The sequence below is a fragment of the Convolutriloba macropyga genome, chromosome 9 (assembly GCF_964194025.1).
Source record: "Convolutriloba macropyga chromosome 9, txConMacr16.3, whole genome shotgun sequence".
In the NCBI taxonomy this organism is placed as follows: Eukaryota; Metazoa; Xenacoelomorpha; order Acoela; family Convolutidae; genus Convolutriloba; species Convolutriloba macropyga.
In genome coordinates, this window is record NC_134476.1 from 41297499 (window position 1) to 41348789 (window position 51291).

The 51291-nt window shown below is 35.7% G+C and overlaps 1 protein-coding gene across 1 annotated transcript; it reads right to left on the reverse strand.

Annotated features, from left to right (window-relative positions):
- Window positions 1-408: 408 nt before the first annotated feature.
- Window positions 409-35770, reverse strand: LOC142345391 (uncharacterized). Its single transcript, XM_075397423.1, has 2 exons — window positions 35565-35770; window positions 409-783 (listed from the first exon to the last, which is right to left on the reverse strand). Exons 1-2 carry the CDS (start codon window positions 35750-35752, stop codon window positions 549-551), a joined length of 423 nt encoding a protein of 140 aa, XP_075253538.1. The 5' UTR covers window positions 35753-35770; the 3' UTR covers window positions 409-548.
- Between the last annotated feature and the right edge of the window lie 15521 nt (window positions 35771-51291).

Genomic DNA, 51291 nt, shown 5'->3' on the forward strand with positions numbered 1-51291 from the left:
CAATTTGTGCATGAAACCTCTAACCATAAATCATAGCAGATCCTGTTTACTAATCTTTTCGTTTGAGTTTTTTAGGCCTGTTGGCTGAAAATGATGGGAAGGTTTGACCCGGATTCCTCAGCAATTAATGAGCAATCACCGAAGTTGCTGGAATCATGGTGTAGTGGGGCATTCCCATGCCTCAATACCTTCATTTTGAACTCCTTTTTTCCTCTTGATTGGATCGAAATTGGCATCATTTAAAGTCCCAGGTAGCTACTGATGAAGCAAATCGCTTGTCAGTAGTATAGAGCAATTTGAAGTACGTTAATTGCTTCTGTTTTTATCTATTAACATCTATTAACTTCGGGCGGTCCATTTCAAGTTAGCACTTGAACGGCATTGAAAAATGCTTTGTCATTTTTGGCTAGGAAAAAAGACTATAACGAGAATTTAGTATGTTCCAAAGCCAAAAGTCTCATTAAATTTCGGCTACACTTGATGAATTTTCAATTGAATCAATCGAACCATATATTCAATTTAAGTGAACATTGACTTTAATATTAGCACTAGTCCATCTGTGGCATGTTTTGGGTCTCCATTGAGGAAACTCTACTCTTGCTAACAGAAGCAGAACTGTCCTCGCCCACTCGTCTTTCCTGTTCACCACCTACATGTGACGCTTTCACTGGTTCAGCGGAGAAAGCGTCAGATTTGAGTCCTAACTTCCATGACAAACTTGGGAGTCTCTGTGTGTTAGATGTCGTCACAACAGCAGCTGCTAACTCTTCCAAATTTATCCACCTGAAAATTTTGGCACAATGGTGTACAATATAAATTTGTTGAAAACTTAATTTTATAGTTTTGCTGCATCGAGATTTCGAAAAAAAAAATAATTTTAACAATCTATCATTAGTTTAACGATCAGTTAAGTTGTTTTAATGTCTTATCTGGCAGTACTGTCTCCGTATTCTTCCTTTGAATTTGTTGGCGAGATGCTCTTCATTTGTGCTGTCCTGAAATGTTTAAATTATCACGCACATAATTCGATCTTTCTTTAAACGATCTAGAAGATTTGATCCAGAAGATTTGATCCTTATGAAGAGTTTTATTTTAGACCCGGACAATTGGGTCACCAATTAGTCTTTTGATGACAGACATACACAATCGGATTCCCTGAAGATCTCATTTTAATTTTTCACTCTACTCTAATGCACCACTAGATCAGTCTTCTAAATGATGGGCAGATCTTTTTTTCGCATAATGAACTATCTTGGTCTTTTTTCTTGCTAGGAGTGCATGCACTAGTTGAAAGCTCTCCACATTCATCTGGTTCACCTTATACTGAGATTAAAAGCACACAAAATTTCAACACAAAGCAGCGTCTTCTTGACCCAATTAATTGTTGATTAACTTGTCTCCTTTTGAAGACTTTTGTTCTACTAATATTCATTTCAAATTTTGGCTTTTTGTCCCTCTTATCTGTTGACACTGAAAACAAAAGCAGGAAAAAGCGCATCATTTGAGCAAGCTACCTGATACATCTCAGTGTTCCATCTGCCCGGCCTTCTATTTCAAAATGAGAATTTTTTTCGCAATAGGATTTGACTCCAACCTCTGTGACGCAAAAATCAAACCAGGTTCTGTGAGCCCCAGACTACCCTTACCAAAAGATCAGCTGTGAGTGCAGCTAGCTCACTTCTCTGAATGGTGTCGGATAATTGGTTTCTTCTATGTTCTAGGGCCATCAAAGAGTAGCTAAGTCGCCCATCTTTTCTCTGATTTCATTTTCGCTGTGGATTAAGATTGCACCCTATCACATGTTACAGGTGTCGTAGCTCTAACTTGTGAAAGAGGGCAATCTTATTCGGCAAAGACAATAGAACCCGGGCCGACGAATTTTGACAAAATTATGTAAGATAAACGGTAACTAGCGCTGACAAGTCAGAGAATTCACCGCAATTTTCTTTGAATGTGCGTTGGATGCGTTTAATTTACGTATCTAAATTCAGTGTATCCAACGCAATCTTTTGTAGGAAAATTGCGGTGACTTTTCTGAGTTGTCAGCTCCAGCTATCGCTTAAATTGCATAACTTTTGCGTTTCTAAGGGTAAATCTTTCATATTTTTGCGCTGAATTTAGCGTTGATCTTACATAGTTTTGCGTTAAGTTTAGCGTAGATCTTACATAATTTTGCGTTGAATTTAGCGTAGATCTTACATTAACTTGCGTTTAACTTAGAGTTGATCTTACATCGCTTAGTTCAACGCTTAGACCTCTGCCAATGAGAGACTTGAACCACTAACCTTCTGCATGGTGGTTTCTTTTTCTAACACTGCCGTAATAGATTAGTCTTCATACGAAAAGCAGTCTTTATAAATTGGACTGTAACATTGTGTTCCTCAGTCTCTATTAAACCTAATTTTGCCGTTTCAAGGCGTAGAGCTTACATAATTTTGCGTCTCCAAGCGTTGATCCTCATAAAATTTTATTTTACAAACGTCGCTCTCACAAATATTCAGTGCCCAATAGTTGCATTTAGTGCAATTTTGGATTCTATGGACTGGTTGAAATTCATTCAACTACCACGAGCTTAGTATTTGAGTGTTCAATGCACCAAACATGAATTTGAGAAAAAATCCTAAACATACCCGGCAGATTGCCGGAAGATAGCCGCCGTTGATTCCCGTAACTCTATTGGGATTGAAAGACAAGAAAATATCAACAAAAATTGATTTTTGTATAAAATCATTTTAAGTGCGATTTATTTTGATGTCATTTCGTAATTGAACATACTCCTGTCTCTCAGTGAGAGGCTACAGGGTCTAGTATCAATATCAATAAGCATTACAGATAGTAACTAAAACTTATGAGAACAAAGTACCGGGCATCTAACAATGGGCTTTATGGGTTTAATCCCGTTTCTATTTCTGAATTTGATTTTTTATACCGACTCTTTTCATTTTGAATTGCTTTGCTGAGCAGCTGCTGTTTAAAAGGACTTTGAGCAGAATGACAGAAGGGCGAAACTAGCCTAGAGAAGTCAAAAAAATTTCACGCAAAATGTCGAAAAAGCGGCAAATTGGGTCAAGCGAAAAAAAGTTCGAAGTAAAAAAAATTAGGAGCGCTTTAATAGCCGACTGAGAAGATGAGGGCGGCTATTAAAAATGCAGGAAAACAATAACAGTCCCTCTATGAAAACACCCTTCCTCACATCTATTTCATTCTACGTACCTGCCCCACTCCCAGGCTCACGTACCAACCCCTTCTCTTTATCAGCACTAGACACTGCAACATTGTACGACCCACACTTCAACTTACCCCCATATCCCACATACCACCAGCTCCCGAACCCCCTATTAACTACCTTCCTCCAAATCTGGCTATCAGTTGAACCCCCCCCCCCAAGTTATTTACCTACCTAAAAAAACAATTTCTAAAATATTAGACAGGCACTTACATTTTTCATAGCGGAAGGCGCAAAGCTCAAAAACACGAACTTAAGAACTACACTAAATTCATTGGAAACTTATGTAAGATCTACTGTAAATTCAACGCAAATTTATGTAAGATCAACACTAAAATATGTAAGATCTACACTTAGAAAAATTATGTAGAATCTAAGCTTAGAACGCCAAGTTAGTCAAGACCAACGCTAGTTTCAATGCAAAGGTATGTAAGATCTACGCTAAATTCGACGCATAATTATTTTAAAGTCTACGCTGATCTGACCGCAAAACTATGGAAATCAGCTAAATTCAACGCAAAATTATGTGAGATTACGGTAAATTCTACGGAAAATTATCTAAGATCAAAGCTATAATATGTAAGATTTACGCTTAGAAACGCAAAATAAAGTAAGATATGATTAGAAACGGAAAACTGTAACATCAACGCTACATTTAAAGCAAAATTATGTATTATCTACGCTAAGTTAAACGCACTATATGAAATCTACGCTAATTTCAACGCAAAATTATGTAAGATCAACGCTAAGAAACCGAAAGCTATGTAACATCAGCGCTAAGTTTATAGCAAATTTTTGTAAGATCTACGCTAAATTCAACGCATGATTATCTAAAATCTTTGCTAATTTCAGCGCGAAATTTAAGATATAAGCTAAGTTCAACGCAAAAATCTACGCAAAATTCAAGGCAACATTATGTAAGATGCAAGGAAAAACCGCAAGGCTTTTTACAACGCCTCAGGCGTAGTTCGCACATAGTTTCAACGCATTCACCGCCATCTTACCTTCAACGCATCTTACAGAAGCTTTTACAGATAGTTTTTGCAGGGAAAAAACCTGCAACATAAAAAATTTTGCATCTTTCAAAAGAATACCACTTACTATGAAGAGAATCTTCAGGGATACGCTCAAATGTGGAGTGCAAAAGGAATGAACAAAAGATAGTTTATTTAAGTTTACATTGACTAGATCGACGGCCAAGTATAGAATTTTCGGATCCTTGATTTTGTTATAAATTGCTTTTTCCATTGGTTTTCTGTTCCCCCAACATGCTCGCCAGATCAGACAGTATCTCGCCAATTCAGACCGCATCAAAACGGTTTTTTAAACGGATGCAATACAAGAACTGGACATGTTTATGAGAAAATTTTTCACTCAGCTCGCGAATATATTACTTGTCAACAACAGGTTGGTAAGTTATCAAAACATTACAGTAAACGCTATGGTCGATGTGGCATCTGAAACGGACAACAAGGAACATGTTAAAGATTTCCAAAAAAAACGCAATTAGGTATGTTAATGAAAATTTAGTTATTGGCAGCAGCAAAACCTAAAAACCTGAGTGACATACATCAATACCTGCTAATATTGGGATGCAGTTCTATTGGCTGTCAACAGCAAATTAAAAGTTGAGAGCATTGAAAGATTACGAGCCAAAAAGTGAACCTTTTTTGCAAGGTGGGAAATATAAAGTGCTGAAAAAATGGTTATGTTGAAAGCGCTACAATGCAATCACAAATAGTAGCCGAACTAGTTATAATTTACTTCAATCATCAGTATGAAGTTCCTTTGTTGAAAAAGTGGCTTCCGTTACTTTTGTCGCTGACATCTGATGGTAGAATTACTCATCCCTATTCACCCCCAGCCAAAAGCTACTGTTATATACTCAACACAGGCAACCAGTTCGAGATTAATGAGACGTCAATTGTTTCGACAAAACAGTTCTTGACCTTACCATAGTGTAGTAATTTACTCTTCTAATTGTAACAATAATCTGTTGCCTTAGCTCGCTCAATTTAATAAATTATTTTTTATTCGTTGTCATATATGGACCAAAATTGTTGTTTCCTATTGAGGCTGTAAGAGATACAGGATGAATACAAACATCATGTTTTTTTTAAGTTTCGCTACAAATAATAAGGTTTCAATTGAAAAATTTTACTTGAAAAATTACTTACAGTGAGAAGCTATATGGTCTAGTATCAATACCAATAAGCATTATAGATAGTAACTAAAACTGAGATGAGACTAAAAATGAGAACAAAGTTCAAGTATCGGGCATCTAAAAATTGGCTTTATGGGTTTATCCCGTTTCTATTTCTGACTTCAATTTTTTATACTGACTCTCTTCATTTTGAACTGCTTTGCTGAGCAGCTGCTGTTTGAAAGCACTTTGAGCAGAATGAGAGAAGAGTGAAACTAGCCTAGAGAAGTCAAAAAGATTTCATGCAAATTGTCGAAAAAGCGGCAAAATGAGGTAAAGCGAAACAAAAAAAAGTTCGACGAAGTAAAACATACCCGGCAGATTGCCGGAAAATAGCCGCCGTTGATTCCAATAAGCATGATTGGGATTGAAAGAATAGATATTGAAAAAAAAAAGATTTTTGTACTAAAACATTTTGTAAGTCCGATTTATTTTGATGGCATTTCGTAGTTGAACAAACTTCTGTTTCTTAGAGAGAGGCTACAGGGGCTACTATTAATACCAATAAGCATTAGAGAGAGGTAACTAATAATTATAGGAACGACGTTCAAATAGCGGGCATCTAAAATTGGGCTTTATGGGTTTATCCCGTTTCTATTTCTGACTTCAGTTTTTTTTCTGACTCTGTCCTTTTTGAATTGCTTTGCTGAGCAACTGATGTTCAAATTCACTTTTAGCAGAATGAAAGAAGAGAGAAATTAGCCTAGAGAAGTCAAAAATATTTCACGCAAAATGCTGAAAAAGCGGCAAAATGGTAAAGCGAAAAAAAGTTCGACGAAGTAAAAAACATAGCAGGACAAGTCCTAACGTACAATTCAAAGAATTTTCATTGACTAAACAGAAAATTTAGACCTAGAATGGACTATGAGTGAATTCAGAAAACCATTTTTAAAAAATTAGATCAAAAATTAAGAAAAAAAACAAAAAAACAATGTCAAAATGCCGCATGTGAACAATAAAACCACTAGCGAGAAATGAAAACTTGATTCAAACAAAAACCAGGCCTAGAATGAGCTGTGAATGGATTGGGAAAGCCATTTAGAAAAAAATCCGATCCAAAAAATCGAAAAAACAGTAAAAATCAGAGTGAAATTGCCGCATGTGAACAAAAATCCACTACCGAGAAACCGAATTTTTGTTCAAACGCTATTTTCGCACTCTACTTTAAAATTAGAGCGAAAAAAATTCACGCCGCAAAACCACTCGCTTTTTCGCTCCACTTCCTGTTTCGGCGTGACCAAAATCACTACTCCAATTTGACTTCAAAAATCATGAAAATGTGTGAACAGATCTTAAAAAAAGACAGCGCCCCAATACAATTCAAATTCTTGTCTCTAGAGGCTATCCAGTAACCCAATCCTAAGCCTTAAGAAATTCATTGGCTCAAATCTCGATAGACAATATTTCGTGCTATTAAAATGTTGAAAACTATTCAATTTCCCCCTAGCAACTATGTAATAACATAATAACAAACCTTGCATGAGGTTATCTGGCTACTGAGGCAAGAAAATCTGAATAAAAGACAAATGTTTTGAATAAACTTGAAAAAAAAATGCAAATTTTATCGAAACATTTTTAAAATTCGAAAGGCTAAATTGTTGAAACTAATCCATCGGAACCCCCAAATCCATTGAATCTAAAAACCATGCAGTAACTTTTTGTCAGACCGTGGCATAGAGTTTCCGGCATTTGAGAATTGAGAAAAATCAAAAATTGACAAAAAATTTTAAAAATCATTAAAAAAGTTGCAGATTTTATCAGAAAAAGGATTAAGTTCGAGACATTAAAATGTTTGAAACCAATCCATTGTTATTAGAAACTATGCAGTGCTCTATTATCAAACATTAAAGGATATTCCCTGGCCCCTGAAGCCGGAAAAACATTTTTTTCAAAAATTCAAAAATGCAAAAACTAGTATCCTTTTGCGTGTTCGTGTTTGTAGTACGAAAACATATAGCTCATAAAATGGTCATAACGAGTAATTTTTATCGCAGAAGGCCTTCATCAACTTTTAAAAACTTCAACCTAAGACTAATCAAACAAAAAACTGAAAAAACAACAAAAAACATGAAAAATTGCACCAGTTTGAGCCCAAAAATGAGCTTTTAACCTTAAATCATATCGGCAGCTGCACCACTCAAAGCGCTTGAAGGACCACTAAAGACTACTTTGGGTCTGTAATGAAACTTAATGCCCGCTAGGCTTTACTTGTTTCTCACGTTTTGAAAGCTCAAAGTCATTGAAAAATGTGTGAACACATCTTAAAAAAACAGCGCCCCAATACAGTTAAAATTCCTTGAATTGTAAAAAAATGAGCGCTATAATAGCCGACTGAGAAGATGAGGGCGGCTATTAACAAGTGATAAATACTTGTTTCAATTGACTGTTACTTAAATTTTTCTTGAACTTCACTTGATTCAATTGCAAAGTAGGGTTTCAATTGAAAAAGTTCAGAGATACAGGAAGAATACAAACCTTATAAATTTATAAAAGTTTTGCTTTGAACAATAGGTTTTCAATTAAATTTTTTTTCTAATTTCAATGATCAGCTGTGGCGACATGGAGCGGAATCTGAGCCCAATATTGTCGTTTTTAGAGCCTAAAACAACCTCCATTGCGTACAAAAAACCCTAATTACTTCCGGCTCAAGTGTTGGTGCATTGTATATAACAGTTTGATTTAAAATTCTGTGGTTGGAGAACCCAATTTTTAATTCAGAGACCTCGCTCACAAACAGTAAATCACGATGAGTTTCTTAGTTCTAAAAGAGATCAATAAGTGATTTTTACATTAGAGTAAAAGAACATATCAAGAACGGATGGTGTGAGGTTGTTTAAACCAAAAACGTTCTCACAAAAATTGAGGAAGCAAACAATCAATTTCACAAAAGGTATTTGAATTATTTTAGCAGCTCGTGCACAACTACAAATTATTGTCTTTACCTGAATGAAAAGAATCTAGATTCTATACTATTACCATATCATCCAGAAATATGCAACAAAATTGAAGCAAATCATATTTTCAAGACTAGCAATATTGTAAGGTTACTTGATTACTTTGTTTCGGACCTCAACGTCAAAAAAATCATTTGTTTGCGAAAATCACTTCTATCTGATAATTTTGTTCTGTGCACCATACTATAAGAAGAATTATTAAATTATAAATGAAAAATCAAAAATTTATGACCGAAGTACTTAGATCAATAAAAAATGCTAAGAAAAATTGAAATAAACAAGCGGGACAGACGTATGTCAACAAAATAAAATGGAATACTAAAATCTTTCACATATATTTTCTGCAAAAACACGCGTTACTAAGAGATGTTTGCATTAGAAGTTACCATTCATGCTTCGCCGTTTGCAGGTTTGGTTAAGAATGGAAAACAAAGAATCACAAAAAGAAAGTAAATCCAGCTGGGAATCAAACTTTTTTAAAATTTTCTGTCAGTTGTTTGAAACACAAATTGCTCTACTCGTCTGAAAATGATTTCAGAAACTTGTTTTGGCCTTTAGTCATATCATCTATTAGCAGCAGGAACATTTGGGACCTCGTTAATGAATTAATGAACTCTGAACGTACAGGAGCCCATATCTGTAGTTTTTTTTAAACAATTGGTTATATGACAGAGCCCGAAAAATTGAAAAATCTTCTTAATTACAAGTTTTCACTGTTAGAGAAGAACATATTATCAGGCGAACCAAGCCGATGTGTTATAGACCGTACTTGCACGTAAAAAAGTTTTTTGCTGAGATGTATAACAGAATTTGAATGTTTACAGTGCAAGGAGTTGGACAGAAACAAACCACAGGAACTTTCAGCGCTGCCCCCTGAACATGAAAAGATACCATTTTTGTAGTCATAAAACATTCAAGTTTCTTAAAAATCGAATCTATAGATAACTCTAATTTTCCTGAGATCCTAAAATCCGTTGTGTATTACACATTTTTGATAAGTACAGAACCCGATGAACCAGATACCTACAGGCTTATATCAATATCACCTTGCTTTTCGAAAAGTAATTGAAATCTTAATCAACGTTTGATTGAGTACTTACACAAAAACAATCTATAAAAGGCGTTCTTAAAACGGCTGAAAGAGAACTCTTGACTGAAAGAGAATACATTTTTCTAAGAGCTTCTTTCTCGGAGAGAAAACGAAGAGTTTTAATTATAATTTAGTCTTTTTATTATTATTTATTCCGATAAAATTACTCTAAAATGTGATGTGACTCAAGGGACAGTATTTAGTCGGTTATTATTTAATCTCGATTTAAACGAACTGCAAGATCAAATTGATAAGAACTGCCATGTGTTACAAGATGCAGATGCACCTTAATCAAAGTTTCCTCCCTATACAACAGTAATATAAAAATTTTTTGAAAAAGTGCACTGTAGCTGATTAAGTAGTTCACAAGTCTAAACTACAGTTGAATCAACAAAAAACTGAATTCATTCATTTCAGCCCATTCGTTCATTTCAGCCCATTCGTTCATGTTACTCTAGAAATACATGGGCTCTAAAAGAAACGCCACCATATATTATTCTATTCCCGCTACCTATGTTTGGAAAATAAGAAACTGTCTCTGAGCTGCTTGCTATCTTCTACACGCCCTAATTTGACAAATTGGTGCCTTAAAGAGAACATTAGAAGCTGCGATATATTCTTATTTTCCATTTTTCACACTCTAAAACTAAAACTTAAACTTCTTTTGCATGACAAACGTTACACGAGTTATGGGTCTGTTAATTGGAAATCTATCAGACTTTGAAATTTGTTACAAAACGTTGCTTTAGAAAAAAGTTAAACAGTTTTGTTCGAGCTAAGAATTAGTTAGATTAATTTCACTTAAGTAAGTAATTACACTCGAGGCACTAGGGCCTCGGTTAATAAACTCGAGGCCCTCTCTGTTTTTTGAGAGGGCCTCGAGTTCTTTTTAAAAATATTTTTCTTACCTCAGAGATGTTTAATGGTTAATTGCAAGTCAGAAAATGAGGTCATATTCAACGTCGCGTCGAAACTCACGTGTTTACTAATTTTTTCCAAAAAACTGAATAATTGATCATCATGGAGCATACATTAACAACTTTTTTTAAACCTGCATTACCACTTTTGATATCCTGATCTCCTGAAATACCTTACACTAACCTTAAAAATATTGTAATGGAATGGTTAATTTCAAATCAGCAAGTTATATCAATTGCAACTTTGCAACTCAGATGTGTACTTATTTTCCCATTTTTTGCTTAGCTCAACACAATTGACCATCATGGAAACCATGGAGCTATGGCTTAAAGAAATCAGGACCATTAAGGCACTAGATATAAGTTGGACAGAAAAGAAGAAGTGAGATTCACTCTCAATGAACGTAACCGACTGACTTCAGTCGAATTGCTGTCAAAAGACCGGCGAGTGGTTAGCTTCGATAGTAGCAAGCTTGGGGCTTAGGAATGCGAACAGGGAGGTCAAACTTTTCATAGAAAAAATCACCCTTGGCACCCTAAAAATGTCTCCTCGAAACGGTATCGGTGAATTGCATACTTAAAGACTAGTAAGGCGTAAAGCTCTAAGAGAGCTGCTCGGCAACTTAATGCCTACCGATCGGTCACTGTTTGTCCCGTTTCAAGGACGAAAAGTGAAATGGGTCAGACGAAAAATTGCAAAAGAAAGACCACATAAGATTAACACATAAGAAAAAGGGCAGCTGAGAACATGCCGATGTGGCCTAATGCTGTTCCGCTGCGATTACGCAGGAATAAATTATTATTATTATTTGCTACAAACTTAGTTTGAGAGCGATTAACAAATAGCCCAGGTTGAGGTGCCAGACCGAAAGTCGATATGTCCAGACCGAAATGAACGCACAAGGTGGCGTCGTGCGTTCAAAATTACACGGTCTGGAAAAAAAAATGAACGCACGATAGTCTGGACATATGCAATTTTGAACGCACGATAGTCTGGACATATGCAATTTTGAACGCACGATAGTCTGGACATATGCAATTTTGAACGCACGATAGTCTGGACATATGCAATTTTGAACGCACGATAGTCTGGACATATGCAACTTGGAACGCACGATAGTCTGATCATAGGTAACTTTGAACGCACGATAGTCTGGACATATGCAACTTTGAACGCACGATAGTCTGGACATAGGCCTTTTTGAACGCACGATAGTCTGATCATGAACGCACGAAAACATTTTCGTGCGTTCATGATCAGACTATCGTGCGTTCAAAAAGGCCTATGTCCAGACTTTCGTGCGTTCAAAGTTGCATATGTCCAGACTAAAAAAACTAACCTTTTATGCTTGTAGATGCCCATTGAAGATGAAGACGCCAGGGTTCCACGAGTCCACAAATCCACATATAAAGTCTTTTTTTTACGTGAGGTACATGAACATCTTTATACTAATAGTAGACATCCTTTTTTGCTGGCGTGAGCAAAATTCTAGGGATGTCTATCTATCAATATTAAGAATAAAATGAACCTCTAATAAGACTTTTTTTTAATAAGACTTTTTTTTGACACTCATTCAAGAAAGCTGAAACATATATCATACATCATAAACACACATCATAGACTCAAACCAAAAGACCGAAGCGAGAGACGAGCGAGACAATGCGAGAGACGAGCGAGAAAACGCGAGAAAACGCGAGAAAACGCGAGACGATCGAGAAAACGCGAGACGAGCGAGAAAACGCGAGACAAGCGAGAGAACGCGAGAGACGAAAACAGAGGCGAGAGAACGAGGGGAGAGGGGGAGAGAGAGCACCGAAAAATCTTGACGCCCGAAAGGCGTCCCACCCGTTTTTAACTCTATATTTTTGATTTTTTTTCAAAAAAAACCGTACGCAAAACTAACTTTTTTCCTACGCAAGCTATCGCAAAAATTCTTTCTGTTTTAGACTCTACCTACAAAGGGGATACTCCATACCAACTTTGGTTCGATTTGAACAACTCCTTGACCTAATGAAATAGACCTAATTTTGAAAATTGTTTAAAATTACTTATTTGAAATAATAGCAAATTTCCGTACGAAAAACTAACTTTTTTCCTGGGCAAGCTTTACCAAAAATTCTTTTTGTTTTACAATCTAGTTACCCATGGGATACTCGATAACAAGTTTGGTTCACTTTGAACAACTCCTTGATCCGATAAAATTTCTATATTTTTAAAAATAAAATAAGCGAATAAGTCGAAATTTCCGTATGAAAAACTAACTTTTTTCCTAGGCAAGCTATACCAAAAATTCTTTTTGTTGTACAATCTAGTTACCCATGGGATACTCGATAACAAATTTGGTTCACTTTGAACAACTCCTTGATCCGATAAAATTTCTATATTTTTAAAAATAAAATAAGCGAATAAGTCGAAATTTCCGTATGAAAAACTAACTTTTTTCTTAGGCAAGCTATACCAAAAACTCTTTTTGTTTTAGACTCTACCTAGCATGGGGATACTCCATACCGATTTTGGTTAGATTTGGACAACTCCTTGACCCGAAGAAATAGACCTATTTTTAAAATTAACTATTTGAAATAATCGCAAATTTCCATACGAAAAACTAACTTTTCTCAGAGACAAGCTATACCAAAATTTCTTTTTGTCTCAGAGTCTACCTACCATGGGGATACTCCATGCCAATTTTCGTTCGAATTGAACAACTCCTTGACCCGATAAAAAAGACCTATTTTTAAAATTCAATAATCTTTACCTATTCGAATTAATCGCAAATTTCCATACGAAAAACTAACTTTTTTGCTAGGCAAGCAATACCAAAAATTCTTTTTGTTTGAGACTCTAGCTACACAGGGGATACTCTATACCAGGTTTGGTTCCATTTCAAGAAGTTTTTGACCATAAGAAAAAGACCTATTTTTAAAATTATCTAGTTGAAATAATCGCAAATTTCCGTATGAAAAACTAACTTTTTTGCTAGGCAACCAATACCAAAAATTCTTTTTGTTTTAGACTCTAGCTACACAGGGGATACTCCATACCAAGTTTGGTTTGATTTGGACAACTCCTTGACCCGATGAAAAAGACCTATTTTTAAAATTATCTATATGAAATAATCGCAAATTTCCGTATAGAAAGCTAACTTTTTTCCTAGGCAAGCTATACCAAAAATTCTTTATGTTTTAGACTGTAGCTACACAGGGGGTACTCTATACCAGGTTTGGTTCCATTTCAAGAAGTTTTTGACCATACGAAAAAGACCTATTTTTAAAAATACTTATTCGAAATAATCGCAAATTTCCGAATGCAATCCTAACTCTTTTTCTAGACAACATATACCAAAAGTTACTGGCTCATTAGACTCCGTATACACAGGGGAACTCTGACTATGAGTTTGAATTGGTTTGAACAACTCCTTGACCCGATGAAAAAGACCTATTTTTAAAATTCGTTATTCGAGAAATTCGCAAATTTCCGTATGAAACACTAACTTTTTTTCTAGACAAGATATACCAAAAGATATTGTCTCATTAGACTCCGTATACACAGGGGAACTCTGACTATGAGTTTGAATTGGTTTGAACAACTCCTTGACCCGATGAAAAAGACCTATTTTTAAAATTATCTATATGAAATAATCGCAAATTTCCGTACGAAAAACTAACTTTTTTCCTAGGCAAGCTATAGCAAAAATTCTTTCTGTTTTACACTCTAGGTACCCATGGGATACTCCATGCCAAGTTTGGTTCGATTTGAACAACTCCTTGATCCGACGAAATAGACAAATTTTCAAAATTCAATAAATGAAATTATTTGAAATAATAGCAAATTTCCGTATGAAAAACTAACTTTTCTCCTAGGCAAGCTATAGCAAAAATTCTTTCTGTTTTACACTCTAGGTACCCATGGGATACTCCATGCCAAGTTTGGTTCGATTTGAACAATTCCTTGACCCGATGAAAAATACTATATTTGAAAATTAAATATTCGAAATAATCGCAAATTTCCGTATGAAAAGCTAACTTTTTTCCTAGGCAAGCTATACCAAAAATTCTTTCTGTTTTACACTCTAGGCACCCATGGGATACTCCATACCAGGCTTGGTTCGATTTGAACCACTCCTTGACCCGATGAAAAAGACCTATTTTTAAAAATTATTTAGAATTAATTATTCGAATTAAACGCAAATTTCCGTATGAAAAACTAACTTTTTTCCTAGGCAAGCTATACCAAAAATTCTTTTTGTTTTAGACTCTAGATACACATGGGATACTCTATACCGAGTTTGGTTCCATTTCAAGAAGTTTTTGACCATACGAAAAAGACCTATTTTTAAAATTATCTATTTGAAATAATCGCAAATTTCCGTATGAAAAGCTAACTTTTTTCCTAGCCAAGCTATACAAAAAATTCTTTCTGTTTTACACTCTAGGTACCCATGGGATACTCCATGCCAAGTTTTGTTCGATTTGAACAACTCCTTGACCCGATGAAAAATACTATATTTGAAAATTAAATATTGGAAATAATCCCAAATTTCCGTATGAAAAGCTAACTTTTTTCGTAGGCAAGCAATACCAAAAATTCTTTTTGTTTTAGACTCTAGGTATACATGGGATACTCCATACCGATTTTGGTTAGATTTGGACAACTCCTTGACCCGCTGAAATAGACCTATTTTTAAAATTATGATCGCAAAATTATTCGAAATAATAGCAAAATTCCGTATGAAAAAATAACTTCTTTCCTAGGGAAGCAATACCAAAAATTCTTTTTGTTTTAGACTCTAGATACACATGGGATACTCTATACCGAGTTTGGTTCCATTTCAAGCAGTTTTTGACTATACGAAAAAGACCTATTTTTAAAATTATCTATTTGAAATAATCGCAAATTTCCGTATGAAAAACTAACTTTTTTCCTAGGCAAGCTATAGCAAAAATTCTTTCGGTTTTACACTCTAGGTATACATGGGATAATCCATACCGATTTTGGTTAGATTTGGACAACTCCTTGACCCGCTGAAATAGACCTATTTTCAAAATTATGATCGCAAAATTATTCGAAATAATAGCCAAATTCCGTATGAAAAAATAACTTCTTTCCTAGGGAAGCTATACCAAAAATTCATTTTGTTTTGCACTCTAGGTACCCATGGTATACTCTATACCCAGTTTGGTTCGATTTGAACAACTCCTTGACCCGATGAAAAAGACCTATTTTTAAAATTCGTTATTCGAGAAATACGCAAATTTCCGTATGAAAAACTAACTTTTTTCAGAGGCAAGCTATACCAATAAATCTTTTTGTCTCAGAGTCTACCTACCATGGGGATACTCCACACCAATTTCGGTTCGATTTGGACAACTTCTTGACCCAATGAAAGAGACCTATTTTTAAAAATTATTTAAAAAAATTATTCGAATTGATCGGAAATTTCCGTACGTAAAATTAACTTTTTTCCTAGGAAAGCTATACCAAAAATTCGTTTTGTTTTGCACTCTAGGTACCCATGGGATACTCTATACCCAGTCTGGTTCGATTTGAACAACTCCTTGACCCGATGAAAAAGACCTATTTTTAAAATTCGTTATTCGAGAAATACTCAAATTTCCGTATGAAAAACTAACTTTTTTCAGAGGCAAGCTATACCAAAAATTCTTTTTGCCTCAGATTTTACCTACCATGGGGATACTCCATACCGATTTTGGTTCGATTTGGACAACTCCTTGACCCAATGAAAGAGACCTATTTTTAAAAATTATTTAAAATTAATTATTCGAATTAATCGGAGATTTCCGTACGTAAAATTAAATTTTTTCCTAGGCAAGCGTTAGCAAAAATTCTTTTTGTTTTACACTCTAGCTACACATGGGATACTCCATACCGAGTTTGGTTCAGTTTCAAGAAGTTTTTGACCATACGAAAAAGACCTAATTTTAAAATTACTTATTTGAAATAATCGCAAATTTCCGTACGAAAACGTAACTTTTTTCTAGACCAGCTATATCAAAAATTCCTAGTGTTTTAGACTCTAGGTACTCTTGGAACACTCCATACCGAGTTTGGTTCACTTTGGACAAATCTATGACTGCATCAAAAACAGCTATGTTTAAAATTCGTTTTTCGATTAAATCGGAAATTTAGGTATGAAAACCAATTCCTTTCGTTTTACGTTCCCAACTGAACACTCCACCTGGAATGCACTCCAAATGAATATACTCCATACCGAGATTGCTTTAAATTCAACAACTATTTCACCTGATAAAACTTCTTATAATTAAGTTTTCCTATAAAAAAAATTTCTAAGAAGAACGCAAAAATTGCATAAAACATAGTTTCAACTATTTTTAGCAGGTACGCTGAACTACAAATTTGGTTCTGATAGACTTTAATTACAATTTGCATTTGATAAATCGAACCAAAATTAAAAATTGACTAATTATGCTCATAATGACACAGCATGGCAATCAGATATGACACCTCTTTGAACTGAAAATAGAAGAGTTTATGTTTGATGGCACTTAAAGAAATTTGAATTTTCTCTTCTGTATCCTGGACAATAAATCCGAATGTGACAACATTTAGGGCCTGAGATTTTATCAATGTCAACTTCCTTACAATTTTGAATTTTCGGAGCACACAATTGTTAGCAATTCCACGAAAAAAGAACAGTATTTCTCCGGCAATCATTTCACCATCAATTAAGGCAGCAACATATTTATCAGCAGTACATCCCCGTCCATATGCAGCCGATGATAGGAAGCAAAAATCAAGATTCCGACAGAACAACTTTAAATTCGGACGCTCTTGGCGAAATTTTCTTGTTTCTGCACTTTCCACGAAACCATAACTTTCATCTAATTTCCTTTTCTCGTGAAAGCTTGTCAGCATTTCTGTAAGACAGTCGTCTTTAATGCTCATCTTTGCTATCATTTTTGCCCTTACAAATCGCCAAACCATTAGTTGACACTGATTGACGGTTCCAGTGAGTGGTGCAATTAGCAATCTGTTAGCAGACTCAAACATAGCAGCAGATGTCGTAAACAGTGGTCCAATATTTTTTGCTTGCCAACCAAGATGTCTCAAAAGATGGAAATTGATTGACTCCATTTTATTAGTTTTGTCCGCCATGCTCAGACAGAACTCATTTAGAAGCTGATCACATAAATCTGCGTTGTCGGATGACTCAAAAAGTTCTCGAATCGAAAAAACTAGCTTCTTTAGGTCAGACTCGTCACTTTTTCTTTCTTCGCCATACAAAAATGGAGGAAAAATTATGGGCGACAAGTACAGTAGCATGATTTTCACTTCCTTTGCTTTGAAATTTGACAACGAATCAAGTTTCCGGAGTGAGTTTTTGAACTCTTTTGGTAAATCAAGGGACTCAATAAAAATATTGATTTCAGTTTTATGCTCAGGCCTCATCCTCTCATAATGATGCAATAGAATATCTTTTGCAACACCAAGGAACAACTGATGCATCGGGTCAATTGGAGATGAGAGTGGTTGATTTGAAATCAGATCGAAAGCTTTGCTTTTCCCTTTAACACCGAGAGTTTTAATTTCACAATCCGCCTTTCGACCGAGTTCAACTCTTAATTCATCCACACTTCCTCTTTCCAGCTCTTGGATATTTTTCATATGGGCGTCAAACGAACGCATCTGGAAGCTTTCGTCGTGAGGATATCGATGGGAACCCGCTACATGAATTCCTCTCTGATTGCAAAGCGTACATCCATAGAAACCATTGCACTGCTTCATTTTCAGAACTTTCGATTTTGCTATCAGGTCAGCAACTAGCAAAATAGGTTCAAATGTAACAAGCAAATCGACTCCATTGAAAATGATTTTCTCTGTAACTGACAATTCTCGTTTTATATGTTCAAAGACGATATCAAAATCAGGGTAGCCCGAACCAACAAACAATGCTCCCAGAACAAGATTTTTGAAGAGTTGGCGAAGCTTAGGAGATAGATCTGCAACTGCCAAGAAAAGAGGCCAAGCTGAAGTTATGGGTGTCTTGCATACATTAGCACCATCAGTATTGACAATTAATCTGACATTTATGCGCCGTTGTTCAGTTATGCAAAAAGTTGGCATCAAAATATCGCGTGAAGAATCTTTCTCTTCGGCGTACTTTAGCATCTCAGGGAGTGTGTTTTTAACAATGTCTATCAACAGAGGACGAAAGTTTAACAGAATTAGCTCGCCGTTGTTAAGGGATTGTTTACTGGATTGGTAAAGTGAACAAAAGTCTTCAAACTGTTTCTTGACGGCCCACGGCGAAATAGTTTGACCACCGAACAGCAACTGATCACGCTTTAAAAGATCGTTCAATAGCGAATCAGAGCCATTATGAACCGACACAATAGCTAGAAGAGAAGCTTTAAGATTTTCTGTTGAGGCACCCGATACTTCAGTTAATAGCACAGTTTGATCATTATCATCCTTTTCTTCATTTTCTGAATCGCTCTCGGTGGCTGAAAAATTTGCAAACAAATCAACTCCAACAAGAGTTTCAATTTGGTCGCAAGGATAACTGATCTCGGTACTACTAAAACCATCGGAAAAATCAGAGCAATTACCATCCTTTTCAATTTGTTCTGCATCACTGATTGAATTATCTGGAAAATCGCTATTTGTAAAGGGAATAGAGCTAACTTCCGAAGCTAAACTGACGTTCGAATCCTCGTTGTAGAACTTAATGAGGTCAGTGAGTAAGGAACCACGTACGTCACTAGCTGTTATTTTTATCCGTGGTTTTACATTTCTTTTTCGTTTCGGTGGTTTAATAGGTTCATCACTCTCCTCTTGCAATTCTTCTGAGCCATGTTTTGATCTATGTTCACATAGACAGAACTTATTCTTCTCTCCGAAAAAATCTACATTATAAAAAGTTGTCAGCTCTTCACCATCCTTGATTTCTTTTAAAGCTCTTAGTCGTACGCATTCTCTCCCCTTATATCCTCCGCACATGTAGTAGTCGCAGTTTGGGACACACGAATGATTTGCCCATCTTGCGACGCCTACCAACAACTTGTCGCCTTCCATTAAAGACCAGTCATCTATCTCACGATCTTTCGGCTTCTTTGCCAACAAGCCAACGGCAACGTTGATTTCGCCACATTTAATTGTTTTCCCGCTGCGATTGATCAAACAATAACCGCCAAAACTGTCAGGTTCAATCCTAAATCCCGCATTAAACGAACATTTATAAACTTCCTCCAAATCTTGATGCAATCTTTTGAAGTGGTTGTCTGAGTTCATCAAATCCATGTAGCTGTTTTTAGAAATCAGTTCTGTGAGCAGGTGTACTTCGTGATCAGATCTTTCAACATAATTTTCTGCCACGAAGCCTTCAATTTGAGCGAGCTTCTCGCACAGATCCATTTTATCTTAAATTAATTAACTGATCAAAAACCGAACTTTCGTTTCCAACCATTCAAATCGCAAGAACTATGATGGCAAACAAGAATTAAAAAGAACTATGAAAACGCGTAACTTTCCATTTTCGAAACAGCAAGAAAAATAATCAGTAACAAAAATCGAGACACTAATTTTCAGACTAAATTGATTACTGCAAGAAATTCTGAGTAAAAAAACCACAGATTAACTCAATCAAAACACAATCAATTTATCAGTACAAAACAGCAGCAGCAAAGATCACATTCTAATCAGACAAGAATGCCCTAAGTATTGAAACATAAGCCTCAAAAATAACAAATTCACTATTAATCACTACAATTAGACTGTTTTATCAGTTACGTTAACACGAGCACTAAAACACTAAAACTCATTACTGCAAGAAATGCTGAGTAGACAAACCACAGATTAACTCAATCAAAACACAACAAATTTATCAGTGCAAAACAGCAGCAGCAAAAATCACATTCTAATCAGATAATACTGTCCTAAGTATTGAAACATAAGCCTCAAATAACAAAATCACTATTAATCACTACAATTAGACTGTTTTATCAGTTACGTTAAACAGGAGCACAATAGGGGCACAGACACAGTTACTCAAGCTAATTAGAAGTAGTAGTAGGCGGGGTAGAAGTTACTGCTTCGACACTATGCTCTAAGTTTTCTGGATTTTTCAGGTAACTTCGCCTTTCTCTCCCGGCCTGATTTGCGGAGTCTTTTGCCTTCTTCAATGCCAGGCGGGGTGTAAGTGGGTACTTCTGCTTCACAACATCTAAACAATGACGGATATAAACATTAAAATAAACTAAACCCCACATCTCTCAGTTCAGCGTTTCGTTTTTTGAGTTGAACATTCTGTTTATATTGGACTTAACTATCAGATTAATTTTTAGTAGTTCATGAAAACAATTACCGTCGAACAACAGAGTTTTTTCCCTGGATGCCTCAGACCGGGTTAACGAGCCTTCACTGTTCATCATCTCGTCAACCAAACCATCGATCCCAAAAAGTGTTCTTCGCAAAGTACGCCCAAGTTGAGATGGATAAGAGCTGGCTTGATGGGTTTTCATCAAATCTTCGCCCGCAAACTGAACTTGATGAATGGGATAGGCTTGTAAAAGACTCTTATCCTCATCCACACTTTGAAAACCAAACCGTTGGAGCAACGATATTTCATTGACTTCATCTAGCTAAAGTCAAAACCAAAGTGTTATAGATCATTTCATAAAACCCGAAAATGATTATGAATTACGACGTATGAGAAAATTACACAAGAGCATACCGTATCGTTCAGTTCTCCTAATAGCCTCCTTCGCTTTTTGTCGTGTTTCGCTTTGATAGCAACTCCAACTTGAGTAGCTCGACACATTCTTTCCTCGTGGCCTTTCAAAAACTCTTTGAACTCGCTACACATAGAAGAGGCACCCTAAATAAAAAAACTCCAATCAAAAAGCGATGAAAGCAAATGCTTTTTTCAGACCGAATACGAGTACCTGTGCACTGGCATTTGCTGTTGATGTTGTTGCACTCTCTCGGAACAGAAGTGGTTGTGTTGTTGCTTTCATTTGGGAAGATGTTTCAGCAACGTTTTTGCTGTTAACAGTCAATTGTTCGCCTGTATTTCTGCTTGGAGTTTCGTTGACCGGTTCAGGGGAAAAGAGCATATCCGGTGATTCTGGTACAAATACGTTGGCAGGTTGGGTTGCACTGACTCTTGGCTGACTGGTAACAATGGTGGCGTTTTCAGTCCCTGGTCCTTCCCATATATACGGCGGTCGTTGTCCTTTAACATAAACCTCTGATGCCAGCTTCTTGTGCTCTCTGGCCCTCTCAATTGATGCTCTTCCCAAATACATCATTCTATGAGGTGCACTATTGTGAGTGATAAACTCATATTCTCCCGGTCTCAGTGCTAGCTTCGCTTCATCACTGTATCCTCGAGGCCAAGCGCGGTTGTTAAGTGTCGTCGAAACACAAGCTTTTTCATAGATAAAAATAAAAGCTGTGTTCCTGTGCTCGTAACGAATACTTCTTTCAACTTGAGTTTCAGGATCTGTCTCGAAGCTGGGTACTTTGGATTGCCTTTTAGGGCGTTTGTCTTGTTTGGAGTTCTCCATAAATCTTAAAGACAATCGAGAAATTACTACAAAATGAAAAAAAATTCTTCAGATCATTAAGGGAAAAAGCTATTGTTGTAAAACACATAACTCGTTTTGTTGTGGTTTACTGTTTCTCTCCTCAATTGAGTTAAAAAGAGTACAATTATCGGTTCAAAGTTAACTAAAAACAACAAATTTATATCGAGTAAAATGGTGAAAACTTTAATAATAATTATATACGCTATAATTCAAAACATTTATATAAGAACTCTGCGATATGAGACTAGAAATTGGGATAAGTGCCTGATAAAGTAACAAACTGCAGTATATGTGTAGTTTAAAACAAGCAACTCTGATCTGATTAAGAGCAATTTAATTTCCAGCATTTTTCTTCACATACTTGGCCTGCTTCAACTCCTTTGCTTTCTCGCTGTATTTTCCCTTGCCCTCTATTCGTTGCTTCGCATTTAGCCCAGCCTTATTTGCTGCTTTTTTTGCTTGTTCTTTGGCATTGGGGAAGGATGAACTCGGAAATTTCCTCTCAATTGACCCTAAAATTATTCATGTTCAAACAAATTTTTACCCAGAGAACAACCTTGAACGCAGATAAAACATTGAAACGCACAATTAAACAAGTTTCAAGTGATTGTGAAAAGTAGTGCAAAAACTCACGGAAGAATTTGAGCATTGAATCTTTCGTGGCACATTTACGTCCATCAGTCAAGCTCTTTGACGGCAAAATCATTTCATAAGACAAACCATCAATGCCCCAAATCCACTTTCGTAGCGCTAAACCGTAGTCAGTGGGTTTGTGTCCGCTGTAAACGAGGTCTAAATTTTTTCCATTTAGACCAAATTGCACGGGAGGCTTTTTCTCAACAAGTCGAAGTATTAAGGCCTCTTCAAGATCTTTGTCTTCCGCTACATCATCGGCCTCCCTGTCCTCTTCCTCTTGAACTTCTTGTCCATCTCCAGTATTTTCAACACTATCAATGCCCGCCAGTGCATGGGTAACCTTTGAACAAAAAATTCATATTGGTTGCCAAAAAATAAAAAAACGAAACCAAATTAGAAATACGAACGAATGAATTGAATTTTCGTTTGAGGCTGCTCAAATCATCCGCTGACTGACTAGTAGCGCCTTGCAGAAGGGTGACCATGTCGTGCAACCTTTTCTCGTTCAATAGCAGCATCTTCGCAATTCCCTTGTGTTCTTCACAGCACTAAACCAAAATAAAAAATAGCAAAAAAAACGTTAAACAATGTTTTATTTTTCATTTTTTTTTTAATTTTATCTACTTTCCGGAGGTTTAAACATACCGAGACAACGGTTCCCTTGACCACTTTTGAAGACGATTGCACATCGGAGGAATTTTTCTTTGATGTAGTTGAGGCCGTTTCGTCAACTTCTGTTAATTGTGGCCTGTGATCTGTTTCAGGAACTTTGATTTGTTTTTTCAGCTCCTCAAGATCTGCAGAGAAATCGTCTGCTCCTTGCTTCAAAATCATGTACGACCTCAACCTTCCATCCTTTAGGAGCATTGTTTGGGTGCCTTCCGTTCTCTTGACCTTGTCAATATAACTCAAGCTTCCCCACATTTTAGAATTGCTATCAATAATTTGAGCGTCGTCTTTCTCGAGACTCATAATCAACCAGTTGAAGCCTGACATTTTCACAACCTGAAAAAGATTAAGTCTTGAATGTAAGGAAAATTATGGGTGAATGGAAATATTCACGTCATTGAGAAACGTTTTAGGCTAAGGGGACGAAAAGCCGGTTATGAAAATGATTAAAAACCGCAACAAACATTAAACAACGTAAGAGTATTTAAGACTTTAAACATTAACAGAAAAGCCTCAAGTTTGATCTTTTGATGTCTGAACAACTGTTTAAATCTATCAGCTACAACTAATCTAACTCCATTCTTTCAGATGCCATTTGGAACCTCAATTAAGTCTTCTGAGTGTACCGATACCGTAGTGTCAAAGCTATCATTGGTCAGGTCTACAAGTTCAATTCTGGCTTTCTCAAGTTCTTCAACTCTCTTGCTCAACTCTTCAACCTTCTTTTTGAGATGTTCAATTTCGTTCCGCAATTTATCCTCATTTCCATGATTAGATTCGCTAATAATGGCCGTAGACAATCTTCGCTTTTTGCAAAAAACACCTTTTTCATTAGCGTAAATTTCTGTTTGATGCTTCATTACAACAACTGAAAACATTAAGTTTGAAACCTTTTTACTAGCAGAACACTTGTTCCGTACATACAAAGAGAATACCTCATACCAAATTTGGTTTGAATCGACAACTCAAAAATTTCAATGGCCTGATCAAAATTAACTATACTTGAAATTCGTTATTCGCAAATTTCCGTATGAAAACCTAACTTTCTCCTAAGCGAGGTATAGCATAAATTCCTTTTCTTTTAGACTCTAGCTACACAGGGGATACTCCATACCAAGTTTGGTTTGATTTGGACAAATCCTTGACCCAATGAAAGAGACCTATTTTAAAAAATTATTTAAAATTAAATATTCGAATTAATCGGAAATTTCCGTACGAAAAACTAACTTTTTTGCTAGGCAAGCAATACCAAAAATTCTTTTTGTTTTAGACTCTAGCTACACAGGGGATACTCTATACCAGGTTTGGTTCCATTTCAAGAAGTTTTTGACCATACGAAAAAGACCTATTTTTAAAAATACTTATTCGAAATAATCGCAAATTTCCGAATGCAATCCTAACTTTTTTTCTAGACAAGATATACCAAAAGTTATTAGCTCATTAGACTCCGTATACACAGGGGAACTCTGACTACGAGTTTGAATTGGTTTGAACAACTCCTTGACCCGATGAAAAAGACCTATTTTTAAAATTCGTTATTCGAGAAATTCCCAAATTTCCGTATGAAACCCTAACTTTTTTTCTAGACAAGATATACCAAAGGTTATTGGCTCATTAGACTCTGTATACACAGGGGAACTCTGACTACGAGTTTGAATTGGTTTGAACAACTCCTTGACCCAATGAAAGAGACCTATTTTTAAAAATTATTTAAAATTAATTATTCGAATTAATCGGAAATTTCCGAACGTAAAACTAACTTTTTTCCTAGGCAAGCTATAGCAAAACTTCTTTTGGTTTTACACTCTAGATACACATGGGATACTCTATACCGAGTTTGGTTTCATTTCAAGAAGTTTTTGACCATACGAAAAAGACCTAATTTTAAAATTACCTATTTGAAATAATCGCAGATTTCCGTATGAAAAACTAACTTTTTTCCTAGCCAAGCTATACAAAGAATTCTTTTTGTTTTAGACTCTACATTTAATGGGGATACTACATGCCAAGTTTGGTTTGATTTGAACAACTCCTTGACCCAATGAAAGAGACCTATTTTTAAAAATTATTTAAAATTAATTATTCGAAATAATCGGAAATTTCGTTACGTAAAACTAACTTTTTTTCTAGGCAAGCAATACCAAAAATTCTTTTTGTTTTAGACTCTAGCTACACAGGGGATACTCTATACCAGGTTTGGTTCCATTTCAAGAAGTTTTTGACCATAAGAAAAAGACCTATTTTCAAAATTATCTATCGCAAATTTCCGTATGAAAAGCTAACTTTTTTCCTAGGCAAGCTATACCAAAAATTCTTTTTGTTTTACAGTCTAGGTACCCATGGTATACTCCATGCCAAGTTTGGTTGGATTTGAACAACTCCTTGATCCGACGAAATAGACCAATTTTCAAAATTCAATAAATGAAATTATTTGAAATAATAGCAAATTTCCGTATGAAAAACTAACTTTTTTCCTAGGCAAGCTATACCAAAAATTCTTTTTGTTTTACATTCTAGGTACCCATGGGATACTACATACCCAGTTTGGTTCGATTTGAACAACTCCTTGACCCGATGAAAATGACCTATTTTTAAAATTATTTATTTGAAATAATAGCAAATTTCCGAACGAAAAGCCAACTTTTTTCCTAGGCAAGCTATAGCAAAAATTCTTTTTGTTTTACAGTCTAGGTACCCATGGTACACTCCATGCCAAGTTTGGTTCGATTTGAACAACTCCTTGATCCGACGAAATAGACCAATTTTCAAAATTCAATAAATGAAATTATTTGAAATAATAGCAAATTTCCGTATGAAAAACTAACTTTTTTCCTAGGCAAGCTATAGCAAAAATTCTTTCTGTTTTACACTCTAGATATACATGGCATACTCCATACCGATTTTGGTTAGATTTGGACAACTCCTTGACCCGATGAAATAGACCTATTATTAAAATTATGATCGCAAAATTATTCGAAATAATAGCAAAATTCCGTATGAGAAAATAACTTTTTTCCTAGGGAAGCTATACCAAAAATTCTTTTTGTTTTACAATCTAGTTACCCATGGGATACTCGATAACAAGTTTGGTTCACTTTGAACAACTCCTTGATCCGATAAAATTTCTATATTTTTAAAAATAAAATAAGCGAATAGGTCGAAATTTCCGTATGAAAAACTAACTTTTTTCCTAGGCAAGCTATACCAAAAATTCTTTTTGTTTTACAATCTAGTTACCCATGGGATACTCGATAACAAGTTTGGTTCATTTTGAACAACTCCTTGATCCGATAAAATTTCTATATTTTTAAAAATAAAATAAGCGAATAAGTCGAAATTTCCGTATGAAAAATTAACTTTTTTCCTAGGCAAGCTATACCAAAAATTCTTTTTGTTTTACAATCTAGTTACCCATGGGATACTCGATAACAAGTTTGGTTCATTTTGAACAACTCCTTGATCCGATAAAATTTCTATATTTTTAAAAATAAAATAAGCGAATAAGTCGAAATTTCCGTATGAAAAACTAACTTTTTTCCTAGGCAAGCTATACCAAAAATTCTTTTTGTTTTACAATCTAGTTACCCATGGGATACTCGATAACAAGTTTGGTTCACTTTGAACAACTCCTTGATCCGATAAAATTTTTATATTTTTAAAAATAAAATAAGCGAATAAGTCGAAATTTCCGTATGAAAAACTAACTTTTTTCCTAGGCAAGCTATACCAAAAATTCTTTTTGTTTTACAATCTAGTTACCCATGGGATACTCGATAACAAGTTTGGTTCACTTTGAACAACTCCTTGATCCGATAAAATTTCTATATTTTTAAAAACAAAATAAGAGAATAAGTCGAAATTTCCGTATGAAAAACTAACTTTATTCCTAGGCAAGCTATACCAAAAACTCTTTTTGTTTTAGATTCTAGACACACAGGGGATACTCCATACCCAGTTTGGATCGATTTGGACAACCCCTTGACCCGATGAAAAAGACCTATTTTCAAAATTATCTATATGAAATAATCGCAAATTTCCGTATAAAAAGCTAACTTTTTTCCTAGGCAAGCTATACCAAAAATTCTTTTTGTTTTAGACTCCAGGTACCCATGGGATACTGCATACCCAGTTTGGTTTGATTTGGACAACTCCTTGACCCGATGAAAAAGACCTATTTTCAAAATTTTCTATATGAAATAATCGCAAATTTCGGTATAAAAAGCTAACTTTTTTCCTAGGCAAGCTATACCAAAAATTCTTTTTGTTTTAGATTCTAGACACACAGGGGATACTCCATACCCAGTTTGGATCGATTTGGACAACTCCTTGACCCGATGAAAAAGACCTATTTTCAAAATTATCTATATGAAATAATCGCAAATTTCCGTATAAAAAGCTAACTTTTTTCCTAGGCAAGCTATACCAAAAATTCTTTTTGTTTTAGACTCTAGCTACACAGGGGATACTCCATACAAAGTTTGGTTCAATTCGGACGACTCTATGACCTAATCAAAAATATCTTTATTTAAAATTGGTTATTCGGAAAAATCGAAAATTTCAAGAAGAAATGGAATGTTTTCAACGATTCTGTTGGTAATCTAGGGTTTCCCCTGCAGAATCCTCAAAAACAAACCAAATGTATATTAAAGTAAGTAATACAAGTGGAACAACTGAAAAAAAGCTGTCATATTGCACATTGTTGAATTCAAGTTATGCTATTATAGACATCAATTTATAAAAATTCTCAATCTATCGACTAAAACTACAAGACAAAACAATAAAGAACACAAGATCACTCAACAAGCACCACACCATTAGATAACAAGCCATCAAAAACTTCTTCAGCAAAGCGACTATCGTTTTTGGGGGACCAATGATGACCCCAGCTGTAAAACTGTGTTGGAACTTCTTTTTTGGCTTTAATTCGTATCAATTGTGAAACTATAAACTTCTTCTTGTGATCAAAGCCAATACACTTTACATTCCCAACTTTTTCTATCTTCATATTGCCAAATTTTCGCTTGTTTTTTTCTATAAGACGCTTCGCACGATTGCAATCACCACTCCCAAAAAAGTTTACCCATCCATTATATCGCCATTGTTTTTTCTCTCCTCTCTTCTGGTTGGGTCTTAATTTTCCTATCTTGACTGATTTGGCATTCTTGAAGAGCTTCCACACTTTGGACAAAACTTTACCGGGTTCGCACTTAGCTTGGAAACTAACAAACTTTATTGATGTAGCAAGATCTAAATCAAGTTTCCGGCGTCTTGTAAATAAGGCCTTTTCTTTAGCTAAACCACTCAAGCACTTCACTCTAATCTCTTTTCGACGGCCTCCTGGACTTATAAACTCATCGACGTTAACGCCCTGTCCGGGTACATCATCGTCAAAGTATCGTGATTGCATCTCACTAGATCTAAAATACTCGATTCATGCTATTAAAATGGCCTGGGACATGCCCAACACTCTGATCTGCGCTCTACAGCAGCGCGCGCAGCATTCTGCGACGCGCAGCACTCGTACGGGTACGACACGTAGCTTAGTATCCACGGGCGGGGGTATTCTGGTGTAGCTGCTGATGTGCGACAGTGGGGGGGGGGCTCTGACACTTTCTCATCGCTTTCGCTAACTTACTATCACCATTTGAACGTTTCCGATACATTTCATTTCATATGCACCTCTTTGCAGGTTAATTATAATGGTCTAGCCGGACAGCGCTTCATAGCACTCCTCCTGCTGTCAGATGACATGCTCAGAATGTATACCGCTGGTCAGTTGACAATGGGGCAGCTCATTCGAATATTTCACATTGCCAACACATATAACTTACCTGTAGAGAGGCGAAATACAACTTGCATTCAAATTACATATTTCGGATGCCCTCGAGCTGCCGAATATATATAGCTATCATATATATGGTTGTTGTTAGTTTTAAAAAAAGATTACAGATCGGAAGAATGGGCGAACTGTATGGGGAATCCCAACCCCCCCCCAACCTGTTTTCAAAGCTTAATATCTCGAAGATGACTGAACCGATTCTTAAAAATGAAGGTGTTTTGGAATCAGGAAGAAAGGGCTATCATCTGGAACTTAAAAAAGTTCGGAAAAACAGTTTTTAAATTTTGATGATTCTGACCCCTTGGTCAAAAACAGCTCATTTTCGACATTCTTCAGAGAAAGCAAAAAAACAACGCCATCGGTCACAGATAACATTGCAACAATAAACATGACCGTAACGCAAATTAGCCAAGCTTTATTTTAAGCCATAGAACGCTTTCTAACTCTATCTATGCACGAAGTTATTAACAAAAACAACCTTGAAAATTCGAACTTTTTCGAAATTTCGACCTCAAGTTTGCCGTACTCTTTGACCAATTTCTCAAAAAATTTTAAGTTTTTTTAGATTAAAATTGGTTTAGTTACAAAGCTGCGATACTAAGCTGCACGATGCGTACCTGAAATCATAGTTTCGAAGTACAAACACAATTTTAAAACCGGACTGATTGTGAAAAAAGGCATTTTTTTCTTTTTTCTTCCAAATCCTTGCAATTTTTTTAACCTTTTCTTTCGAAAACGATAGTTTTTGTATACCTATCTAGAAAGATGAGTTTCTAAGCACTATAACAAGCATAAATATGCCAGATAAAAATTCTGTATTGGTAAAATACGTTGACAAATTTTAAAATTCACCTAAAAAAAATTTGAAAAGTTTCAAAAACTTCTTCCAATTTTCATGCGTAAAAGATACTTTAAAGCCCCTTTCTTTTCGCGCAACCTTTCTTTCACGCCTGATCTATTGAAAACCATAACAGATATTGAGTGCGGAGTGCCGTAAAAACAAAAAAATTAATGTTTTTTCTGTTAGTACAGTGAAAAAAACTATTACATTTTGAGACCCAATGTAAATTTTTTCACCGAAGAATCTTTTTCAAAGCAGGCAGGCTAAATTTTTCTTTTGATTTGCCTTAAACACGCAATTTGAACCTTTCGTATCATATTAGCATTAATGTGGACAACACTTTGACCCAGTCACAAAAACTGACCGCACTCGATGAGGCTTAACTTTTTCTATCACCGAAGATTGTTTTGGACACCAAATCGTCAATTTTAGTACAATAGTGCTCATTTTTGATGGATATGCTCTACTTTAGCCATAATTGGCGATGAAATTAAAAAATTGGACTGACCGGACCGTTTTGGACAAGTTTTTACCTATTTCCAAAAAAGTACCTGAACTTTTTCGATCACCGAACATTGTTTTGGTAACCAAATTGTCAATTTTAGTGCAATTGTGCTCAATTTAGGTGGGTATGCTCAACTTTAGCCATAATTAGTGATGAGTTTAAAAAATTGGACTGACCGAACCATTTTGAACAAGTTTTTATCTATTTCCAAAAAAAAGTATCCGAAATTTTTTGACCACTGGTCATTGTTTTGGTGACCAAATAGTCAATTTCAGTCCAATTGTGCTCATTTTTGGTGGGCAGGCTCCACTTTAGCCATAACTTGGGATAATATAAAAAAATTGGACTCAGGGAACCATTTTGGTTAAGTTTTCAATTATTTCAAAAAAAGTATCCGCGCTCGATGAGGCTTAACTTTTTCGATCACCGAACATTGTTTTGGACACAGAATCGTCAATTTTAGTAAAATAGTGCTCATTTTTGATGGATATGCTCTACTTTAGCCATATTTTGCAATCAATTAAAAAAAATGGACTAAACCGACCGTTTTGGACAAGTTTCTACCTATTTCCAAAAAATTATCCGAAATTTTTCGATCACTGAACATTATTTTGATGACCAAAACGTCAATTTTAGTCCAATTGTGCTCATTTTTTACTGGGTACGCTCCACTTCAGCCATAATTGGTGATCAAATTAAAAAATTGAACTGACCGAACCATTTTGAACTAGTTTCTACCTATTTCCCAAAAAGTATCCGAACTTTTTCGATCACCGAACATTGTTTTGGTGACCAAATCGTCAATTTTAGTCCAATTGTGCTCATTTTTGGTGGGCAGGCTCCACTTTAGCCATAATTGGGGATAAAATAAAAAAAAATGGACTCAGGGAACCTTTTTGGTTAAGTTTTCAATTATTTCCAAAAAAGTATCCGCGCTCGATGAGGCTTAACTTTGTCGATCACCGAACATTGTTTTGGACACCAAATCGTCAATTTTGGTCCAATTCTACTCATTTTTGGTGTGTATGCTCTACTTTAGCCATAATTGGTTATAAATTTTAAAAAATGGACTGAACGAACAATTTTGGACAAGTTTTTACCTATTTCCCAAAAAGTATCCGAACTTTTTCCATCACCGAACATTGTTGTTGTCATCAAATCGTCAATTGTTGTACAATAGTGCTCATTTTGGTGGGTATGCTCTACTGCAGCCATATTTGGCGATGAATAAAAAAAATGGACTAAACGAACCATTTTGGACAAGTTTCTACCTATTTCCCAAAAAGTATCCGAACTTTTTCCATCACCGAACATTGTTGTGGTCATCAAATCGCTAATTTTAAAAGAATAGTGCTCATTTTTGGTGGGTATGCTCTACTTTAGCCTTAATTGGTGATAAAATAAAAAATGAACTGAACGAACCATTTTGGACAAGTTTTTACCTATTTCCAAAAAAAAGTATCCGAAATTTTTTGACCACTGGTCATTGTTTTGGTGACCAAATCGTCAATTTCAGTCCAATTGTGCTCATTTTTGGTGGGCAGGCTCCACTTTAGCCATAATTTGTGAAAAAATAAAAAAATTGGACTCAGCTCAGGGAACCTTTTTGGTTAAGTTTTCAATTATTTCCAAAAAAGTATCCGCGCTCGATGAGGCTTAACTTTGTCGATCACCGAACATTGTTTTGGACACCAAATCGTCAATTTTGGTCCAATTGTACTCATTTTTGGTGTGTATGCTCTACTTTAGCCATAATTGGTTATAAATTTTAAAAAATGGACTGAACGAACAATTTTGGACAAGTTTTTACCTATTTCCCAAAAAGTATCCGAACTTTTTCCATCACCGATCATTGTTGTTGTCATCAAATCGTCAATTGTTGTACAATAGTGCTCATTTTTGGTGGGTATGCTCTACTGCAGCCATATTTGGAGATGAATAAAAAAAATGGACTAAACGAACCATTTTGGACAAGTTTCTACCTATTTCCCAAAAAGTATCCGAACTTTTTCCATCACCGAACATTGTTGTGGTCATCAAATCGCTAATTTTAAAAGAATAGTGCTCATTTTTGGTGGGTATGCTCTACTTTAGCCTTAATTGGTGATAAAATAAAAAAATGAACTGAACGAACCATTTTGGACAAGTTTTTACCTATTTCCAAAAAAGTATCCGCGCTCGATGAGGCTTAACTTTTTCGATCACCGAACATTGTTTTGGACACCAAATCGTCAATCTTAGTACAATAGTGCTCATTTTTGATGGGTATGCTCTATTTCAGCCATAATTGGCGATGAAATTACAAAATTGGACTGACCGGACCGTTTTGGACAAATTTTTACCTATTTCCAAAAAAGTATCCGAACTTTTTCGATCACCGAACATTGTTTTGGTGACCAAATCGTCAATTTTAGTCCAATTGTGCTCTTTTTTTGTGGAAAAGCTCCACATTAGCCAACATTGGAGATGAAAAAAACCAAATGGACTGAACGAACCATTTTGGCCAAGTTTCTACCTATTTCCAAAAAGTATCCGCGCTCGATGAGGCTTAACTTTTTCGATCACCGAACATTGTTTTGGACACCAAATCGTCAATTTCAATCCAATTGTGCTCATTTTTGATGGGTACGCTTCAGTTTAGCCATAATTGGTGATGAAATTAAAAAATTGGACTGACCACACCATTTTGAACTAGTTCGTATCTATTTCCAAAAAAAATTATCTTAAAATTTTCGATCACCGATCATTGTTTTGGTGACCAAATCGTAAATTTTAGTCCAATTGTGCTCATTTTGGTGGGCAGGCTCCACTTTAGCCATAATTGGGGATAAATTAAAAAAAATGGACTCAGGGAACCATTTTCGTTAAGTTTTCAATTATTTCCAAAAAAGTATCCGCGCTCGATGAGGCTTAACTTTTTCGATCACCGAACATTGTTTTGGACACCAAATCATCAATTTTAGTACAATAGTGCTCATTTTTGATGGGTATGCTCTATTTTAGCCATAATTGGTGATAAAATTAAAAAAATGGACTGACCAAACCATTTTGAACAAGTTCTTATCTATTTCCAAAAAAAATTATCTTAAATTTTTCGATCACCGATCATTGTTTTGGTGACCAAATCGTCAATTTTAGTCCAATTGTGCTCATTTTTGGTGGGCAGGCTCCACTTTAGCCATAATTGGGGATAAAATAAAAAAATGGACTCAGGGAACCGTTTTCGTTAAGTTTTCAATTATTTCCAAAAAAGTATCCGCGCTCGATGAGGCTTAACTTTTTCGATCACCGAACATTGTTTTGGACACCAAATCGTCAATTTTAGTACAATAGTGCTCATTTTTGATGGATATGCTCTACTTTAGCCATAATTGGGGATGAAATTAAAAAATTGGACTGACCGGACCGTTTTGGACAAGTTTTTACCTATTTCCAAAAAAGTACCTGAACTTTTTCGATCACCGAACATTGTTTTGGTAACCAAATTGTCAATTTTAGTGCAATTGTGCTCAATTTAGGTGGGTATGCTCAACTTTAGCCATAATTAGTGATGAGTTTAAAAAATTGGACTGACCGAACCATTTTGGACTAGTTTCTTTTGGACTGATCAAATCGTCAAATTTAGTACACATCGTCAATTTTTGAACATACAAAAAGTCCGGACATAGGCATTTTTGAACGCACGAAAGTCTGGACATAAGGCCTTCTGAACGCACGATAGTCTGGACATCAACGCACAAATTATTAAATTTGGAGCGCACGAATTTTCTTTTGGAACGCACGAAAGTCAGGACATAGGCATTTTTGAACGCACGAAAGTCTGGACATAGGCATTTTTGAACGCACGAAAGTCTGGACATGAACGCACAAATTATTATTTTTGGAGCGCACGAATTTTCTTTTGAAACGCACGAAAGTCTGGACATAGGCATTTTTGAACGCACGAAAGTCTGGACATGAACGCACAAATTATTATTTTTGGAGCGCACGAATTTTCTTTTGGAACGCACGAAAGTCTGGACATAGGCATTTTTGAACGCACGAAAGTCTGGACATAAGGCCTTTTGAACGCACGATAGTCTGGACATGAACGCACAAATTATTAAATTTGGAACGCACGAATTTTCTTTTGGAACGCACGAAAGTCTGGACATAGGCAATTTTGAACGCACGAAAGTCTGGACATGAGGACTTTTGAACGCACGATGAACGCACGAAAAATTTTGAACGCACGAAAGTCTGGACATAGGCACTTTCCGTCTGGGAGGGTCTGGACATAGACACTTTCCGTCTGGGACGGTCTGGACATATCGACTTTCGGTCTGGCACCTCAACCTGGGAGGCGTTTTTGCATAAATTTGTAATAAAATTGTTTTGTGATAACAATTATTGTTATCCGGACATATTCTCTGAAGTATGATGATTCAAAGGTTGTCACTGAAAGTAAAGTTGCTGGTAAACAGTTTTAGCGGCTAATTTGAAACTTGCATCGCAATCTGATGTTTTCGTTTTTCTCAAGCTCTCAAATACTTTCGTATAAATATCAACTTGATGCACATGCTGGTTATCAGTTTTTGAGGAAAATTTAGTAAATTACGCTCTTTAAAATTGCACTTTTCATGTTAACTGAAATTACTATATCTGAAATTAACTTAAATTCGAGTTCGCCTCATTGAAATGAATTATGCATTAATATTTAAAAATGTGATTTCACGTTTTTCAGACAAAGTAAGTTTGCTCAAAGTAAGTTTCAGATGCTTTTTACCAAATACAAATTGAACTTCAACCAAATAAAAGGTTTCTTTTAGTCGAAAAGATTGTATTGGGAAACTATAGCTGCTTAGAATGTTTTTGTATAAAAATTGTGTTCGGAAAAAAATGTTGGGGTGACTTCATTGGTGATGAGAGGAGAATGAGACTGTTGATTGCAAAATTGAAACCCGAACCCAAACACGGAAAATGGAACCCAAAGCATTAGCAACACAGTTTGCTAAATGATGACACCAAAATGCGATGGCAGGAAAAATCGCATAAAAAGGACCAATAGGACTTTAATATATTTGATAAAAATTTAGTTAAATTAGGTAAAATTAATCAGGAAAAAATTTTTTCTTACTTGGTATAGAAGTGCATGTCTGGGTGGTCGAATATGAGATGTATTGTTTTGTGTCTGTTGTTTTTGAGGAGATATGTGATGACGACTCTTAGGTTGAAGAGCCAGAACTTGGCCTCCCCCTGCCATGCTCTGAATAACTGGTAGAGACACTCCTCTCTCCCCTGGACTGCATAGTTGTACTTGATCATGTTTACCTTCTCCTTCACCTGCACTAAACCAAGCCATCCTTGTATCAGTTATAATAAATCAACAATAAGAAAATAAGTGTGATGAATCATCCATCAACAGCTAATCTCGGAGCAGACACACACACACGCACACAACACACACACACACACACACACACACACACACACACACACACACACACACGCACACAACACACACAGCACACACACATACACACACACACAACACGCACGCACATGCACACAGACAACACACACACACACACACACACACACACACACACACACACACACACACACACACACACACACACACACACACACACACACACACACACACACACACACACACACACACACACACACACACACACACAGACACACAACACACACGCACCAGACACATACACAGCACGCACGCACATACACACACACAACACACACACTCACACACACACACACACACACACACACACACACAAAACACACACACACAACACACACGCACAACACACATACACAGCACGCACGCACACACAACACACATACACACACAACACGCATACACAACACGCACGCACATACACACACAACACACACACACAACACACACACAACACACATACACAACACGCACGCACATACACACACACACACGCACTCAACACACACACACAACACACACACACACACACACACACAACACACATGCACAACACGCACGCACATACACACACACACAACACACACGCACACATACACATACACACGTGCTTCTAAAAAGTCACTCGTGTTTCATTCTGCAGATCCCAGCCAGGTATGTTGCAAATGGACTTTAGTCGTGGGCAAGGGACTCTAATGCAGTATGAAAAAAGAAACTAAAACAAATATCATCGTAGCCTTCTATCTGAACACATCAGAATTTCAGGTTTGGGGCAATCCCATTGAAACAAAATTTTGTACATTTTTCTAGATCAGCGACATAAAAAACGTGAAAAAACCACTTAATTTGAGGTTAAAAATAAACCCCCACGGAAACAAGCACCCACTTTACTTTAATGAACTGCGCATTTAGCACGTTTGACCATGCCTTAGCAGTCCTTGGGGACTTGATATGAACCCATGACAACCGAACAATTTATCACTACCAAAACTCAAATTTAAAATGGTGGTCTATTTCACTGGCGGTTTATTTCCTATCTAGAATTATGTGTTTTTTTGCGGTGAGGGCTTGTTTCTTAGACCCTGCCAATTCATTTAAAACTTAATTGAGGTTTGCTTACAAATGATAAATTATGGTCACCCTAGTCTACTCCTCAAACCGTTTAAGGCTTAAAAAGACTGTCTTCGGCCGAGTTTTTTCGGACTTTTTGCGGCTTCCTCGACATTTGACGGAACTAAATCAGCCGTCCTCCACTTTGGCTAGACAGTAGAATGAGTCCCGGAACAGTGAATAAATTACGTGCATTTTCATTGCTAAATTTTGTTTATAACGTATACAGCATGTAGCATGCATGCTCCTTCATCTTTTACGATTGAGAAGAACCGACAATCTGTCAAAAAACAGCATGGTTTTTGCAGGAAATGGTAATTTATAAATTTGAAAGGGAAAAAAACGAAAAACGCTTCATTTTCATCATGCCTAACGAGAAGAAGACCACTACAATTAAACTATCCAATTTCGTTCCATCAACTATTGTTGCAATATGGTCCAGCTGAAGTAACTGCTTTGTTTTATGAATCGCAAAAATTCTTAATTCTTTTGTTTTCCAACTGTTTTTTAAGTTGAACTGCTCTGGTGCAATGCAGTTTAGTACTGTAACAGTGTCGCTTCTGTATGAAAAAAAACCTAATTTACTGGAATAACAGACTTATGAAATACTTTTGCTGAACGCATGAAAAGACCGTGCGTGACTCAAGATAACTATGAAAAGACTCTGTTTGACCAAAAATGCTTAAGAAAAGACTTTTACTCGACCAATAAAAAGAATTTGGCTGGACTTATGGAAAGAGTGCTCTCAATCCTTCACCTGCACTTAACCAAGCCATCCTTGTAACAGTTACAATAAATCAACAATAAGAAAATAAGTGTGATGAATCATCCACCATCAGCTAATCTCGGAGCAGACACACACACACGCACACAACACACACACACGCACACAACACACACACAACACACACACACAACACACAGATACACACATACACAGCACGCACGCACATACACACACACAACACACACACAAACAACATACACGCACAACACATATACACAGCACTCACGCACATACACACACAACACACACACACAACACACGCACAACACACTTGACCAACACACATACACAGCACGCACGCACACACAACACACATACACACACACAACACGCATACACAACATGCACGCACATACACACAACACACACACACAACACACACAACACACATACACAACACACACGCACATACACACACACGAGCACACACGCACTCAACACACACACACACAACACACACAACACACAAACACAACACACACGCACATACACACACACACGCACACACACACATATACACACGTGCTTCAGTCTGCAGATCTCAGCCAGGTATGTTGAAAATGGACTTAAGTCGTGGGCAAGGGACTCTAATGCAGTATGAAAAAAACTAAAAGAATTATCATCGTAGCCTTCTATCTGAACTTATCAGAATTTCAGGTTTGGAGCAATCCCATTGAAACAAAATTTTGTACATTTTTCTAGATCAGCGACATAAAAAACGTGAAAAAACCACTTAATTTGAGGTTAAAAATAAACCCCCACGGAAACAAGCCCCCACTTTACTTTAATGAACTTCTTTTTCTTTTTACTTTTCGAGACGATATTTGGCTTTTGTTACAAATATTTTGAAACATTTGAAAACTCGGATATGTCTGCGTATAGGTTAAGCTGATTTTTCTTGAAATACTCATTGGCTTCTCTGAACGATGTTCCAATCTTATCTGCAACCAATCTGAGCTGGTATCCTCTGCAATCCGAACGATAACAAAGTCACCTATTATGTGATTGGAAAAATCGTTGACGCGATAAAGAGAAACTAGAGGTTCTAAAACTGTATCTTGAGAGCCTCATGGCTATCATGGCTAGCAATGATATTTTCTGAGAACTAGGCTGTATTTTTGATGTCTTGAAGTGTTTTTGATCTTCAATGGTGAAAATTTGAAAATTCAGTTTTTTTTTAAAACTGAGGAAATGAGTCAAACGCTTTTGCAATTTAATTATACTGATTACATTTCGGTCTTTTAAACCTTGTATCAATCTAAATTGTAGCTTGTTTCGTTGGGGGTGTCTTCGAGCTGTTTTCTCCGTCCTTCATCTTAATTATAATCTGTTGGAGCCGTCCCATGCGTTAAGCACAATCTCATCAAAGTTCAAATTTCTGAAAGGTCTTAACTGTTTACTTCTATGTTAGTTTGAAATAATCAAAATGGGCTGATCAACGCCCCAGTAGTCCGGGCCGCAAGCAGAGGATTAGCTGTTTTTTTGCCCGAAGAATAATTCGATGTGGGAAGAATCTTTTATTGAAACAACTATTCATGAGGAATGCTTTGAGATTGAAAAATACACTTTTTAAAGCAAATATGAACTTCTAAGAAACATGGTTTTCGTGTAGAAACCGATTGCTTGACTGCAGCAGTATCGGCCTAAGCTTGAGTTTAATCCAAACAATATATATCTAAAAAAGTCAGCATTCTGAGCAAATTGGAAAACCTTATGTACTTAATTGTGCGTGCTTTAAAAACATTTGGGTAACGTTAATGATTTTGTCTTCTGATTGATTTTCGATGCGTGGGTATATGAGTAGAGAGCAAGAATAGAGAGCAAATTAAGTTAAATGTTTATAAATATTTGCAAATTTATTTTATTTTTTTACAAAATTTTACAAACTCAATTGTTATATTTATAAATTTTTTTGTAAATTACGGTAAAAGTTTACAAAATTTTACAAACCCATTTTTTATATATATAAATTTTTTGTAAATTACGGTCAAAGTTTACAAAAATTCGCAAACTAAGGCAAAAATTTACAAATAATTTACAAATATTTGCAATTATTATGCATTATTAACCAATTATTTATAAATTGAATTTACAAATTTTTGCAAATAATGTATTAGTTTATGACTAGGGTTTCAAGTTGAAAAGTTCCTAAATGAAAAGATAAATCCCAAATTTCCCACATTTCCCAAACTGATTGTAATTCCCCTTTTCTCTTTCTTATATCTGCATACTAGAGACACTAAGCTTTACGGTCGTTTTATGAAACAGTTGAAAACTTTACAATTGCGTTGTGAATTCAGTTACAATTGCGTACATTAATGAACTAGGCGGCTCGGTAATGTGCAATCGCACATAAGGTTCCGACCCTGCTCATCCACAATTTTGGCATAATTGTCTACCAAATGAGGAACAGATGAAAAAACACAAAAAATTCAAGCCTTTTTTAAAAAAAAACTGGTGTATGAACGAAAAGATAGCCTCCAAAGCAAATAACTCAGTGGAGTAAAAATGATGCATTAGATTGATGAGATATGCCGATATTAGGAAAACGAGCGAAGACGAACGGAAAAATCAAACAACAACAAACATTAATTACATCAAAAAATTTATGTCCGTTTTAAAAAACAAAAATTTAATAACAAAGTCAAAATAGCGTCAGATAAAACTGCAAGATAAACAAAATAACTTGTAGTTTACCAGGAAAAAATGGTTATTCACCAGTTCATAATAAAGCCTGGTAACAATTAGACAAAAAATAACAGAAACTTAAAACTCGCAGATTTTATTTTTTTGAAAAAACAATTAATTTCAAAGTAATGAAAGCCGTTAGGAACTAAATCCCAGAGGTTTACAATTACCAATGCTTCTAAAACACTCTTGGTATTCAATTTTTTATGCAGTTACAAAAAGAACAACAAATAGACAACAAAATAAAAAAAATCAGTTAAAACTTGCCAGAAAATGATTTGGAAGCCGTAAAGCAATACTTTGGCCCCCAAAATATGTTTAATTGCACCTTCATCAAACACCGTTAATGTATTATGTGGCCGCTCATTTATGAAAATAAGCAACAATTAGATAAAAAAAGAAAAAAAACCCAAAATTGTGTAATACTTGTTTTTTTTTTCGAAAAAAAATTATTTCCAAAGACATGAAATCCATTAATTACTAAATGAAAAAATTGAACAGGTTCGTTTATTCTTCCAAAAGGAAGCCTTCAAGACCTGCAATTATCCAGAACAAGTCTTACGACTACAAAAAGGACGGCAAATATGTCAAAAATCAAAAATTAATTGGCTTTTTTTTCTGTGGAAAACCCGTGTCGAAGCCAGTAAAGTCATAACGAAATCTTTGAAAACATTAGATTTTGTGACACCAATGCCTTTGGACACCTTCTCTTGACAAAAATGTCATCTTTAACCTTTAATTAACGAGACCAGTTAACAAACAGAAAATGAAAGGAACAAAATTGCAACGTTGAAATGTTTTTTTTTCATTTTGGAAAACAATTGTTTTCAAAGTCATGAAAGCCATTATCTGTCTTCTAATATCAGAAAATTGGATCATTCAGTAACAGAAAATCAAACAGGTTATTGTACAGGAAATTAAATTCGACTAAAAGGACAAAGTAAAAACGACAGTTAAAGACAAAATTAAAAAATTCAATTATATTCTTCGAGAAAGTACTGTCGAAGCGGTAAGGAACCAAAATCTATATCTCTAATATTTATATATAATCAATTGTGCGTTATTTTGAGCGCGAAAAATGTGATTTATGAACTGGCAATAACGTGATAAATTGACAAAACTAGAAAACATGAAAAATGGGCAAATACCTAAAAATTAAAAAAAAATTATGAAATCTGGTAGTATCAAAGCCAGAACACCATAACCTAAGGCGTAAAACCGCAATCAAGATTAAAATTGAATTCAGCAGAAAGAAGGAGCACTCTTTGATTGCTGACACTAAGCTACAAGTTGACCAAATTAAGAGAAAAATGGAGGCAAATTTCAATAAGCCATTTTTTATTTAAAAATCAAATATTTTAAAAGTCAAAACGACCATAAGCTTTCAAGCAATCAACTAGATAAAATAATTTCGAGCTAAATAGGAAGCCAATAGGATCTATCGCTAGTGAGCTTTGATTTGAAATGTTGTATTAATCAATTAATAGAAAAAAGGATCGAATTTTTTTTAATAAAAAAACCGACTGACGACAATCCGAATTATTTTTGGATTGTAACGGTCCAAGATTGGTACACAGCTAGTCCTGCTAATGGCGATTGTCAATTAGGAATAGTTAATTTTTGGAATGTCATTGATATAGATATTTTGTTAGTTAAAAAGTCAAAAATAAAGGCTGCGTTTTTGATAATCAACGAATAAAGTTAGCAAAAAACGGCAAAGTTTTATTTACAGAGCACTCTCAACGGAATTTTAAGTGAAATTAGCCCCCTTTTCAGTCTACAAAGATTGTTTTAGTGGTGTTTGCGTGTGCACTTCCTGCAAATTTAATCAGAGTGGACTAAATAAACTTATTTTGTGCTGTTTTTGATGAAAAAGTCTGAATTTTGTGAAATATTTAGCCGGAATTTGTGACAAAAAAAATCAATGAAAATGGTTGAGAATATATTTTGTCTTTTAACGTAAAATCAACAACATTTTCTTGAAAAATTTTTTAAAATTCTATCAAAATTGGCGAAATTTTAATCAAAAATTCCGAAAAAAGGTGAATGAAATCAACGGAATTCACTCTATTTTCTCGAAAGTTTAAACCTCGATATCTCCCTGTTAAAAATGAAAATAAAAAAAAATCTTTTTAATTCCATATTCTGCGCAGGACAAATGATGCCAGTCTCAACTCTCTACGATGAATATATCGATCGGCCAAAATTGACTGAGCAAAAAAAACCCATTTGAGTATATAGTTCCTGCCCCCCTCAAGAGGGGTCGGAACAACAAAGAGCAGATTTGACGGAGTCATGACGTCATATAGTCGTAATACAGACCTTGGCCAATAAACAAAAAAAATATTGACAATAAAATTCACTCACAATGAGTTTTTTATTTTGAAATTTTTTATTATCGGAAACGTATCTTTTAACAATAAAAATAGTTAAAATTTTCAAAAAAGGCTAGCTAAGACTGATGGACTAAAAAAACAAAGTGGTAACGTGATACTTTTCACCAAATAACAGTTTCAGATATTTGGACTTCAGATGCTGACCTTTTGAGCCAAATTGCATACTGGTAAATTATAAAGCATATAACATTCTTAGAAATAACCCAGTTATAAAAAGCAAAAGTTTAGTGCTGAAGAACTTTTTCTTTTGGTGTTAAATGATTTCAAAAGCTCATCAATCACTTCTTTGGTTGGAAAAATTTTCATTAAAAGGAACTCAAATTAATGAACATTTTATTTTTTTAGGAGAAAGGAAAAACAGATTGAAAATCGAAGGACAAAAATAGTTTTTAACGAAAAGATTTTACCAAAAAATTGCACAGAAAATCATTATCAAGCTTTTGAAGAATGGATTTCAGGAACTGAAAATATAATAGTAGTTACAACAAATTCTCAGAGCTGCTTTATGTTAAATGAAATCAACAGCATAAAAATCCAAAAAAAAAAAAAACTAGAAAAATAGATTATTTTTAGAACAATTTATAAAGGCAGAGCAATTAAAACTATAGATAATGGCATACAACAGCATATGTATATGCAACAAAATTCTAAAACAGGGAGGTTCAGTACACGTTAAAAAATTATCATAACGGAAAATTTATCATAACTATGAAATAAAAAAATCATTTGAAATTCATTTATATTAACCAACCATCCTCCTGTAGAAACATAAAACTGAAAAGATGCAAATCTGAAAATATAGAACTATTTTAAAGACAATGAATAAAATTTGTTCAAATTGTCAATTTTTTGCCGTCATCTATGACGAAACCCTGTCCCCATCATTCGCTTTTTTCCGTTTTGATTACCTGCTCTTCCTAACAGTTCTTGATAGTGAAATTGCATTTGCCAATGATTACTAGTTTATATTTGTTTCTTTGTTTGTACAATTTTTTTCAATTGTGGATTTGCATAAAACTTTTTGATCATTTTTCTAATTAGTGACAACGTATGCTTTTTTGCTACAATTTGAATTTTATAAAAAATCTTTGGTTATATTTTTTGTTTTTAGATTTCGCTTCTTCTGGTCATCCAAGGGTAATACACACTGATAAGTGGGATGGTGGGATGAGATGTGTGACCGACGCAAGCAAAAAACATAACCGACTAAGGTCGAATGAAATGTTTTCGAACGAACGGCGAATGGTTGGCTTCGTCAGTAGCTAGCCACAATTTAGTGAGGCTAGCATTAGCTTGAATTGACTCTGCAACTTCTACTTTTGTAGCGTTGTTAGAAAATAAATCAATTGAAAAGCTGATATTTTAAAAATTTGCAAACTGTTGAAAAATTTAAAAGAAAAGTTTCCACAGTTCACAGTGAAAAGGTTCAAAACTTTTCTTGTCTCTGGAGTTATGTCAAAAAACCCGTCTGCAAGACTTGAAAGGCTTCGTTGGCTATTCATTGAACATTTTCAGAAATAACTCAATAATAAAAAGCGAGAAAAGAAGTTTAGTGCTAAAGAACTTTTTGTTTTGGTGCTAAATGAATTCAAAAGCTCATCAACCACTTCTTTCGTTAGAAAAATTTTCAAAAAATGGAATTCAAATTAATGAACAATTTATTTTTTTCAGGACGACGGAAAAAGAAACAGATTAAAAATCGAATGATAAAGAGAGTTTATAACAAAAATTTTGCCCCCCCGAAAACTGCACAGAAAATCATTATCAAACTTTTGAGGAATGGATTTCAGGAACGAAAAATATAACAGTCTGCAAAAGCTTCGTAGGTCATTCATTGGACATTCTTAGAAGTAACTCAATTATAAAAAGCAAGAAGTAAAAATTGTTTGCTAAAGAACTTTCTGTTTTGAAGTTAATTGTTTTCAAAAGCTCATCAATCACTTTTTGATTAGAAAAATTGTCATGAAAAGGAACTCAAATTAATGAGCATGTTATTTTTTTAGGAGAACGGAAAAAAACATTAAAAACTGACGCACAAAAGTTGTTTTCAACAAAAAGATTGCCCCTAAAAATTGCACAGTAAAAAATTTTTAAGCTTCTGAAGAATGGATATCAGGAACGAAAAATAAAACATAACCGACTAACGTCGGGCGAATTGCTCTCAAACGACCGGCGAGCGGTTGGCTTGGTCAGTAGCTAGCCACGGGGGGGGGGGGTGCACCGGGGGCTGATGGGGGCAGCTCTGGGTGGGGGGGGGGCAAAAGCGCGGTGGGGGGTGGAGCCAATAGTGGGGGTGGGGGGTCAACAAAGGGGGCGGGGTGTCAACCTCTAAGAACCGCCCCTCACACCATAAGTATAAGTATAAGTCTCCAAGACCGTTTGAGCTGAAACAGACCTGAAAGGCTCTAAGAGCACATAATGCCCGCTGGGCGCTACCTGTTTATCCCGTTTTTGAGGACGAAAAGTCAAAAGCGTCAGACGAAAAATTGGTCAAGCGAAAAATCGCATAAAAAAAAAGACCGACAGGACTAATATAATTGCTACAAACTTCGTTTGAGAGCAATTAAACAGTAGTTACAACAAATTCTCAGAGCTGTTTTTTGTTAAATGAAATCAACAGCAAAAAAATCCAAAAAAAACTAGAAAAATAGATTATTTTTAGAACAATTTATAAAGTCAGAGCAATTAAAACTATAGATAATGGCATACAACAGCATATGTATATGCAACAAAATTCTAAAACAGGGAGGTTCAGTACACGTTAAAAAATTATCATAGCGGAAAATTTATCATAACTATGAAATAAAAAAATCATTTGAAATTCATTTTTATTAACCAACCATCCTCCTGTAGAAACATAAAACTGAAAAGAGGAAAATCTGAAAAAATAGAACTATTTTAAAGAAAATGAATAAAATTTGTTCAAATTGACAAAACTTTGCCGTCATCCATTACGAAATCCTGCCCCCATCGTTTGCTTTTTTCCGTTTTGATTACCTGCTCTCCCTAACAGTTCTTGTTACTGAAATTGCTCTTGCCGATGATGAATAGTTTTTATTTTTTGTGTGCAATCCTTTCATTGGGGGTTTGCACAACGTAGTTTGATCGTAATTTTTTTGTAATGACAGCTTATGGTTTTTTGCTACAATTTGAAAATCTTCGGATATATTTTTTGTTTTTAGATTTAGCTTCTTCGAGTCATCCGCGGGTATTACATAGCGTTTTTCTTTTTATTACAACAAAAACGTATTTCCTCATGTTGTACGGTCATGTTATTATCACATTTTTTAGATGAGGAGTTTGCGTGTAAGTTTCAATGTGCACTTCTTACCTGATGAGTGGGATGAGATGTCTGACCAACGCAAACAATGAACATAACCGACTAACGTCGGGCGAATTGCTCTCAAACGAACGGCGAGTGGTTGGCTTCGTCAGTAGCTAGCCACAGTTTAGTGAGGCTAGCTTCAGCTTGACTGGACTCTGCAACTTTTAGTTTTGTAGCCTTGTCAGAAAATAAATCAATTAAAAAGCTGATGCTTTAAAAACTTGAAAAAATATTGAAAAATTTAAAAGAAGAATTTTCAGATATCACAGTGAGAATGTTCAAAATTATTTTTTGTCTCTAGACTTATGTCAAGTAACCCATCTGCAAGACTTGAAATGCTTCGTTGGCCAGTAATGATCGTTAAACTCAGAAAAGGACAAAAGTATTCCAAAATTTTGAAAACAATCACAAATTTAACAAAATCTTGCTAAAATTCAAACTCAAGCCTTAAATAGTTTCACTGGCTCATAAAGATCCGTAAAGTTGGAACTTGATAATAATGTTTCTAAAATTGAAAAAAAAAATTTATCAAGAAAAAAATGGTAAAGCTGGAATCATTAAAACAGTGATAACCACTCCATTAGCCGTACACGATATGCTAGAGCTCATCATCAAATATTGGAGGAGGTCCCTCAGGCCCTGGTGGGGAAAAATGATAAAAATTCGGAAAGATTTAAAAAACATTGAAAAAATTGCAAATGTTTTAAAAAAAAGGCTGATAATAAAATCTTGAAAAACATTTTAATACATCTAGAAGCTATACAGTTACCTGTGATCAAACCCTACAGCAGGATATTTACCTCTTGAGAAACCTAAAATCCGACAAAATTTTTCAAAAAAGTTGAAAAAAAAAATATGTTTTTAAAAAAACGTAGCTAGAATTTGTCTTTTTAAAAAATTGAAAGCCATTCCATGGCAATAAAATTTTTCAGTAACTTATTATTAAACTCTTAAGGACGTTTTCTGGCATCCACTACCACTGGAAACTATGCAGTAGCCTATTATATACCCATTCCACTACCACTAGAAACTATGCAGTAACCTATTATAAAACCCTAGAGGAGGTTCCTTGACACCCAGGGCTGAAAGAACTCAAAAAATGACAAAAATTTTTAAAACCTTGTAAAAATTGTGAAATATAAAAAAAAATTGCATGTTTTTAGCGATCGGTTGTTCGAACCTAGCGACCGGGGGTTGCACCGAGGGGTTGATGGGGAAGGAGGGGGCAACAGTGGGGGTGGGGCAACAGCGCGGTGGGGGGGAATAGTGGGGGGTCGAAAATGGAGGGGTGGGGGGGGGGGGGTTGTCTTGAACTTCTAAGAACCGCCATTCACACCATAAGTATAGATCTCCATAACAGTTTGAGCTGAAACAGTGCTGAAAGGCTCTAAGAGCACTTAATACACGATGGGCGCTACATGTTTATCCCGTTTTTTTGGACGAAAAGTCAAAAGCGACAGATGAAAAATTGGTCAAGCGAAAAATTGCATAAAAAACAACAGGACTATTATAATTACTACAAACTTCGTTTGAGAGCAATTGATCAGATTGACTTGCATCTCGAGTTCAAGACAATTCTGACCGAAATCGGCTCCGATCAAACAAAAATGAGAAGCGCTGGGAACGCGAACTGGAGTTGCCAGACATTTTTTAGGTCACTCACTGGTGACGATAGACCTACTTGGGTCGCGTACTGGGGGTACCCCGACTGACATTTTTATCCCTTGAAGTAGTAGTAATCGTTGCCAGGATTTTCAGGAAACGTTGCGTCAAGTGGTATGATGAGTTTTTGAATCTTTTCCGTTTGTGCCCCCAGCTTAGTGGGCGCTTATTTTTTGCACCCTCCAGACACCCGTGCCATATTTTTGATGATGATTTACTATGCAATGACACGTGTTCTGTAATGGGGGGAGTAACGTACTAGGTGGGGGCACAAACGGAAAAGATCCGAAGATCCGAATTTTTCCAGAAAATAGATGTCATTTGTTATATGCATATGGTTTTTGAGTTCTTCTGTAAAAAATGTTATCTTGAAACAAAAAAGTTTTTTAGCTCAACAATGGGGGCAAATGTTCTTGAATTAAATTACGCGGTAGAGGAACCTAGTTGAAGTTGAGGCTAATTCTTTTCACAAGTCCAGCAATTTTCTCATTGGTCGTGTAAAAATTTTTTTAGGCATTTTTGGTCAAGCAGGGTCGTCTTAGTTATCATGGGTTGAGCATGCTGTTTTCACAAGTCAAGCAGAAGTCTTTTCATGATTCTGTTTTGGTTGCAAATTTGAAATTGTTTAATTTTATTTTGCTTCTGTACATACAGAAGCGGCACCAGTGCAAAACTAAACATAGCCGACTAATGTCGGGCGAATAACTCTCAAACGACCGGCGAGCGGTTGGCTTTGTCAGTAGCTAGCTACGATTTAGCGAAGCTAGCTTCAGTTTAATTGAATGCGAGTGGGGTGGGTGGGTGTGTTGGGGGGACGTTAGGAGAGGATCTTTGACTGCACGGGTCCCTTAGGGCCTGAACGATGTGCAGGGATGTGAGGTTGCTGATTTGGGGGGAGGAGGGGGAAGGGGTTGTTTTAGGGAGGGGCTGGGGGTGTGGGGCCAATCCCTGTGAACCGCCCTTCCCATTATAAGTATAAGTCTCCAATTCAGTTGCTTGGTGTCGCATTCTTGTATACAAGTGAGCTGAAAAACTCTTACAGAACTTAATGCCCTCTAGGCGCTGTTTATCCTGTTTTTAATGAGTCAGCGGAAAAGCGTTCAAACGAAAAATTGCTTAAAAACGATCTTTTCCGTTTGTGCCCCCATTACTTTATCCACCCAACAGTAACAGAGCACGTGTCAGTACAGGTTAAATCATCATCTAAAAATAAGGCACGTACATTGGGTGGTGTAAATAATATGCACCCTGTAAGCTAGGGGGCACAAACGGAAACGACCAATAAGACCAATATAATTGCTACAAATATTGCTTGAGAGCCATTAAAAAGAATTGCACCATAGCAGTTCAACTTAAAAAAATACCAAACAGCCAAATGGCTTAAGAAAATTAGCAACTCTTAAGAGAAAGCAGTTATCGCGGCTGGACTACATTGCCACAATAACTGATTGAATGAAAGTAAGTATTTTAATGTTGTGGTCTCCTTCACATTGTCCATGAAGAAAAAGTGACGTTTTTTCCCATCCAGATATATATATATATATATATATATATATATATATATATATATATATATATATATATAAATATAATAGCTTGCGATGAAGATTTGTGATAGGCTATTGGTTCTTCTAAATCGCAAACAGGGAAGCATGCATGCTGAATAACTAGGTTATACGACCGGCGAGCGGTTGGCTTCTTCAGTAACTAGCCACGGGGGGGGGGGTGCACCGGGAGCTGATGGGGGGTAACACTGGGTTGGGGGGTCAACAGGGGGGGGGGTCTCAACCTCTAAGAACCGCCCTTCACACCATAAGTATAAGTAAAAGTCTCCAAAATAGTTTGAGCTGTGAAACAGAGCTGAAAGACTCTAAGAGCACTTAATGCCCGCTGGGTGCTACCTGTTTATCCCGTTTTTGAGGACGAAAAGTCAAAAGCGTCAGACGAAAAATCGGTCAAGCGAAAAATCGCATAAAAAAGACCGACAGGACTAATATAATTGCTACAAACTTCGTTTGAGAGCAATTAATTAGCAATAAAAATTTTACTATCCAGCCAAATTCTAGTTCTCGGGGCTTGTTCTTTTAGTTCCAGTCAAAGTCGAGGACATAACGCTAAGTCCAGACATATTTTTTATACAAAAAAATTTGCCGTCTTTTCTTACTTTATATCGGTTGAGGGCGGTCTTTTAAGAAATCCAGGTCTAGCTAGGGAAATATCTCACATCTTATTTTACGAGTGAAAGGGGCTGCTCAAGCTTGAAATTATGGCTTTAGAAATAGTTTGATCGGGGGTGACTTCGCTAAGGAGTTTAAGCGTGTCTGGATGTGATACCGCTGCTTGCAAGCTAAAGTAGTCCTGTGTGTATGCTGTAGAGGAAATGCATCCAATTTCGTATTCAATCGTATGGAGATGTAGATAACCCAGACGAGATTTAGACAGAAAAATTTGACCTAGAAATTGTCGGTATGCTCAACTCTTTAGCCATAATTGTCTTTCAAACGTAAAAATTGTCCCACATGTTTGGTTTGAAACGTACGAAATCGTCGTTTTTTTTTCATTCGAAGATTTGTTTTTATTTATAATGTAGTCAAACTTAATCATAATTGTGAGTAAATTTTTCACGAAGTTCTTAGAGCAAAATTCTGAGAATATTAAATTTCAATTCAAATTCTAATTTAGCCCGTTGATAAAATGTGTTATACAAACATAATTATCTTAAGTTTTTTAAAATTTAAATCGGTAATATATTTATTGGAAACTGATGTGAATTCTGTTGATTATTTAACAATCACGGAATTTTTTTTTTATTTTTTTCAACCAAATTGTACTGATTTTTTTTATCAAGCTCCACAATAGACTTAGGGTCCTAGTGGTTAGTACTTACAGAACGAATCGTTCACAGTGCAAAGACGATAGTGCCAGTCACAGCAACAGGAAGTGGAATTTTGCTTCCTTTTCATCAAAACCACAGTAAATAAGTAAACCGATTGCAACTAGTCATAATTTACTAGGCACTTGATCAATTAATCTGTTGCAGAAGTCAAATAAAAAAGCCTCCTGTTTTTTCTTTTACAGCAAAACCTGTCGCTAGCTGAATGAACTCAAGGCTCGGCTGTAATAAAAAGCAAACGACCACTATAGAAAAAGAATTGAAGAGCTCTACTCAAATGCGAGAACTCACATTTCCACACAAGAAGCTAAAGGAATCAACCAAAGTTTTTTCTTCTCATTAGCTACTCCTTTACGCAAAACAATTACTAATCATTAAACCCACTACGCTGACTTTTTTAATCACATGTCTCTACTCTCTGAAAAACATCATAATTAGCGCTGTATGTGGTTTGATTCCGTGTTTTTACGGTTTAGATCAGCGTAGTTTTTTATGGTCGTTTACAAGTTTTCTAT

Coding starts and splice junctions, on each gene's coding strand:
- LOC142345391 (XM_075397423.1), bottom strand. CDS start 35,752: ATGATCAAGTACAACTATGCAGTCCAGGGGAGAGAGGAGTGTCTCTAC. Junction 784..35,564: donor GACATGCACTTCTATACCAA/GTAAGAAAAAAT, acceptor CAAAATTTTCAG/GTGGATAAATTTGGAAGAGT.